This window comes from Rhea americana, unplaced genomic scaffold (assembly GCF_003343005.1).
Source record: "Rhea americana isolate MKP2758 unplaced genomic scaffold, rheAme1 scaffold_90, whole genome shotgun sequence".
Taxonomy (NCBI): domain Eukaryota; kingdom Metazoa; phylum Chordata; class Aves; order Rheiformes; family Rheidae; genus Rhea; species Rhea americana.
The window spans coordinates 1806617-1877784 of NW_028187089.1; the positions used below are offsets into that span (position 1 = coordinate 1806617).

Consider the following 71168-nt stretch of genomic DNA (forward strand, 5'->3'; position numbering starts at 1 on the left):
GAAAATGAAGGGGTTTCTGCAAATAGGAAGCAGAAGTGAAGCAAATGTGTTAGAAATATGTCCTGCATGTTCAGAATAGTCCCTAGGATTACAACTCTCCCCTGTGCTGTTACTATCATTAATGTGGCGTCAACCTCCAGCACACAGCTCTGAGTGTAGCCTAGCTCCTGGGTCACTGGGTTATAATTGGAGCACTGACTATCACATCCGGTAGTTTATGAAGCTTCACTTTTCTCTTAAAAGCCTAGGCAGCGGTTGTCTACCCTCTTTAGGTCTTCAGCAGCAGAACAATGTTTCTGACCAACTGTCAGAATCTCTCTTAAATTTGGTAACACATAGGTCAGAGGGGAGAGAGAAGAGGAAGTTACTAGATGACAGTAAAGGAGCCAACATGAGGCACAAATGGAAAAGTGTTGATCTAGTATCTGATCCCAACAAGGCTGTCAAAGTCAAGGACAGCTGAGTGCAGGATCTGCCTCATATATTCCACAAGCATCCAATTAGAAATTGCCAGCAACCAGCAACCAAACTCAATGTTTAGTCTGGTGACAAATACCCAGAAGAGCCAAGCCATCACAATGTGATGAAGAAGGGAATGGTACGACTCTGCCAGGGATGAATGTCCATATGGAGTCAGAAATTGTAATGTCAGTGGTGCTGGTCCTCTATTGTGCAAAGACGGTCCTGAAAGACACCACAGAGCCAAAAATCACTGCAGAATGCTTGATCAGCATTGATTAGAGGTGTATTTTTAAGTGAAAGAAAGCACTTAGATGATCCCTTAAAACACTGTTATGTTATGGAGCAGGGATCAGCAGCATTGCCTCCTGGCACAGCCTTGGGTCCAAGCTACCGTCATCCAAGGCTCCAGAGAAGCCTGGACAAAAGGAATTATATATTTAGAGTATGTCATTAAACTGTAGAACCCTTGCTGAGGGGTAATATGGAAGCTGAAAATGCATTTCGTTTCAGAGAGCAATATGAACAATTTCTGGAAGAAGGATCCATCACAGCTGTGATACGGAAAGAAGCTGTTATCTGTTCAACAAATCCTTAAACTGCAGCCCTCTTGTGCTTTCTTTGGAGGGTGTATAGGGGAATCACAACATATTTGCTCTGTTCTTATRTATCTCCTTAGGCATGTGGTTCTGGATACTGTCGGAGACAGGCATTTTGGCCTGGATTTCTTGTGATTCCTTCAGAGCTCAGGTCTCTGCCTTTTGAGGGAAAGAGAGACCACTTTTCTGGGATGATGGGGACTGACCTCTGTGAGCCACTCTGATTCCAGTTTTCAGCAGTAGCACGCACATGGAGATGCAACTACTTCGGAGCACAATGTAGCCACAACTGTTTTGGCAGCAGCTGACATACGAATTCTTGCTGCTCTCCTAATTCCAAGGTGGAATAAAATGCTCCAGGTTGGTATAGCCTCTGAGCACCCAGGCAGCTCATGTCTTAGGTGGAGAAAGGAGTTATTGAGAATCAGTAAAATCTGTGTATTGCTTGTACTGGTTCTCAGAAGTAAGTATGTGACTCCATTAGTGTTCCATTAATGATGGTTAAGAACTGGATGATTGCTCTTTGGATAAGATGAAGTGCACTTGCACACCACTGACAAAAGCATCCCTGAAGCAGGAGCTGCCTGGAGGAATAGAAAGCTCAGCTTTAAATCCAGCTTGTTTGTAAAAGCCTCTCAAAAGGGCATTCCTGTCAACAAACTAGTATACATGTTTTACTCTCTGTTGCTGCAAGTTTGTGGACGTGAATTTAATGCCAATGCACAGACACTGGCATGCAGTTTATCTTCCAAAAAGATKTTGGCATCCTGCTCTGCCTGCAGCCTTGGACTCCAGCCTGCTGTGTATCTGGGGTCTTTAACGCTGTCATCTGCCRTAAAGGATGCCAGGTACTGCCTCAGATATGAAAGGAAAGTGCTATGGGTCAAGAGGAAGGTGYACATGAGGCAGACTCCTCACAGTGTTTCCTCCCAAGGACGAGTAGGAATAGGGCCATTGGGAAATCAGAGATGACATTTGTTTCCTGAACACACTTTTACTTTGCCAGCAGCCTAACTCCCCTCTCCTCACCAGCTTCCTCCTCTTTACTGTGCATCTGGTTTTCCAGGTTCACTTGCTCCATCTATGTTCAACAGACCAGGGGGCAAAGACTAACTCATTTTAAAAACCTAATCCTGTATTACTGAAGGGGCTGGAAGTAACCTTACTCTTTATACTTAATCCTGGAGTGTCATCCATGTGCACCGGCATTTCTGTCTCTAACACAGCTCTAGGAAAACTCTCTCATTTCTCGACGGTAGGTAATGCTCATTGTGCATATTTGTGTAGGTCTTGCTCATTGCATGAGCAATGTTTAGGACCTAGGAGTCTGGGTTTTAAGATGGTCCAGAGATAGGTTAATCTCTCTGTAACATGTTCCTGTTGCTTTTGACACTGTTACAGATCAGAGTCACTAAGATGAGGAAAAAAATAATCTCTGTGAGCTGTGCTACAGGCTCTCATTTGCTAGATGCAAAATTAGTTGAGTGCATGGATGTATTCTGCATTCCCAGCTTGGATTAACTTGGTTTATTGTTTATGTTGACTCGAGGAGGAGAAAGAAAAGTGATGCCATAAAATAAAGGCAGGCATATTTTTCCTGCTGCCACCAGCAATTCAGAGCATAGATACAGTGCTCACTGGGTTGGAGATAAATCAGGAGGAAAGGGAAGACAGTAAAGTCTTGCAAGGAAATAAGGCACCAAGTATTAATAGAGACATTTGGAAGCAGAGGAGCAGGCAGAGCCTTTTGTCATCTCCCAGCAGAGTTGGGCAGCACCCTCTAGCGGGACCTCTGCTGTGGCCTGCTCATCCTCTTAACACACATACCAGAGGAAGATGATGCTGTACAGCCCTTTCTCCTGCTAACTGCTGGAGGGCCAATTGAAATCASCAGCGCTTGCTCACACAGTAAGATGCAGACCCTTTCAGCATCAGGACCCTGTGCAGATGGGTGAGGGAGAACGACAGATATGCCAGGCGGGCTGTTCTATGGCCAGGGAACTGCCTTGAAACGCAAAGCAAAAATCAGTTCCCTTCACTACTCTGCATAGCCCTGACTGAGTCTCACACAGAGCCCTGCTGTGCCCCTGCTCTCCCTGAGAGATGGGATGGAGCCATTGCTCCGTCCTGCCTCCACAGTGTGTGGTGTGGGTAAATATACTGGGGACTTCAGGACACACATAGGTTTTGTTCGTGGTTGCAGCTGGGTTTCCTAAGCTGAGCACTTATCCTTTCTGCTATGGACAGGCAAGAGTTAAACTCCTGATGCTCTGTTATGATTACCCAGAGAAGAGATAGCCAAAAACCCCTCATCTCTTCACATTTGTTTACTTTAAAACCCATTTCCTTTTCTTGGTAAATTGAAGGGAAGATTTTTAAGCTCTYAGCTGGATCAGAGAGGGACCCTTGAGCTCTCTCTCGTCACTTTGAACGGGATGTGTGGCCAGAGGCAGTGATCAGAGCAGAGCAGCACAAGGGCCAGGAGCAGCCAAGGACTCCTCTAGGGGGGGAAAGAGCCTCCATGGATGCCAGAATGGGGTCAATGCTAATCCCCAGGGCAAAGAGTGGTATTTGCTTCATTGCCTTCAAAATAGACCTTGCTGAGTTCTGCAATTTCTCCTGCTTACAGGAGCTTCCTGATTCTCATTTGATGGTCAGGTTTCAAAGCACTAAGGCAAGGATCCAGTGTAGAATCTGCATTTCTTGGAGAAGCTTTTGAGATCAAGGGAACTCTGTGTGCATCTTCTTTCAGACTGCCTGTCTCTGCAGCACCCGGAGGCCAAAAGCAGCCATCGCAAACTGTAAAGTGGGGGGAAGGGGCTGGCACCTCAAACAGAGCAGATGTGCTCAGGAAGAGACCACTGTAGAGCAAAAGAAGCAGTGACAAAACCTATGACTCAGGCAAGCAAGAAATACAAGCGAATCAAAAACCACCCTACAGAAATTTGCTATTAAAGAACGTTTTGAAACAGCATTCACCCCCCGCAGTGCGACACCTAGCCTCCGCTGTGCCGCAGAGGTTGTTGGAAACCCGCATTCTGTCAGGCACAGGCACTGGGGTGTGCTCCGCGCTGTGTGAATGGGTCTGTTGATACTAGAAGGACGGAGACTGCAGTTGAGGTCATGCTTTAGGTCATGCCCRGATCATTGCCACATCAATTTTTTTTCTTCCTGTGTTATCTTTAGATGCACTTAGTTTAACTTTTGTAAATTATGAAGCCATTTGTCTGACTCAGATCCTGARGCAGTGAGTTCCATGGGGCAGTTGCAGGTTGCCTAAAAAGGCTTTTCTTCATTTCTTTTAATGCTTTGTCTCTTCATTCGCAGGGTGTCCTTTTGTTCCCAAGTTGCAGTTCTGAACATCACAGACACATCGACCAACAAATGACTTTGGAAGATTTTATGGGATATATAACAGAACAAATGGCCTCTTCTAAAATACTTCCTTTGTTTTATAAATCTTGTTCTTCTTTCCAGTATGAAACTGCTTTAAACTCAGCTAAGAAAGCTGCATTTTTTTTCTTTAACACCACTGTGAGAAAGATCGCAATTCAAAACTATASCAGGCCAAGCTTAGCCACAAGCCAAACAGTTGGCTGCTTAGGGATCCACTTTCCTGGATCTGGACACCTACATCTCACTCAGACTCAGCTGCCTGTAGCCAACCCCATCATCTSAGGCAGCACAGCCAAAAAAGGAATGAGATGTCAACATACTACATTCTTCATCTCTTCTGATGCCGGACTGAGAGGAGAGCTGGTTCATAACCTGATTTCCTCTTTCTAGGAGAGTGCAGGCTATTATTCCACAGTGTGTTGAATTCTGCAAAGAAGCTACCATGAAGACAGGTCTCCTTATGATCTTGGTCCTAATCCAGTGTCTGGTGAGATCACTAGAAAGATGTGGAGAAGATAAGAACATAAATGCAACAACAACAGAATTTAACAGGAGCTTTTGTATTGACCTCAGCTTGGGCTTTTGGATTAACATTAAATCTAAGAGCTTTCTGTGCTGTGGTTTCACGCAACAGAGGCTGGGATAGGTCATCTCTCAGTCTCTTGATTTGTTTTACCAGTTTTGTTCCAGAAAAAGGAGATGGATCATTCTTAGTTCTCCAGTGCAGCTTATTCCCAGTTGTGCACAACTGTGAAGTTGGGGAGAAAGGGGGAAAAGAGGAGGAAATCAGCTTTCTAGTTGATCTAGCTTCAGCATGGTGTGTAGATTTATCTTTACRTTCAAGAAAGCAAATAGAGACAAACAGCCACCTTGATTTACCAGTAAGATTAAGAGCATGTTAGCAGAGCAAAAAATGAGTCTTTATAAAAAATGAAAGAGGAGCAGGCAGGTGGAAAGAGCAGTGAGGATGAAACTCAATGAGTTATCTAGGGCATGTAAGAAAACCATCAGCCCAGCAAAAATGCGAGAAGAGAGCACAGGAGGTGAAAACACCCAGGAAAAAGAGGGCATTATGTTTTATTAATTGTACTATTTTGCATTTAAATAGCATCTTCTTACTAAGAAGATGGATAGACACACGCATGCTATCTATGGTATGCCTGTCTGTACAGCGCAGTTACTGAAGACACTCCCAGGCCAGCAGGTCAGGAGTGGAGGCTGGCAGTGAGGTGACAAACAGCTCAGTGGGGGTGATGTTACTCATCTCAGGCTATTTAGACTGCATTGGGCTAGGTCTTGTCCGTATACTTTAAAACTGCATCCACATGCACATCCACAYGCACGCACTTACACCCCCCCACACCCCACCCCTTGCTGCTCAAGGCAGGCACAGTGAAAAAAGCCTGTCCAAATTCACCTGCGAGGTCCAAAGCACATTTAGGATTCAGACTTCACTCCCCTGTGTAGCATGACAGGTTCCATCACCTCGCTAAGTACTGGAGTAAATATTTACTCTTATGAGAGCAAGGGATTCTTTAATTTGTTCCTCTCCTTGTTTCTCCCCTGTCTTCTCCCCCTCACTTCTGAATCTGGAGAGAAGTAAGACAGTTACCAGGTTTGCAAAGCAGAGCACTCCTAAACTAAAACAATCCAGCTTTACAACTGCTGCTGCAATTTCAGTTCCTCCTACACCATATATACATGCTTTGACTGAGGCTTTGAGAATACCTTCGTTCTGTACTTCACTATTGACATCCTGTACCCTGCAGTGCCTCATCCAGACATTGCCTCAGGCATATTCACCATGCTCCCCAGCACTCATCTTAGGCAGAAGCAGTGTTGTGAGCCTCACATCATTAGGCTGTGCRCTGCTGACCACCTAACAAGAAACTTTTACTATTGTCTGTGACTGTAAAAGCCTTGTGGAAGAAATTAAGAGTGTGAATCTCTTGAAATGTTATGATTTAGTCCTGGATAGAGGAAAAGAGAAAAAGGGGAAAGTCATCAAGCAAATTTTTTGCTCAGCTCTCATCTTTCATCTTTGACCTCAAAAATCATGTTTATATAGCACACTGTGCTTCCAATTGATTTCTCTGAGAAGGAGGAAGGTATATCAAACCAGCTGGGATTTGAATCTGTGCTGGTGAGAGTCTAGGTATTCTTACCAGGTGCTTAAACTGCCAAGCAAGAGCAGTGAAAGAGTGAGGTCAGAGTGCATGAAACAGGAAAGGTCATGCTGCTGAAGGGCTTTGGAAAACTCAAGCCAAAGAGCTGTTGAGGATATGAGACTAGATGAGAAGCTAAGTAAGGAATCCTGAAAGGTACCCTCAGAAGGATAAAGTAAGAATCTACCTGTCCTGGTAGCATCACTAGGGCAAAAGGCCAAGTTCTCAGCCAGATTGCCWCAAAAAGGTGGACTTAGCAGAGCTCTGCCACTTGGCATGGTTAGCAATCCAGCCTGTTTGAAACAGGGCATATGCTGCATCATATATTCCCATTTTACACTGTTAGTGCTGATGGTACTGATTCGTAYACCAGCCTAAAAATGGACACAACTGCTTAGCAAAACTGAACCAGCAATTGTGGACAAATGACTCTCTCTGTATGATTGGTGCCCATAATAGTAAAAGAACTGAGAAAGTGTTTTGCACCTTCTCTGGAGGACATATTCATATTCAGATCACTGCACCGTACTTCCTCATCTCTGGGGGAGTTTAAGAAGTGGCATCAAAAGCAGATTAGAAGATATGAGGCAYAGGTAGGGAGGAAGACTTACTTTGGCCTCATGCCCGTGATTTATCTTGTTTGTTTTCAGGATGCTGTTGCTACTTTTGATGTAAGCCACAACAGAGAACATGGCAGTATGGGCCGCTATGTTTAGGATCACATCTGCTTCAGAGGRTTGCTTTGCCCACCGCTTTTTGACTTGATAAGCAGAAGGAGGTGTGAGGCAAAAATTCTGCTGCAACTGGGCTAACTTTGGTCCCTGAGACTAGAGACTTTCCAGGCTCTGGAACCGATGGAACAGAATGCTTGAAAAGTGGACACCAGGARATTTTTACCAGAAATAAATCATGCCAATCCAGTCCATCCTAATCTCCTTTTATGTATGAAGAGGTCAGGAAAGCAACTAAAAATGAAATCCATGCAAAAAAAGTCTAKACACTTGACTTTTGCAAAGCCTTTAAGAAATTGTGTGACCACTGGGCTCCATCTCCTTTGCAGCACTTTATCATTGCAAAACTGATGGGWGACCATAAAAAGAAAGAAATATCTCTAGACGTTAAACAACGAGAATCACGATACTGCAAATCACTATCCTTATCTGTCACTATTTCAGTCTTGACTTACTGGGARAATTCCCACTTTACCCATGCTAAGCCTTTCCCTGTTCTGCAGTGTGATAGAGCTCCAGCCACCCCTCCTGGTGTCAGATGACAGGCACTGTGGCACAGGAACCGGCAGCCATGTGCTGTATTCACACAGTGTGGAGAGGGTGTATCCAACACTGTTGCTGGTGTATGGCAAAGAGAATTTCTATCTGCCAGCTCTTTGCATGCATGCAGCAAGAAGAACATTCACAGTCAGAGTAGAGAAGAATAGGGACCATCCACCCATTTTTGGAGTGAGAAGAATGCTACCTATGCACACATGAAGCTTAGCACATCTCAAGCAGAAGCATCAAAAGCCAAGAAGGCTGACCTTGGTCTTGGCACTTCCAGGTCCTTTAGTTGGTGTCTCAGTGCAGAAGTACTTTGTTTGGTGAGATATGGGCTTAGGTGATGATGGAGGGACATGCCTGGTGCTTTGCATGACTTCTCACTAGCTTGCAATACAATCCTTTCTTCCATTGTTGGGGACATGCTCTGTGAGGCTGAGGAGCCAGAATATACTTTACTAGGAAAAGTTAAGGATTYGCCATGAGCAAATCAAGCTGTGGGTGGCAGGATTTCTATGCCTGGCAGACATACTACAGCAAGAGGAGGATCACGAAAAAGCTAGTGGTGCTGGACAAAGCTGTCAAAACTGTGAATCCTTCTGTGAGAGCCTGTGCTGGTCACCTGGAATCACTATGACCTTTTTTAGCTTCTGGAGAGCTTCTAATGGGAGGGAAAGAAATGTAGAAAGACAGATGCACATTCTGTGCCATGATGGTGTGACTCATTCAGACTACAAGGCTGGTCTACTAGCTAAGGCCACAGTCTTGATATTGGTTCATGTTTTTTTCTGGTGACAGTCTAAGGGTCCACAGCAAGTCCTTTCAGAGAAGTCCTTGCTGCCATGAAAGGAAGATTGCAYTTCCTCTTTTCCAGGTACAGTAGCAGGAGCCATCCATTAAACATTGAATTACTTGAGTACTCTGGGAATGTGGGCTGTCTAAGTACTAAAAATAAGATTTGACATSAAATAGCAACTGCAGATCCCCACAGCAAAGAAATTAAATAGTTTAAATTCTCTGCTGTGCCCTGCAGCAAAAACATCTTTCTGTTCCCTGTTTCRGGAAGGAAGAGAAAAGAAAAGTCCTGCAGATTGCTAATCTCAGCCAAAGAATCTCAATCAGACACTCCAAATTATGGATGCTTCTGAATTTTTGAGTCTGAATGTTCAAATAATCAAGTTATGACTGCTTTTGGAATTGGTTGGAAAAAATAATGCAAGAGAGCACTCTATTTCCACACTTGCATTTCCCCTTATTGATTTATTTGTACATGAAATTTCCCAATTTATCTTTGCACCAAAATTATTTAAAAAATGCTTTTTAAAGAGTAATTCATTAGGATTAAGAGTTTGCAGCAATTGAGATTAATTGGCAGTTTGCATCACTCTTACAGCTGTTTCATCCTGTTTGCAGAAGCAGCAGGGAAATGTATGCCAGTAATGGTTGATGTTTTCAAGGTTTGTTTTTTCTTCCACAGCCTTCAGAAGGCCAGACATATTCCCTGCTCAAAATAAAAACTGATTCCTCAGTGTCTATATCAGCCATGAGACTCAAGGGAAATAATCCAGGGGAACTGATCTGTCTGGGAGCTGGTGCCTGAGACTACAGTGCTAAAGAGCAGCTTGTTTTTACCTCCTGGGACTGCCTGAGTAAAGCCAGAAATCCTGTGCTAACTCTTTCTTTCCTGTATTATTTCTACATTTTTCTTTCAGCATCTACCAAGCAAGAGAGTCTTAAAAAACCTCACTGCTCGCGGTAGAATCATGGTTTGTGTGCCAGCCTGACATTCAGATGATCAGCTGTGTGCGTGCAAGGGAGGCGTTCTCCCCTTGTTCTCTCCGGGTAATGCTCATGAATGGTAATGCAGTTGTGTGCAGCAAGCTGGAAGAGAGCAGAATCCACTCTGTGAGTGGGAAAAGGTTAAGAAGATCCAGTTAATCAACATAATATGAAATCACGGATGGAAGCCTTGACATAGCATCTTCACAGTCTTGCAGTAAATGATACTATGTTAATATAGTCCTGCTGTGTGGTGTGATCGTATTTTTCTCTGTCACATAATGCACATAATGCTTGCCCCATCTAACTTACCCTCCACAGTGCCTGTAACATCCTTGAACCTGGTAAATTAAATAAATTGTTCTTCCAGGGCATCCAACACAACAGTAGTATAGATATGGCTTTACTTAGTCACATCTGGCACCCAGATTTGATRCTAGGGGATTACTGCACGGGCACTTTCAAGTTCGCACAACCTCGAGTACGTAACAAGAGTTCAGTTACCTTAACATGTTGGAAAAGGAGACATGGACATAGTGGGTTGGGACTCAGAGCATCCCCTAAACTTGTCAATACTTGATAAATGAATAGTTCAATCAAATCATCTCCACTTTCCCATGACTGTTGCTTTTTTTAGCCCTTGTTCTACCAGTTTAGTTTCATGCTGAGCTCTCTTGGAGGCAAAGAAGGACACCATGGATTATGGCAATGATATTAAAACACATAAGCTAATGCAGAGGTTGGGAATARAGCTTCTGTCAGTGGCTGATCAGGACTGTTTACCTGGAGTGAGGCTGTGTGTTTTCCTCTCCTGTGGGGCAGATGCAAGAGTCTCAGCAACCTTTGCAGGAGAAGTCAGTTTTCTGGCGCTTCTGTGGGTATCATACTAATGGAGTACATGAAGGCTGGTACACCAAAGGAATTTAGGTACCTCTCACTGAACTGCTTTGGAAAATTATGGGGCTGCAAAATCTGTTTCTAAAGCTAAATGTGAAGCTAATATTCAGACTGCTCCAGACATGGATCTGTGTCACCCTGTGCAATTCAACCATGGTCAGAAGACAGTTCATAGTGCCAGGTGAAAGCCTTTATGTTACTCTTAAAAGGCACCAGTAGTTCAACTTCTGGATACAGCCAAGACTGGGAATTCCACCTTGGCAAAGGAGCAATGCAGTTCTTCAAGGGTGAAGCCCATGTAAGCTGGAACCAAAGCATTTCCTCCACAGGTTGTGGCCATGAAACACTGCTAGAGGGGAAGGAATGGGGAAACATCATCAAACTGCAAGTTAAACCAGCTTCTTTTCCTCCATTCAGGACTTCAACTCTCTTCAGAAAGGCAAACAAAAATGGAGGGAACTATTTACCTTGTTTTGCTTTTAGTAACACGAATTTTACCTCCAGCTACTCTACTCTGATGCTTTACTTACTCGGAGCTGCACCTGCTCTCTGCAGCTCTCAATGTTTGTGTGAGTGATTTCCGGTCCTGACCTCAAGCTCGTTGCTCAGTGTTCACTCAGGTTCTTCAGACTTCCTGTTTTTCTCTTAAAGCTTTCATTTTACCAACAAACTGTTTCCTGCTGTAAGACTTCTTGTGACTGAAATCCTGGAATTTATCCTCAGCAAGACGTAGCTGGTAAAGTCTTTGAATGATCTCCCTTTTACTAACACTATCTTCCTTTCTGTCAACTTTCTGGATGGATGATGTGAAGGTCTGCAAAAACTGCAACAATGTTTCACTAAGGTCTTTATATCTTACAGATTCTCTTTAGAAAACAAGGGGTTAACTGGCTCTGATACAGACAGCTTTTCAATTACATTCATGSAAAGTATTGTGCTTTCTTCATTAACTTATCAGGGACCAGTGAGCCCTCTATTACTTTGGCTTTCAATCATTTTCCTTCAGTTGTTGTTCAAGTGCTATTATAAATGTATTAGTGAGTTCAAAAGCAATAGCGGGTGTAGATAGTCTGATCTCAAGCCTGCCATCCTGTCTACTGCTGTAGGTGAATGTGATCAGAGAGACTGAAAAGCTGGCAGCAACGGAGAAACCAAGATAACCTAGTGAGGGACTGMATTCAAAGAGATGCTGTGGTAACAGAACCATTTTAGCAGCAAATTTCTTTCTCTTTTATATGGAGGGAAAACAGTTTAAATGATTATGGATGTGATTTCAACTTTCTCAACTATATGGCTGTGCTGAAAGCTCCATTGCTGTCTAATGAAGACAATTTTGGAAGGTTTCGTTTCAGTTGTTTGCAAAGCAACCATGTTGGGTAACAGTAAATTTCTCATAGAAGACTTTCAAAGTCAGTGTTCTTAAACTCACTGTTTTCCTCTTGTATATATTTTTATTTATTCTTATTAATGCTTATTAAAATATTTGCATTAAATGCAACTATTCAGTCGTAGCCACTTTGCTTGTTCATTCACCACTTAGATCAAAGACCATGATATAACTACTGGTTGTTGCTGAGTGTTTATATAGGCATTAACTGATGTCTCCTCCCTGCTAGTGTTGAGTTTGATTTCCAGTGAAAATACAGGTGCAGGAATCTTGCGTCTGATTAGGAAGATGTGTGGGAACTTTYCATTGAGAATATTTTGGATTAAAAAAATGCAGTTTGTGAACAATCAATGCATTGATTGACTGAAAACGTTGCTTCTGATAAGGTGATCTGGAAAAACTATTTCCTTCTTGTGTTGGGCTGACCGAAATCAGAACATTTTAATATATCAGACTGAATCAAGTCATTTTGTTCCAGCCTGGCACGGAGATGAGTTTGCCTGAACATTTGGGAGGTTGTAACTGGCCATCTTTCTTGCCCTCTGTGGGCTGGACTTGGAGGCTAGGTTGTGTTCCCTCTTCCATGAATCCTGTATCTGMGACTGCATCTGTAGTACTTCGAGTACTGCTTTTAAGTGAGATTTTCTGCTCTGGGCTCTCATGGCTTGCCTGAGCCCCTCAGCTGGACAAATCCTCTTGATTCAATCGCTTCCTCACCATACCTTAGTTTCCTCMTCTGTAAAATGGTAGTAATGTTAATCATCTCTTGCAAAATGTCTTGAGGTCCTGCAGTGGTTTAAAGCTGGACATTGTGATTTCCTCAGGTGGTTTTTAGTCATGTATATCATAGCCATTCTTGGTCTGTTGAGAAATAAGTTGAGCTACATAAGCAACGTGAGTGGGAGAAGTTGTTTTTCCTCTTCTTAGACTGAAAAACCAACAACTTTGCACTTTTAACTAGGGAGAAYTTTTGCATGCATGCACACACCTGTTATTAGCAAATACTTGCTAATAACACACAGGAAGTGAATACAAACATGGCAGTCTGGAGGAGTAGCTCCAACTCCATGACYGAAGCTATACCTGGGCTTCTCATTGCTTCTGTATTACTTCCTTCTAATTTCATATTTATTAGCTGATTAGTTTGGCCACAGAGCAGCTTAAAAGAGCAAGAGAACAGGGCTTTCCCTGAGAATTTAGGAGCTGYCTGCTCATAATATTAATTTGCTAATGAATCAGAAAGTGGGTCAAACTTGGGAGGCGTCTCCTCAGTTCTGGCTCTGTGCCCTTTCCACAACTGTCTGTTGGTTTTCCAGTTTCACACTCTGCATAGACTACAGTCTTTGCATGGGAGAGGCAGTACAACGTCCCTTGCTAGGCACGTGGCTGAGGCAGTGAAAGTAGCCCTAGGCAGAAGCACTTGCTGCCTTTCCCTCCGTGCCCAGGCTGCCTCTGCAACCTTGTGAGCCTATCTGAGCCAGGGTCATCCAGGCAGGAAGGCCTGGTGAGGCTCATCTGGAATAATCAGGGCTCTGCTTTCGCTCTTGCAAAGCTCTGGGTCCAGCACCACCCACTGTTTGGTGAGTGTTGTGTCACAGAGTTACAGATCCACAGAATAGTTGAGGTTGGAAGGGACATGTGGAGATCAACTACTCCAACACTTCTGTTCAAGCAAGGTCACCTAGAGCGTGTTTCCAAGGATTTTGCCCAGACAGCTTTTGAAAATCCCAGAGGAAGGAGACTCTACAACTTCTCTGGGCAACCTGTTCCAGCACTCTGTTACCCTCACAGTAAAGAAGTTTTTTTCCCATGTTTGGGTGGAAGAGACATGCCTGAGCTGCTTGAAAAGCAGAGAAGGTTGCTTAGCTCAATTCAAGCTGCAGGCAGCTGGGCTGGCAAGCTGATTTGACCTCTGAGGGTTACTGTGCATTTCTGCTGAGTTAGAGCCCCTGGAGTCCTCTAAGATGCAGGACACCCCACAGCCATGCTCCCAAACCAGTGCTTCTGTGCCTATTTTCTGTAGCCCAGCCCCAGCCTTCCCTGCTGTACTGACTTACTTGGTCATGGTACGCCCAGCATGTGCTGATTGCAGGGCACACCACCTTTGTTTGAGCGTTGTGCTATTTCACTCAGCAGGGTGATTACTTAAGCTGTAAGTGCTGGTATGATGTGTGCCAACAAAAATAATCACATAATGACTTGCTCATAGTTGATAATCTGTTTGGCCTGCCAATGGACCAGATTCTGTTTCTCAAAGTACTTTACTGAGTTGGAAACAAATATTCTGATTAAAACTTTYTTTCCCCTTTGGAAAAAGCAGCTCTCTTTTTAAAGAAATAAGAATATATGTCAACTTTCTAATGTAACGTTCATTAAAGATAATAGCTGATGTTTGCTCTAGAGCTTTTCAGCTTAATTTTTTAAAATGTCTTTTTCTATCACCAGTTTTGATATTGTTTTCAGTCATTGGAAATGTTGGTGTCTCCAAGTCCCACTATACTGTGCAGCTATTCCCAAACAGRGTAATTCAGCCTTCCTCCATCACTCACAGCCATGCCCAGGAGCAGCCAGGCCTGGCATACATGTTAGGATTCAACTGACCTCCTTCCTGCTCACGTTTGATAGCAATGTAACTGCACTGGTCCGAATATCTTCATTGCTGATAYACAGTCACATAAATGCCACTGCCAGTCACATAACAGATGCCTTCTGTGAGAAAAGATTCACTTTTGTCAGTGAATTAACATGTCAGGCAAGGGTTTGGAACATGCTAAAATATGGACCCTGTATCTTGAACAGGAGGCATGTCTCTTCAGCAAGCTGAACTTTGAGGTCATTTCCTTCAGAGTTAATTGAATGGAAAATTCTCCAGGATCTCTAAGTGGTGATTTGTTTCAGTCTTACTTCAGGCCTTCTGGGCTGTTTRCACAGGACAGAGGGCCTCCTCAGCAAGTTTGCTGATGATACCAAGCTGGGAGGAGTGGCTGATACACCTGAGGGCTGTTCTGCCATTCAGAGAGACCTGGACAGGCTGGAGAGTTGGGCAGAGAGGAAACTCATGAGGTTCAACAAGGGTAAATGCAGAGTCCTGCACCTAGGGAAAAATAACCCCAGGCACCAGTACAAGCTGGGGGCTGACCTGCTGGAGAGCAGCTCTGCAGAGAAAGACTTGGGAGTGCTGGTGGATGACAAGTTGACCATGAGCCAGCAATATACCCCTGTGGCCAGGAAGGCCAATGGTCTCCTGGGGTGCATTGGGAAGACTGTTGCCAGCAGGTCGAGGGAGGTGATCTTGCCTCTCTACTGAGCCCTGGGGAGGCCTCATCTCAAGTACTGTGTCCGGTTCTGGGCTCCCCAGGACAAGAGAGACATGGAGCTACTGGAGAGAGTCCAGGGTAGGGCTACGAAGATGACCAGAGGGCTGGAGCACCTGCCCTATGAGGAATGGCTGTGAGAGCTGGGCCTCTTCAGCCTGGGGAAGAGAAGACTGAGGGGGGATCTTATCAATGTGTTTTAAGTACCTGAAGGGAGGGTGTCAAGGGGATGGGGACAAACTCTTTTCAGTTGTCCCATGCAACAGGACAAGAGGCAACGGGCAGAAATTGAAGCACAGGAAGTTCCRCCTGACCGTGAGGRGGAATTTCTTCCCTGTGAGAGTGACGGAGCGCTGGAACAGGTTGCCCAGAGATGTTGTGGAGTCTCCTTCTCTGGAGATATTCAAAGCCCACCTGGATGCAACCCTGTCTAACATGCTCTAGGTGACTGTGCTTGAGCAGGGAGGTTGGCCTAGATGATCTCCAGAGGTCCCTTCCAACCTTACTGATTCTGTGATTCTATGAGTGTCCTGCTTGCATTAGGCAGGAATTCTGACCAGGCTCTTTAGTCTCAAGTCTGTGAGAWTTGCTTAACACTCATGTCGGCTGTAAGACAGGATGGGGGTGGCAGTAATATGTTTTACCAATGTGCCATGAACTTACGTGTGAATCAGTTCTCCAGCAAGTTTTTGTTTCTCAGGAGCTGCTGCACAGCATGTGGTGACTGGCAAGCATCAGTGTGAGGCACATAACTCTAACTTGCTGTTGCATGCATACATCGCCATGACTTCTCTTTGGACCTCACTGGAAAAAGATGTGTTCAACCCTCAGAACAAAAGGCTGCTGGAAACAGTTCGTGTCTGGAAGACAGGGAAGAAGAAAAAGATGTCTATTCTCTGTGTAGTGGGTAAGTAACCTGGGGATGGCTGGGAGACAGGTTGAGTTGCAGAAGCATCCATAGATGCTTCTTGCAGCTATATTCAGAGACTTTGATCTCTGATGAGTCTTTTCCTAATCTTGGAGAAGATGTTTGACTTCTATTTGGAATGCTGTATTTTAAGATTTAATTAAGGAAATCTGAATCCAAAGACAGAAGCTTGTGTCGTATCAGTATAGTACATCAAGAACTGGTAACAGAAGCACAAGCTTCCTTTTGGACACATTATGACCTTTACTTACCTAGAGAGAGTTAGAATCTGTAGGAGAGCCCCCTCCTCTATTGAAAGATTATTTTCATTTACATTTGTATTAAATCTGTCTTTAGAGGTCAGGAACAAACCTCTTCTAACATAATACAAAATTACAGCTTCATTCTCTTTCTACATAGTTTTGCTGGAAGTTTCAAAAGGACACAAATGTCTCGGGAATATATAGCTATTTGATCAGGATCCAAAGTGCTCTGGGAAATTTTACATCTCCTTTGGTCTATATATTTGTAGTTTCTTCATAATGCTGCAGTACGTGAGAAGTTCTTGGTGTAGCTTTTTTTGACTAACTTATAGGGGAGATGCTTTCCTGCCAATGAAATTCTGGACAGTATAGTCACCTACTGTAAGATTAATTTCAAATAATCTTAGCCATAGCGTTTGACCTAAGTGACTTAACTCCCTCTGTAGTCAATGAAGGACAGGAGGAGTCTCTCTAAGGGGTGATACAACTACAGTATGAGCAGCATCTAAAATACATGAATCACCTCTGGAATTGCTCATGTCTCTCCATTAAAGACATCTAGTTCAGAAAGGAGATCTAAATCATAATAAGCAGAATTAGGTGCAGGGAATCCTTCCCAGATGAACCAAGAGGTGACTGTGAGCTAATTGACACCGTTATTGAATTTTTACCAGTCAGCTCTACCAGGAGGGCAGGCTTCATTGATGGTATAAATCCGTAAGTGTGGGTATCAGTCAAGCAATGCAGTGACAATGCAGAGAATGTGGTATGCAACTATCATAAATTCTATTGCTAGGACTCTCTTTTCTAGTCACATTTGGACCTTGCTGAAATATATGCCTTGCACATGGCACAATGGCATAATGTAAAACTCATTGGAATTATYGGGAATCCCTCCACTGACTGCAGTGTACGCTGTATTAGACCCTAGAGACCACTTCCCATATGGAAATATTCAACAAATAGAAAAGTAGCAGAATTCTCGTATCATCTCTCAGTACAGTGCCCTTTGCCCATCTGGCAGTCTCAATGAAAAATCAGTGTCCATGTGTCTGTCTGTACCTGTCCAATCACAGTGAACAGCTGTGTAGTGGGCTAACAACAATACCATGCTCTTGTTTTTTTTTTGTTTTTCTATCCTCATCCTCAGTGGATGCCTTTAGGCCAGTGAAGCCGTTTCTAGAGAAGGTCAAGGTAGACCGAGGAGAACAATACAAGATAGCCAACAGATGGACTTTAGCAGAGCTGAAGCTGGTAGATGGCAAGACTGTCAATCAGGTAGGATTTATCTTTTGCATCAGGGGCAGAACTGGTCATGGTGGGAAGGAGAAAAGAATATGAAGCTAGAGAGACACAGGCCCGGATCCATAAGGGGTTCTGGGTACCCAAGTCCCCTGGAGGTCAGCCCATGTGTTTGGATGGAGGGAAGAGGGCCAAGAGGGTCTCATGTTTAATCTAATAATGAACTAGACTGAATGACGCTAATCTTGAGGAAATATTCACCAAAGAAAAATTTAAAAGCCCTCTGCTTTTCCTCAGAGCTGCTTCCCAAACCATCAGGAACAGAGGTATCTCCATCCCTGGACAGTTCCTCAATCCTACTGCAGTGCTCGTTTCACTCATTTGCTCCAGGGAGAGATATGTGCCAAAAAAGGGTGGAATGATTTCCTCTCTCCCGATTCATCCCTGTTTTTCTCTAGGTTAGGAAATGTCATACTGGCCGGATGCCAGAGTAGGGAGATCAGTGAGTGGGTGACTGTTGTGTTGACATAGCTTCCATTAAAATCAATGGGAAGACTCTCCTTATCTTCAGGGGCAGCTGTCTCAGGCAGGGATCTTCCAAAGCTCTTTGCAGCAACCCTCATTTAGAGACTGGAGAGATGGGCTGTGTACAGCACTGTTCTTGTCAGGTCTCCAGCATTTGCAGAGCACATTGTTAGGCCCATCTGTCGATCCATGTTGACAAAGCTTCCTGAGAGATATTTGCATAGGGTATTTAAAAATTAAATGAAAGCATTTAGTGAAAGAAGGATTATAGAGAGATGGAGTGAGGGAGTGCTATGAGTTTGCACTTTTAGGATGACATTAAGTTGTTTGGGAAAGAAAGCATGGACAAGATATCCTCTTTCTCCTGCTGGGGCTGGCAGAGTGTCGTTAAAGTTGTTATAATTAGTTTTTTTATTAGTGTGAATGTTCTGGGGCTTTGGCAAAGTGCCTGGGGTTTCACAAGCATAGAAATAAATGAGTAAAAGAATAGCGTTTCAGCTCTACATCCAGGACAAATAAAGTACATCCGCACAGCATGCTTGAAAGGAAAATCACTATTGCAGGTTTGCAGGGCAGATGCTACAGGTAGAACTAAACTGATACTCCATTGTSTTATGTCTTTCCATGCACGAAGAAATAGATACTCTAATCCTGCCTGAGCTTTCTTTCAGGAGATGAGTCTGACTCCATCAAGTCTTTTAAACTACCTGGGCTCCTGAGAGATTTACAACAGATATCTCCAGGTCTTTCAGTCCTCTCCCCCTTATTTGCAAGCTTAATAACATAAAGTGATCGTATTTTATCTTGAAGTGTTTTATATTTTTGAAACCCCTCCTACTAGGAGGCAAATGAATAATTTTGATGTCCTGATGGCTAAAGCCTTCCTATGACTTCCAGCCTGTATTTCTAGCTACATCATCCTTATTTGTTCTTGTGCTAGGGTTGTCCTTTAGATTAGAAAACCCTTCTCCCTTGCAAATGTATTTTTAGATTGCAATCACCTCCTCTATTAACCTTCGTTCTGGTAGGCTAGGCAGACCAACCTCTTAGTCTCCTTGTCTGCGTTAACTTCTCTGTTTCCTTCATCAAGACAGGAACCCTCTTCTTTGCTTCTTCCAGGCTAAATTCATCTTTCTTGAACACAGACAATCAGAATGGTCCCTGTTATTCCTCAAATGAGATCTACTCTCCAGCTGCAGCTACTGCACAAGATCCTCAGGTGGAGGAGAGGCTGGAGCTGTAGGCTACAACCAAGACGTGTTGACGTCTCTCAGGGCCCCAGAACAGAAACTCCAGTGCAAAGCAAACTCCCCAAGTTAGCATAGTCCCTCCCACTTGCATGACTTGACAGGTCCATTAATGAAATAAGGGCCCTCCACTGGTGTAACGCAGACAGTAAGGACTACAGCAAAATGCCAGTTTATGGGTCAATATTCAATACGCACACATCAAGGGCTCGGTCATCAGGCCTGCTTTGATGTACCGGGAGCTCTCTGTCCCCTGGGACCATCAAAGGCCTGATGCTGCAAGTCAAGAACTATTTAAAGCTGCAGCTCCCATGACTAAAACAGTATTAATATTTATGAAGCAATTAATAGATGCCTCCCTGCTTTAATAGCTCCTCATAAGGCATGCTATAAACCACACTCACTATAAATTCCTCCCCCAGACATCACAGCTCCATGCTGTTCCAGGGGCTGCTACCAAGCCTGCAAAGCAGTGTGGGGGAGAGATGTATTGCTTTAAGGTGTTTAGAAAGTAAGCCTCAAAGCATTGTAGGACTGCACAAATCCTCATAAAGTCTGTGTCTGTTGTTATGATTAGTATCAACAGTAATAAGAAGTGCTGCTTCTAAGTTCTTCAGAGGAAGAGATCAGGCCATGTCGCATTGCAAATGAGGTGGTGTGAGAAGGCATTTCTTTCTGTGGGATGTTCCTTGTTCAGCAACTTCCCTTATTCTCTCCATGCACACACCAGTTAGTGGCAAATCCTAGGTCTCCCATGGCTGGGGTTTGCTTGCATGGGGCCATATCCTTTGGGCATAGATACATAGATATCAACACACAAAAATGTAAATGTAAACRTAAAACAGTGTAGGGAAATACCAAGGGCACTCTTTTTGCAGGCCATGCTCCTGTTCTTTTAGGTGACCTTCTGGAGAAGCCAGAGCTGGCGTGCAGCTGCTGCAGCACAGAAAATGGGGCAATTTCCATTGTAGCAACTTCAAGGGCACAGAACTTCAAGAGTTCCTGGGCATTGTGCCTTAGGTGACCTTACTTGAATAGATGGGATGGAATGGATGATCTCCAGAGGTCTCTTCTAACCCCAACCATTCTGTGACTTCCCACATCCCAGAAAAAACKCTGGATGAAAGAGCATCCCTGAAATTTATGTTAGGATTGGAGAGAGAAGTTGAAATTTCCCCTACTTCTGTGTCAGGCTTGGCCACTGCTTTCCTTGCCTTGTGCAGAATGAACTCACTTTGCCCTTGTAATAGAGTAGCCAAACTGGAGAGGAGGACATAGTCCTGTCAGCAATGTCAGGTTACAGAGCCTTCATGAGCTTAGAGTTTTGCGGAAGTTAACATCTCTTTCTCTGAGCTCCTGAATATCCTGAGCCATTGCATTTCACTGTGGTAATCTGAAGTTCTCAGGAAACCAAACTCAGAGAATATCCATATGCCTGGCTGTGTTGGGAGATAAAAAGGCTCACAAAGCCAGTATGACCCAGGGAATACTGCCTCCTGGCCATAAATCTGTGCATGTTAAAAAGGAGAACATATCAACCGAGAGTCTGGCTAAAAGAGTGTATGGCCTGCGCCAGAGCTCCAGCTCCTTCTGTTTGTTTGTTTGTTTTTTCCAGTTTTTAACTCCATCCAGTCCCTGCTAGTTCACAGGAAGGTGAAAGTAAGCCTCTAAATCCAGACTGACAACAGCTGGGGAAAAACCCTTATCTGGGGCCAGGCTGGTGCCTGATGGATCCTGGCCATGTGTGACAGCCTGCAGGATGGAGACCCCAGTAGGCAGTATGAAATSATCCTGTCTTGTCTACTCCTCATTGAGATAAGGGCTCTGAAACTATTAGAAAAGCATCTGAGACATCAGCTCCTGTGTAGGACTGTGTTGGCACACTTGAGTCATTGTGTCARAAGAGGGCATCTGGCATCCTTTTTTCCTTCCTTATGGTTCCCAGAAATTTTGTTTTCCAGATAAGCTGCAGTCAGCTCTCTAAAACCTGTGTTTACAGCAGCTACTGCTTTGGACCAAGTGACTGAAAGATGGTATTTTGAGGGACTGGCTTGCTTTTTTCTCCCCTACCTTTTCTTCAGTGAGGCCCATGCCAGACAAATGTCTCCAGAGTAACTCTGCCACTATAGAGAGAAAACACTTTCCTACAAAACTGCCCTTCTGCTGGTAGAAATGGTACCACTGAGAGATGTTGTGTGAAGCACACATGTGAAGCCCCACAGTGCTGTGGGGCAATGTCAGGACAGAGCTYGTGGAGAACGGTTTCTGATTTTTCTCTGGATGTTCTCAATTCTTTGGTGAAGAAAAGTTTGAGATTCCAGGTTGGATGAGGATTGTAGAAGGGAATTTCTGCAGAGGCAGACAAGGTGTGTCTTGGGTTTACTCTGCATGCTTAACTCCAAATACTTTGAGTTTTCTCATTCAGCACATCATTAAACTGCAGAGCTTATTGCCACAAGATGCTGTAGATGCCAAYACTATGTATGAGTTCAAAAAACCATTAGATGAAATCAGGGACAGTAGGCCCTTCAAGGGTTGTTGAACAGAATGCTATAGATATAACCTCTGGCTCAGCAAGCTGCTAGGTCACAGGCTGCTGGAAGCTGGCAGGGAATCGTGAGGGCAATATAACTGTGGACTCGGCCTTTGAAAGCATTTCTCCCAAGCATCTGCCACTGTCAAAATACATCAGTGTTCATTCACCAAAACCTGCTGTAAAAGGTGAGAGATTTATATAATCTGAAAAGAATCCAGCATACTGGAACAGGATATTGGGACTGGTTGAATGCTTGGTCTGACACACTATGGGTGTTCTACTGCCCACTTCTAGTGTCAAAATTTATGTGCATCCTTTYATTGTCAGTGCTTTTATCATCCCTATTATTGTGTGCAAAATGCTGTGAACACAACTCTCAAATCCAGGGAAAGAGGACTTCATCTGCAAGAAAGAAACACAAGAATACAGTTAACTGCTGTTAACTAGAGAAATCATCTGCTGTCAGTTGGAAGTACAAAACATGTCAGTGAATCCTTTATTTGAAAGAAATCAGATCAAACATTTGCCTTCAATTACACTGAGCATAATGCAGCTAGTGTCTGTCATATCTGGTGTTGCTGGGGACACTAAGGACAATATCTCATCTTTGCCTCCAGCAGATCTAGGCCTGACTAGATCTGACCAGAAATGCTAGCYTTTCTTCCAGCACCTGATCTCCCTGTAGGCATCGTCCTAACACGTGTGGGCCAGCCTCTGTACCAGGTAGCCTCTAGGAGGTGTCAGGATTGTCTCTGTAGCTGAAGGGGTCAGAGCACCATCGAGCTATGCAGACAGCTGGCTCTCCTGTGACAGCTAAACGCTGTGCCAGTCTCCATTTGCAATGTGYCCTCCCAGGGCCACTGAAAACCCCAAAGCTTGAAACTGTAACTTCAGGGTGTTGCTCACCCCCTTCCACCTCCTTCGACATACAGGTACATTTCCTCCTGATGCCCAAGTTGTTTTCACAATATTTAGTGGCTGCCATTAAAACGGGCTGCAAACCTATTAAGTCTATGCGGTGTGGCAAGTGCCTTCTAATTGCTGAAGTAATTAACTGTTGAYATCTAGGCAAGTCTGGATTTTGATCTGCAGTTTGATAAGGTTTACAAGTGGACTGCCAGCAGCTTTGATGAGAAGAAAGCCTTTATCAGATGCTTGTGGAAGCTGAATCACCGATTTCTCTCCAGTCGTATCACATTTGTGAATGTCCCATCCTGTACAGTAGAAGGTAATTACGTTTCCTTATCACTTTCACTTGGAGTGGGCTTTTTTACATCATCGCTATATCCCTCTGTCCTGTCAGTATATTTGACTGGAATTGGATTTGATTGATTGTCTCTGAAATTTGTATCAGCTTTGTTTGGCAAACATGCAAATGTGTCCCTGCATACACCCCCTGAGAGGTCCACAAATGAAAGCATAGCCAGAACTCAAATTAAACATCCATTTTGTGCCTCTTACAAAGCTAACCTTTTTTTCCGTCCACATCTTTGCCTTGCTTACTGTACGCCATGATTTTTTTCTAACTGATCAGCAGACTGAGACCACTGGACTCACATCACTTGTGACCCAACCAGAACTTGATGAGACTGGGACTGCAGGACTAATAAAAAAGTCATAACTAGAAGTCTGTGGTCACCTCTGTCTCTCCCCCATCCATGCAGGGAGACAAAGGCATCAAGAAGACAGGAAGGACACTGCAGAGACTGAAAGCCAGGAAGAGCTCAGCGCATACCAGGAGATGACCCCAAAGGAAGCAGCTGACATGTTGAAGCTGATGGAAGAGTATGAGCCCATTGTGAACAATTCTGTGGCCTTTGCAGAGCAGCTAAGCAATGATCTCCATGTGCTGGATGAGGTAAGGGGGTCAAGGACTATGATTCAACAGGAAAAGATTTGTCTGGCCTAAAGGGAAACTAGACTGGTCACTGGCTGTCAGCAGCTCCTGTGTTTAAGCATCTGATCAAGAGAACGTCATCCTAGTGGTGTAAAATTTCAGCTCAAAAGGCATATCACACTGCAGTCCGGAGKACACCACTACTCACTTGAGGGTCAATTCTGTTCCAGTGTGTACTGCACTGGGGCTGCCTGTCTCTTGTGGGGGCTAAGCCAGTAACTTTTTAGGGACCCCACAAGCCTGCAGCAGAAGCCATTCAGGATTCAAAGGCACGTCTGCTGTAGCCTGCAGCTCCCAGCAGGAAAATGCTGAATCTCAGCCTGATCTCAGCATCTGTATTGCAGAAAATGAATGCAAATTGCTATAAGCTATCAGATCAACATTGGTGAGCTTTTGTTATATCCAGCAGGGAGATTTTGGGGACATACTTCCCAGACACAGCCGTCCAGACAAGTCTAGGGGGCTCAGGAAGACCTGGGTGCATTCTGTAGGAGGTAGCCAGGTAATAAGCTGGGGCTAACATATGCTGCAGCCTGGCAGCCAGATACCAATCTGTCTCTCTCTGCTGAGCTTAACTGTCCTTGGACACTAGCTTGAGTGGCCTCTTCCCAATGACTGCAGAGGGAATATAGAGACTGTCTGACTCAGCTGTGGACATCTCAGGCAGATGAAACTACTGTCACTTTTGCAAAGAAGGAAAACAGAAATAGTGGCACATRCCCAGCTGTGGGGCAGGATATGAGCACCAGTCTGTACACAAACATGTGCATGAGGACATCAGAGTCTTTGTTATGAGAGGTGACAGAGAAGTAATACATTACTGAAAAGAGAGGAAGAGAGACAGACAGACTTTTGCTCAGCAGCAGTTTTTCTCATTTAAGAGTCTGAACAGAGGAAGCCCAAGATGTAGAATCCATGAGATGAGGAACTGTATAGAATTATAATTTCTGAGGGCTGTACACAGATGGGATAAGGACTAAGAGTGGAGAAAAATGACGAGGAGCTTTCTGGGGTTTGCTGAATAAGGAAGATGAAATTGGGGAGTTCTAAGATCTCATTCTGATTGCAAAGAAGGTGTAGGCAGCCCACTCAGGCAGCATGAATTAGGCCCATCAATTCTGCAGTCACCAGTGCAAAAGGAAGTTGTCCTGGGGCACTGCCTCTGGTCMTTACTGTTGGATCTACAACTGCGTGTCCAGCAAGGTCAGTGTTCAGCAGGAGCTGGAGCAATCCAACAACCTTAACCACATCTGRAAATAATACACAGAAACCGCCTTTAGGTGAAAATGTGGTGACTGTATCCACGTTGTGTGTGTTCTCCTTCCTGTCTGAAAAGCTGCAGTCCAGCCCGCAGGTCAGGGTGTCGCCTGGGGAGGGCTAGCCTGCCAGACACATCCGGCAGCTCCTGCCAGATCCCTGCTGCCTGTGTCCTGCTCCACATCCCTGGGCTCCTGCCAAACCCATGGCCAAGTCTGCAGCTCATGGCGCATATGGTCCAGTGCAGTCCTCAGCAAGCAGGATGCATGGAAGCAATGGGTACAGTCTTTGACTTTGCCATGAGGAAAAMGAAATGAGGGCTACCACAGATATACCAGAAATTCCTGTCTTGTCTGTGCTCTGCTTGAGCTTATGCACATTAGTTACCTTGGGAAGCTCAGGACGGACACTAGCTGGGCAGGAAGGACAAAGCCTGCTGAGCAGGGAGGGAGGGGATGAAAGTGCATGTGAAAAGTAGGGGATGATGAAGAGCAGAAAGTCTGGTTTGACAGGCAAAAACTCTTTCGAAGAGAGGAAAGCAGCAATGATGATCCCTGACGGGAGAAAGTCAGCAGCTGGAGAGGAAGAAAACAGGAAAAATGAAACAGAACCAGGAAAAGATTAAAAAAGATAAAAGATAAACTGTAACAGAAAGGGACAATGGAGAAAGAACACATTATTTTCAGACTAGTGAGYGCTCTTACCTTTATTGGAGTTGCCATAGTTTATTACATTTTTCTGGAAGATAACTTGCTTCTTTGAGTGATGGAGCAAAGCTGCTTTGAGATCTTATGTTATGTTAGTATAACTGGTTCTAGGATTTTATCGTTAGACCACTGAAGAACAACAGGCAAAAATAAATACCCTAAAGAGGAAATACCCTAAAATGTACTAGMAATCATAAACCCTAAATCGTACCTCTTTCAGTGCCAGTATTGCTCTATTCCCAAAATGTACTTTTATATCCATTTGAAAATGTAGTAGCTAATCTGAAAAGCCAAACTCATAGCATCTGTTTTGAGATGGACTTACTGCTTGCTCTCAGCAAGTCGTACAGGCACTTTGCAGCTTGGTTTCCAAATTGTAAAATACCCTATGGGGTAAATAATAAATCTCTTTTAAGTTCTTTGAGATGAAAGGTACTGTCAAATACATTGTTTTAATGCTCTCTAATGAACAAATGTCACTTACAGTTAATACAAATTAATTAATGAGACATTTCTATTTCTGAAGATTAATCTAGGATATTAAGTGTTATTAATGCTAATACATTAGACTAGGACTTGCATATATTTAAATATTTTTCACTACATCACAGTGATAACACCTAGCCTTCTTTTACAATACTAATAAGCCTCTGCTAACTGATCTCTTCTGGGGATTGCAAAACGTTTTGCAAACAGTAAGGAAGTGCTTATTTGCTTTGGAGTGAATAAAAGCATGGCCTTTGCACCTGGGAGGCCTGGAGCACTGATTTTTACATTGGTATTCCTATGAACTTACAGGTTCCCAGCACCCGCTGAAACGCACGCAGATTTCTGCAACTTTGCACCATATCCAGCAGGAGAGTTATTACCATTATCTGAGCCATAATTCTCCGGGGAGCCCTTTCTGCTAGCAGTTGCCCTGCCAATTTCATCGGTGCTACTTTGCTCTAGGCAGACCCCCCTGTGGGTCTGTAAAGCCCTAATAAGACAATCTGAAGGCATAGCAGTGACAGGTTTGTGGCAGGTTTATGGCTATAATTTAGGAGCACTCTAATAAAACATGGAGACCCAGACTGAACTTGTGGTCGTGGGCCAGAGTCCCTGGTATGAAGCTGGAAGGCAGCAGGATGGGAACAGAAACTGTTTGCACCCTGGCAGGTCCTTCATGATGACCTTTATAAGAGCTGGYTGAGCTCTGAGCAAAAGGAACATTTACTTAATGTTGTTATTGCTTTTTGAAATAAATATCTGCATGGATAAGCAAGTCCAACTTCAAACCTGACTGCTGATCCTGTCGGCAAGTGAAACCTCTGCCTGCTGTCCTGCACTCCTTGTAGAATACCTGTATGTACCCTTTTATAGTGATCAAAATGTTTGCTAGATTTCAGGCTTTTCTTTTCTACAGAATTCCTCTGACCTTTCCAGATGTCTTGTGAATCTGCCATTCTAAGGCTGAAGCCAYTTCCTAAGGCTTAAGCCACTCCCCCCAGTCCTCTCTCCATGCTTTCAGCTATGTCTTTCCTAAAATGGCACCATATTTATCATGGTAAAGTGTAATCTACAGTTCTGGGCTGCAGAGCAACTCTCACGTGCTCCAACAGCATCTCACCCGGGGCCAGCCCTCCCCAAGGCATGGCACTAAAGAGCCAGTTGGAGCTCTTATTTTGTGAGACTGTCTTTGTACCACCTTTAGATCAGGGGCTACCAGCAGAGCAGCAATGCAGGTGGTGCCTGAAGAAGAGAAACTTGTCATCACAGGGATTATAGATCCCCAGCATCTATTCTGCAGAAATCCTGATTGAAGGGATAGAGATATTGCTTAACTTAGAGCACAGGGCTAGATCCAAGCCACGTTAGCCAGGCAGTCATGAAGGATTCTTGCGAATCACCAGATCATCATGTCAGTTATGATAGCAAATAACCRGGTAGCCACCTCAGTGAGCAGAGGTTACTTGCCACGGAAGCAGGAGCCTGTTTCAGAGAAAGGCAGATTGTCTGGTCAATAAGCCTTCTTTTTTCCCCTTTGGAAGTGAGGAACTGTGTCTTTGTCATCATAAGATGCAGCACTTGGAAAAAGAGGCCTAACTTGRGTTGATAGGACTTTACTTTCCTTCCAAGCGTTCTCCATCAGAGAGCTGAGCATGGGATTTACTGAGAATACAGATGCTTCCGTTGGTGTTGTCTTTCATTTAATGAAAAAGTCATCAGCTAATGGAAATATCAGCAAAGACAAACTTGTTTAAAAGCTTTGTTAACAGAAAGAAAAATAGCAGACTGGAAGCTTCAAGCCTCCCAGGCCCATGTCTATTGATTACTTTCTTTGATATCCTGCATGGTACTTAGGCTCTGAAATGATACAATTAACGTTTGGAAGTCTTTAGTGGAGCCTGTCAGCAGTGATTAACATGCAGTTATATCTCTACTACGGGTCAAAACAAATGTCTGAGACCTCCCTCAGCAGATAGCACCTTCAGTTTTATTATTTGAGACATGTATATGTGTATGTTTCATGCACGATTTAACTGTTTATTAATTCCACTGCCAGAGCTCAGCTGAGCAACAAGCTAGCAGCAGTCTCAATACTTGCGTTGACTGTTTAGTGTGCTGTGACAAGCATTTTTATGATCTTTGGCTTGGCTCTGGCCCTGGTGTTGGTAAAAAAATTTGTTACATATGTCTTGTGATTGACAAACAAATGTTAGATCCCTCTCCAGATTCCTTACAGGACTTCACCAGCTGTGAGAATTAAGGGTCAGAGACTCCATCCAGTATCCTCATGGTATGTCTCCAATGCACAGAAAGAAAGGCAGGGGTGCAGAAGTCAGTGGGACCTGGTACCCTTTCCAAATCCACAAAGACTGTTTTCTGTTCACAGCGGGATTCACCTGGAGACTCAGCAGTAGCCTCTCTGTCATGTCAATCAGAAGTCCTCTGAGAATACATCTTACTCTCAGGGAAGGGTCTTGTTTTGACCTGGTGCTTGACTTGCAGACCTTTGCCAATGTAGAGTTTAGCTGAGTGCCAAGATAAGATTGATCTTTTGCAGGTAGCAATGCAGAACACGTGCAATTGTAGTAGCTTCTTCAGCTTTACAATAACAGGAGCTCTGATTTGACTTGAAAGGGTGAGGGTCAGGATCTTTGGCTCAGTTTTATATAACAGTGAAAGTCCTGTGGGAGATGGCAGTGATCAAACCACGGTATGATGCTGGAGCTCTCTTTTTCTGCATTTTACAGGCCAACCTTAGGGCCATTATCTCCTCTGAGAATCAGGTGACACAGCTGATGCACTCCATTGATGAGGCCCTGGCAGAGGTAGCCAGAGTGGAGGACACCCTGCAAATCTATGATGAGCTACTGGGAAGCGTGAAGCAGCAGATGGATGACATCTACCAGGAGAACTCCTTACTACATCGTATCATCTCCAACAAGACAAAACTGATGGATGAGATCCTCTTTCTCACAGTATGTGGATTTGCAAATGCACAAATCTTCAGCCTGTTGAATCTATCAGAAAAGCTTCCAGKGAACCTCAAACACCCTGAAAACTATTGTCTGTCTGCAAAGGGTGTACAGCTCCTCTGGCCTAGAAATGAGGAAATTTTTTCTCTTGATACCACAATGATGGCCACATAGGTGGAATGGGCTGCAGATAGACTGGCAGAAGACATGAAGTATAGTATCCTCACTGTGGTCCTTTGCTGTAGAAGGGTCCCCCAAAACCATTTTCATGGGTATATGAGCCTTAACATATGTAGCCAAGGACCCTTCATCTTCAGCTCTGTCACCTTTCACTTGTGATCCTGCAATCCACCTTTCACTGGCATCATTGTGACTTTCCTTTTACAYCCACTAAGGCTGCTGGTGCAGTGCTTTTATCCTCGCATCCAAACTGCTGATACCCTCATGGCCTCGTACCTGCCAATTCCCAGACTCTATGTCTATGTTCCCATGTCTGGTTCCTGGGGTTTCTTGTGGGAAGCAATAGCCACTGATGGTAACTGCTTTCTTCCTCTTTTTGCTTGGCAGCCTTGAGTTTATAACATTATACTAGGGAAAAACAGTTTAGTAGATGTTATTAATAGATAATAGTCATTTCAATAGCCAATAAGCATTACCTAGTAATATGATGTACAGAACTTAATGGGCAATTAGAGGTAGAGCATGTAACATATCTCCCTGATGAAAGGGTGCTGCAAACAGAGCTGCATAATAAAGTRCATCATGAGCAGGAACATCTACTGGGGAGTTTGAGTGGGTTCTGATAAAAACTATACAGTTACTATGAGAAGAACATCCTAGGGACTCCTTGCTGCACTGGAGAGGAGCCTGGGAGAGGTTATTTGTCTAGGGACCTCATTGCTTCTCTTCTTCTTGCTTCTCCTGCTGATGAGAGTTTTTCCTTTCCTTTTCTCTCTTTCACTTTCTTCTCCTTGCCCTTTAGAAGTAGCATTATGGTTAAGTCAGTCTGCCATCAGCTATGGACCCTGAAAATAAATCTTTGTGCATGTCAATCTGTCTCAGCAGCCTTCATGGTACTTTTCTTTGCATCACCTTATAATCATAGAGACASTGGCCCAAGGATCAGTTAGTAGAAAGACTCCTGACAAGCCCTGGGAAGATGGGAAAGCAACTATTTTCAAAAGAAATGTGCTATAGATGCAAAAAATGTGTTACAATAGTACAGCTAACCCTCACTTCCCCTTAGTATGGTGATTGCTATGCCATTAACCTTTCCATTTCTGAGTAGCACAAGCTGCTTTTTCCTTAACTTTTTCTTGGAACATTTTTCTTATTTTTAATGGGCAATGCTTTTATTTCCTCATCCTTATGGGCTGCAGCTGTCTTTGCCGAGTTTGTACCATATCCAGAATTCTGGGGTTATAGTATATGGATGGGACCTTGAAAGTGAAAAATTAGTGTCCTCATGAGCTAGGGTGCACCAGTAGGCTGGTGTTGGTGTGCAGAGTTACAGTGTAAGTTACAGCCCCTGTGGGACAGAAACAAGATGTTGGCCTCATGTGGGACATCCCTGCCCAGGTCACCACATGCCTGTTTACAGCTAGATTTTGGTGGAGGATGAGTATGGAGTGAGACTCAACAGTCCTTTTTAGGAGCCACATCAGGACACTCCACATGCTCCACCTCTAAATCCTTTCTCCTCCCCACCACTTTGCTTCCAGCTATGATACCAAGGATGCCAGCCCTTTAGGAACTCATGCTGAGGTTCATCATGCTCTAGGATCTCTGTTATTGTTGCTGTGTAGACCTTTGTTTTGGTGGGGAAAGAGCACCCCAGTGTTCTTGATGGATAAATGCAACCCAGCAGCTTAAGGTAGCACWTGGCCATTTGAAGCTGGAACAGTGCCTGGAGATCCTCTTGCACCCTTCCCCTGCATATCTGCATCCTCACAGTGTGGGACATCCCACAGAAGCTGGAGGGAGGATTGAGAAGATGGTTATGCTATATTTACTCTCTTATGGCTTTGTTGTTAGACTCACCTTGATCTCAGCAAGGAACACTGTGAGGCCCTGAGCCAAGGAGATCTTTCCAGTCCCAGCAGAGTAAAAGCCTGTATTGCTGCAGCAGAAGCTTTATCTGCCTGCATGAACATTCAGATACAGCCTGGTAAGTAGAGGGCAGATATTTATGTCTGCAAGCAGCAGAGCCGTAGGCTCATCAGCCAGCTATGCTGCACACACAGCACCAGTACTGCCCAACCCTTGCAGGCACTCACTGAATCATTGAAATAAGAGGTCTTTGTGGAGGTGATGTTTCCAAGGATTATCTCACACATTTCCTAGGCAGCCCTAAAGGTTGCCTGAGGCAAAGTAGAAAAGAAATAGAAGGAACGCATGCATCTGCATGCAAAGCAGTAGCTGTGATGCCAAGTGCAAGTTGCTCCCTCCCTTCCATGTCAGTCTTCTCTGATGGGAAACTTGCTACAGGGAAGGACCTTGCATCTTAGCTGGAGTTTCTGGCTGCTCCAGACTTCCCCTGACCTGCTATTTCTCTCCTGATCCCATATGGAATACTATTCACTATTCTGCTCACTTTCTTTCCTGAAGACAGTGATGCAAATTTGTSTAGGCCCTAGGGCACTAACAGGCCTTACTGTCCACGATCAGTCCCACCTGGGACTCCCACTCTCACTCCCTGCCTATTTCAGCTCAACTCTGGGCCTTTTGYCCCTGCCTGAGCTTCTTCATAGGTATACATGCCTAAAGCCCTTTCTTTGGTCCTGTCCCCTTTTGCTCCTAACTGGGCTCCCTGGTTGTCCCACGGACCTGGTTCACCATCTGCCTTGGTCTGGGCAGTCAGTGGATGTTGTTATCAGCACCTGGCTCTGTGTGCTGCGTTAAGACTCTGCAGCACTGCGCTTGGTGTGGGCATGGCCTGTGCTGGGGTCACCCTCAGCTCCCTGTTCACCTTCCCTTATGGAACAGCTGGCTCTTGCTGCTCTGAGAGGGTTTTGCTTTCCCACCTAGCAAGACCTGAGCAGTGGCACTGATCTAGGGGTACCCAGGGCATATGCTGTGGACATATAAACACTATTTTCTTGCTTTGTATCTGGGGGTGCTCACAACCTCTGTTAGCTGGGAAAACAAGCTTGCAGGGACAGTTCTTTTCTGAAAATCCTGCTGAAGCTTTCAAAGTCTTAAGTAGCCACACATAGAAGCGCATTCAAGTAGGATTGGGAAAGCAAGTGTAAGATTACTTCTGTACATCCATGGAGAAAAATAGTTTGGAGAGACTGGCTTCATTCTGAGAAAAATTCAATTTATGCTGCCAATGACCAAGTGGGTGCATTCATGCTCTATCAGCAGGTTCCTCCTTGCTCAGGAGCCTCCATGCTCAGAAGCAGCCCCGTGGCAGGCAGAATACAGCGCAATGTATCTGGGCACACAGAGTGCTTGTTTCCATGCCCGGACCTTATGGACCGGCTGGTCCAGTTAGTCTTAAAGATGAGGCAAGTTTATGATAAGCCTCTAAACTCTTCCTCTAAATACAGGGGTTTAAGGCATGCTTGTGAGCCATTCCTGTACAACAATTTACCTACTCTTACAGTTAGGGTAGGAATTGGTGGAAGGGTGTGGAAACTATGATCTCTTGGGACAGCCCAGCTGTCCATTTAAATATGGAAAAAATATCATTCTTTGTAGCAGTATCCACTGTGGATATAACACTGTGGGTGTTGTTGGAGAGCTGCCTGGGTACAGGGACTTGATTTGGGCATGAAATTCCAAGCTTTTCTTGTGCAGCGACTGGGCATTTGGACTTGACCGTGGCTGATGAATGCTTTGCTGTACTTTTTTAATTTAAACTCCCTCCCAGTCTCTCTAAGTGTAGTTCTATAGCAGGTCTTTCCCTTTGTTGGCTTTAAGTCATAGTATTTCTTCTAGGACTCACACCTTGAAGAACCATCTTATTAGTTAGTGTGCTGACTGATGTTTGTCTTTGAGCACAACAGTCTGCCGCTCCATACAGTGATACCCTCTCCTTTACTTTCAAGGTTACCGGAAGCTACAGTCTGTAGCTGAGCAGCTGATCATGTTTGAAACACTGAAGCAGAACTTTGAAAACAGTTTCATCAGTCATATTACAAACATCTTTGAGCTGCAGGTAGGTTTCACGTTTTATACGCCAAACCAAAATTCTGAAAGATTTGAATATTCTGGTCACATAATATCAGTAATATAGGAAATGCTAACATAAAAGTACACCCCAAAAAGCCAGAGAGACTTTTCACATACCTTCACTCTGCAGTCCATCTCAGCTTTCTGATTGCTTTTGCAGGCATGCAGAAGAAAACCTAAAGTGGTTCTTTCACTTCAGCATACTTCTGCATATAGTAGGCTAATCTGAAAGGCTTCCCTCCCATGGCAGTTATTAATCCTCTGGTTATGCTGAAAAGAAAAACGTTTAGGCCTAAAGATTTTGGGGTTAAATTATCTTGTTTTGCTTTGAGAGTGGTGKTTGTTGTTTGTCCATTTGCAACATAAAACACCAGACTAAAAATCAGTCCTTGGAACCTTTGATTAAAATTTTCAAGTCTTCACCTTGGAATTAAAAAAAGATGATAGACAATATCTCTGTGGAGAATAATTTGAAAGGAAAAGGTTACCTTTCTTGATTTCAGAAGCAATTAGGTGCCAACCTGATGGGATTGAGAAGAAACTACGTGCCAGCTGGATATAAGTGTCTGCTATGAGAAGGTTTGCATACTCTTGCAGACTGTTGGAAAGAGCTGTCCTGCAGCTAATTTCTTAATGCCAGTACCTGATGCCCTTGCTTTGTGTTGCAGCTGGTCTCATATGTAGTGTAGGAACTTCAGTCTGGATACAGCAGTAGAGTTTGCTATTAAATGTGCTCTTGGTTTGCTGTGTGGTTCTGCCATCATCTCTCTCTAACGTGTCTAAAAGATCACAGCAAATTGCCTCCCAAGAAACCTCACCCGAACATCCTGGGCTGTGATACTCTTATTTCAGATATGTGGCCTGCGACAACAGCACAGCACTGATTGCTTGATCTGTGTCCCCTTATGGACTTGTACATACAGACTGAATTTCCACCTCTTCTTCAGCAATCCCTTCTAAGATGAGATGTCTGGCTTTGTGGACAAGGGGAAAGCAGTGGATGCTGTATACTTTGAATTTAGCAAGGCCTTTGACATAGTCTCCCACCGTGCCCTTCTAGCCAGACTGGTGAGACTTGAAGTCTGCCTAAGCAGATATTAAGGTGGAAGGAGAATTAGCTGGACTGCTGGGCTCAGAAGGTTGTGATGCAAAGTCCAGCTGATGACTGACTATTAGGGGCATTCTTCAGGGATAAATACTGAGGACAGTACAGCTCAGTGTCTTTATTAACAGCCTCAACACAGGAGAGTTCTGCACTCACCAATAAATCTGCAGATGATGCCAAAGTGGGGCAGGGGGAGTGCTCAATATGCTGGGAATGACTTAGACTGGAAAAATGGACTGGCAGCAAGTGTAAGGAGTTCAACAAAGGCAAATGCAAAGCACAGGAGGTATGAGGAAAAGCCAAAGGCATTGGGTCTATTCAGTTTGGAGAAAAGAGAGCACTTAGTACTGCCTGCAGCTGCCTAATGGATGAGTGGAGATGGGACAAAGCCTGAGCTTTCCCAGAGGTGCCTGAGGACAGAATCCTGGGGCAACAGCACAAGTTGGAAGACAGGAAATTCCTGATACAAGATCAAGAAAACTCCTCCTATGATGGTCATCAAGTGTTGAAACACAGGCCAGAGAGGCTGTTGGATCTTCAGCCTCAGCTGCATATGGCCCCAGGCAACTTACTGCAACTGGGCCCTATGTGAGCAGACGGTTGGACTTCAACCTGCAGAGTCCCCTTCCCACCTGCATGACTCTGCTTCTGTGAATGTTATGTCCCAGCATAGCCAGGCCCTGACAGATGCATCACATCAGGCTATTTTTTCTGTGACTGCTCAGCATCCTTCCCCGACTCCATTGCATCCCCATCCAGARGCACACTCACCTCCCAATGCTTGGAGGGACAACTTTTCACGACTATGGTCTGTTTAACTCTTTCTGCTATTTCTGTTGCTTTAGGGAAATGCTCAAGTCTCAGCTCTCRTCCAGCATGTTGGCAAGTTAGCTGCGCCGAGCCATAGATTCCATCATGAGGAGCTGGTGCACTATACCCCACTCATGGCCTGGCTGAGGAATGCCAACCCAGTTCTGTTCTGCGATCTCCCCAAGGTATGACTGAAACCTTTCAGCAAACCACCCACTAGAAATAGATTAGTCAAACCAGTGGTGAGTGCTTGATTTCATGAAGCAGACAGATGATGTCTTCCTTGTTTTTCCAGGTCTACACCCAGAACCTCGGCAGACTCTATGATAGGGAAATCAAAGCCTTTTTTGAACAAGCCAAAACCCTCTTGTTAGGAAGAAGAAAGACCAGTAAGTAATTCTGCAGATATGACCTTTGWGCTGCTGAGCAGTGTTTTATTTGTAAGTAGGCAAGAGTTCCCCATCACATTTTCTTTCCCCAGATTTTGTTGGATGAATTTACTTTCTCCTCTATAGATTGAGCCTCCAGCTGGCAGCAAGTGACAAAGTGACTCTGATTTACACCAGGCAGTGTGTATGTGTGAGCCTTAGCTCCATGTATTATTCAACATAGTTTATATGCTKCTCAGAGCTGTAGCTTTTGTGTGACTTCCACTTTTAGGACTCAAAAAATATGCATGGGTAGCTGAGATTATGTCTTGAGGAGTCATAAGAGAGGGGGTAGGTGAATACCAGTTTAATGTCTGGCCTTATTTCATGCTAGCAGAGCTGGTCACAGCCTCCTTAGACACTCTTTTCCCCCATAAGGAGATGGCACCAAACCTGTCCCTAAAGACACAAGTGTATTCATAGCAGTATTTGTGAGAGCAGGATGATTTCATAGTGAGTTGACTATGGGACCATGTTGTCCCAAGCTGATCATTTCAACAGTAATCTCTGCATCTGACTCAAAATATTCCGGTCAGGCTTTTCTGAAGATAAAAAGAGAAACTGATCTGTTGCCTCTGGAAGTGTTTGATTTTGCAAAAATCACATTTTTCTTTAGTAAAACAAAGTACTGTAATGCAAAATTCCCTGCCAGCTTGGCCCAAGTTGAATGTCAAAAACCGATTTGCTTTGTGTGTTTAGTCTAACAAAATGCTATCATTCCTTCTTCCARCTCTTCATCTATTTTATCACTGTGTCTATATCCCAGGAAACACTGTATGGTCTGGCTGGAGCTGGAGGACTAAGCCTAGGGAAGGAAACAGGACTTATGCCTAACGACTGAAGGATCCAAGCAAAAGGATCTGCCTCACTGTAATTGCTGGGCTGATCACATAACAGTGATTTTACCAGTGGCCCCTGTCCAGCTGACACATGGTTTTCATGATATTTGCCCCATCYTTTGTCTTCTGGGGTGAAAGACATGCCATTCCTGAGGGGTATAAAGGATGGTTATTGAGYCTGGATCACAGGAAGCTGGATCAAGCTTGCCTGAAACTCACTTGGCTGCAGGATCAGATCATTGTAAATCACTTCCACTTCTATATGCCTCCTAAGGCATTTTTCCTCAGTTTCCGAATTGGYTGTAAAGGACAGTGGTAATATCTGGGTGTCTTGCTGTAATTTGCTCTCTGCTCTGTGGGTCTCTGAGGAACTTGGTGAGTCCCAAGCAGAGACAGGGAGAACCTGTGCTAGAAGCAACTTGCACAAGAAAGGGTACAGGACAGAGCTTCTGCCAGCAGCTTTTCCCACTTTGAGGACTACGCAGGAAGCTTCCACTGTGTCCCAAGTTTTGCTGTTGTTGACTGGTGCTGTGTTCCACCCGGTGGGGGAGCTCATTTTATTCTACYRCTCATTTTAYTCTKCATCATGGCTGCAGGAASTCATCCTTACARTGATRAAGGGTCAGAGCATTGAAAAGCACSAACTGGACAGAGTGCTGTGTCTACTCAAACCCCTCGCTACTTTCCCAGTACTTCCTTGTGGGTTCCTGTCYGGGGTGAGCCCACAGTTTCAGGCTGCAAACCTGAGGTGCTAGGCAGCAATGGTCCGGACAGCCTGCAAAGTCCAGTTTAAATTCCCTAGAGCTTCCTGAGGTATCTCCAGTCTTTAGAGCAGAGGCGATTTAGGTCATTTCTAAGGGCTGGTGTCACTTTTCCATTCCCAGGATTAGCAGTCCTATCTGGTGTTTTTCTGCAGAGCAGCACAGACCTGTCAGCCCATCCAGGAGAGGYTGTATGTGAAGTGAGGGACACAGGAGCACCTCTCAGCTCCTCTCCCTGAGCGTACCTCAAATCTGTGCTAGAATGACCCAACATACCTACCACCTTTTCAGGCTCCCCCTGTTCTCTATCCATTRCCCAATTCCCCGGGAAGGAAAAACAACCAGAAAATATACCAAAAAATCAGGGAACTTCAAGACAAGGGGATCAAATGATGATGTGCCGTAGTACTTTAGGACTGCGATTTGGACACAGCTTGTAGTTTAACAAGCGATCAGCAAAGCTGAGACTTGAAGAACTTATACCAAAGTAATTGCTTGCCAAGGAGGTATTCTCTCTATAGCTGCCTAAATGCATTTTGAGAGGGGGGATTATATCACTACAATATGCTTGGTTTAAAATATAATCCTTTTAACTATTCACTAAATTATAAGTAACATGTGAAAAACCTGCTGACATAGTTCTAGTTGGAGCACACAGTCTTGCTGACTATGAAGGGTGGTATTGTGTAGAAAACTAGCCCGGCCGCTGCCACGGAGCACACACCAGCTGTTTTACATTTGGGCTCAGAGCTGCATTACCATTCACAAGAGTCAGYGCTAGAAGTGTACATGTACCTGCAATGGAGCACAAATGTCCTGAAGCCTTTTTGTTTAAAAAAAAATCACTAAAAATATTTTTCCATTGGAAAGAGGAGGAAGGGAAAAGGAAGATAAGTTGGACTTTCTTTCCTTTTTTCTATTCATTTATAAAAATGTGACCCCCYYTTTTTTKKKGGGGGRGGGGGAAGAGAGAAGTGGAAAGAAGAGAAACAGTCGAATTTTACCACATGCTCAAATACTAATTCTTAATTAAAGTTTTTCATTTTGCTAGAAATRGAGAAAATTAACAACCCCAGAAAAACTCTTTATAGTCACCAGAAACCTATTTTTCCAGGTCAGAATGATTTGCCAAACTAGGCAGACAAGTAAGGGATAATTATGATGAGACTCTGAAAATGGATCAATGACTCTCTGCTATTTCCAGCAGAAAAGGGATGATATGATAAAAAGCACTAAAAATGAGATATATAGGAAAAGTGAATGGGACATTTTTACTCCTCCTTGTAATTTAAAAACAAGGTTATAAAAGGCAATAATAAAGGTAATAATAAAAGACAATAATAAGGCAATAGAATCAAAGGGATGCTCTGAAAAATTATTAGGAAATTCTTTCTTTGTAATGCTGTTTTGTATTGTACCAATTTACTTGTTGCTACAAGTTGTTACTGAAGCTGGAGGACTCAGGAAAGACTACAGTAAAAAGATAACAGAAAAATAAAATCAGACTGTAACAGTAATTCTAGGATAATACTGGGATAATGAACTATCTGATAAAGAAAAGCATTTCATAAGAACTATAAAGTAACATACTTCCCCCATGAGCCTGTTAACAGRTAGTCAAAACAGATGGTGATGGGCTTGTGTTGGGTTGTTGCACCTTGCAAGGATTTATTGTCCAAGATYGAGGGTCCAGAGGAGGACCACGTCCTGTCTGTATGCTTCCTGGGAGGCATGCCCTTCCTCTTCCTCAGATCTCCCCAGGTTGGTTATGCAATAACAGATCAGGGCAGGCCCCAACACACAGCAGACAATTACTCAGTATCGAGAATCCACCCTGTCATGCTCCAAATGTGTACCTGATCATCACCTTAATTCACTCTCTAGGACCACTCAGACCCGCAGATAACTTGGATTTGACAAATTCATGTGGCTCTCCAGCGCTCACCTGCTTTTGCCCTACCTATGCCGACAGTCAGCTGTGGGTGCACCATTGGCATTGATTGCTCGTGTAGGATGAACTCCACCTCCCCAAGTACTTAGCATCTTTTTTCTCATAGATCCACCCTATTTGGAAGAGGGGATCTGWGTACCAACAGAGCAGTCACTGTAGCGAGCAGAAAGAGATGGTAGAGTCACGGACTCACCTTTGCAGTGCTTGGATGAACCTACGAGAGGACACTCATAGAATCACAGAATCAGTAAGGTTGGAAGGGACCTCTGGAGATCATCTAGTCCAACCTTCCTGCTCAAGCATGGTCACCTAGAGCATGTTAGACAGGGTTGCATCCAGGTGGGCTTTGAATATCTCCAAAGAAGGAGACTCCACAACCTCTCTGGGCAACCTGTTCCAGCGCTCCGTCACTCTCACAGGGAAGAAATTCCCCCTCACGGTCAGGCGGAACTTCCTGTGGTTCAGTTTCTGCCCATTGCCTCTTGTCCTGTCACATGGGACAACTGAAAAGAGTTTGTCCCCGTCCCCTTGACACCCTCCCTTCAGGTACTTGTACACATTGATAAGATCCCCCCTCAGTTTTCTCTCCTCCAGGCTGAAGAGGCCCAGCTCTCGCAGCCTTTCCTCATAGGGCAGATGCTCCAGCCCTCTGATCATCTTTGTAGCCCTGCGCTGGACTCTCTCCAGTAGCTCCATGTCTCTCTTGTCCTGGGGAGCCCAGAACTGGACACAGTACTTGAGATGAGGCCTCCCCAGGGCTGAATAGAGGGGCAGAATCACCTCCCTCSACCTGCTGGCAACASTCTTCCCAATGCACCCCAGGAGACCATTGGCYTTCYTGGYCWCAGGGGYRCATTGCTGGCTCATGGTCCTAGTTTCCTGAAGCTTGTACTCTGACTGTTCTGATACGCACCCCATTATTCAGTTTGCCCTTTGGTGAGATAGCTATTTGGGAAAGCTGGGCAGACAGCTGATACACCTAATAYTGTGCTGGCAACCTGTGGCAAAGCTGCAGCTACAGCTAAGGACTCCAAAGTCCCAGCCTGCTTTTATCACTGTAATTAGTACTTTCGTCATCCTGCCAGGCTGCACGGCTCCTTGCCCCATCTGTCTGCAGGACAGTGTTCCCTCAGTGTCCCCCAGAAAGTGTCGAGGAGATATTCTAGTCAGAACCAATTTGCCTCCAGCCGGTTGCACAACCCGCTGCAAGCTGTTTCGTGCCTCACAAGTAAGGATACAGATKCACAGTGTGGTTTCTGCACTCGGCCCAGCAGAGCCAGGCATCTGGTTTGGCTCACCTGCCACACTGTGTAAACCAAGTAAATAAAAAAGGCAATGTTCTTCTCAGGACTCCCTGATGCCTGGACACAGCACTTCCTGGGGAAATGTGCTCTTTCTTGCTTARAAATAGGAACTCCTGATAAGCACCAATAACCGGAGTGGCAGCAAGCAAGCCCTGGGAATCTGTGGTGGGGAAGCAAACTGCGATCCATGGCTTACAAAATAATGTGATCAGGTTCCATTTCCTGAGGAAGAGTACATGCTTTTATCTAAATAAAAGGAAATAACAAAGACTGTGTATAGGATAAAAAGGCCCTCGTTCCTAGCTTACAAAGTAATTAATGGGCTCTGAGCAAGGGACTTTAATTCTGCTGGGTAATAGGAAATAAAAACCCACAAAATTTGTCTCTCTGCCAAAGCACAGCTGGGTTTGCTCAGAAAGCTATTAAAATGGAGGGACATTGCAGGTGCAGAGATGGCTTGGCTATTAAAGGGTCCCTTTATGCAAACAGACTTGTTAAAAATGAAAAAGATAGTGAAAGACATGTGTTGCAGCGAGTCTGCCTAATCCTCTTTTGGTGAATGTTAAACCAGTGATTTCCTTTTAGTGCTTTGTCTGTTTTTCTTTCATGTCTATGTTGGTCCCATAAAAAAGAGAGTAATTAAAATCCTGAGATAAAATTCAGTCTCTGTGAAACTAACTGCAGTGATGGAAGGCCATTTCAATGGCTCTGAACCTGCTATTACGCAGTTATAAATTACCYGAAAGTGGGAAGTCACTTCCCTGCTCTGCCATCTCCCTACTTGTGCTTTGTGGACTGACCAAAGGTGCAAGTCTCAAGTTCAACTGCTGACCTAGCAGATGCAGGGTGCCTGTTGCAGTACCTCAGAGTATTGCTCTGGCTCCGCATCCTCAGAAACCCTGCACTGAATTTGCTGCAGGCATTAACAAGAGGACTAATTGGAGTGGTGCTGGAGCATGAGGGGCTTTCTGGCTGAGGGAGCTTAGTGCCAAAGCAGAGGCCTGGGAAGTCTCCTGGCACAAGGATGGAGCCGGGCTTCTGGGGCTAGGTTTGGTCTCAGTGGGTCTTTCTGGGCTGCACCGGGGCTCACAGTTCTTCCTGGCTGCAGTGATCACTGGAGCTTATGTGGCTTCCTGAGCAGGTATGAAAGCTGAGACCTGCTACCTGTGATAGAAATCACTCGGAGACCCTTACGGCTTTTCAGGCTAGGGGTAGGGTTTGAGGCTTCAGGGTTTACATACAAGGTCCAAGGCTGAGGACAGTGTTGCTCACAGAGCCAGGATGAGTGTGCAGCAGGATTCCCTTCATTAGCTTCAGAGTGGGCAGGTAGGGCTAGTGAACTTGTATGGGGTCCTGAAGTAGGGCTAATGCTAATTAGTAGGTGTGTGGGTAGCATTCTTTGCTCCGTGGTGTAAGAAGAGGTCTGAGACAGGTAGGAAGTTCACCAAATACTGATTTTTTGTCATATCAATTACATTTTCCTGCAAATGAACTGCTCCACTGAACAATGCAGTTAGCTCTGCTCAGATGAGTTTTCTCACCTGAGTTTCAGGTGCATGGAGACTGGTCTGGGTGTACGATGCTTTGCTTTGCTCGTCAGTAAAGCCATCAAAGGCCAGCTCCCTCCCAGTCTCCAGTAGGATCTGTCTTAGGTTTATTTTGCAGGAAAAGACAATTTACCCACCTAAGTGCTCTCTTGCACTTGTCCTTCTCCAGGGTGAACTACCTAAAGAATGAGAACCCAGGCTACAAGGATACATGCCTCATATGACAGGCTAACAACGTTTCTCATGCTTGTTTTAAAAACACAGACTCACACTAGCTCTCAGTGCCTGTTTCTTTCCACTCATTACTGTGGCAGTGAATTTTTTAGGGTTGCTTCTGTGCCTCATAAAGTACTGTTAGCATTGATCAGTTCTAAATATACTACCTGTAGCTTTGAGAGTTTGCTTTTTTATTTATTATGGAAGAGTTTCGAATGCAAACCCCAAACCATTTACAATTAATTGCAAGACAATAATTTTTTCTCCTCATTGTCCCATTCCCTTTTCCAAGCTGAAATTTACAGCCTTGAAAAACTCATTTCTGTTTGCTGCAGGAAGATATTTTTTCCTGTTTTTTCCACTTCCCAAAAAGAAAAATATCACTCATTCATCATATTCCATTGCAAAGTGTGCAAGGAAGATTATGAAGGAGATCATTTCTTTTTTTTTTTCCTTTTCCCCAAGACTGGGGTGATGAGCAAAGCTGTCTATCATCTCCCATCTCTGCTTGCAATGTAGACTACCCCCCACAAAACCTTTCCAAAGGTAAAATCTCTGAAGATAGTAACTCCAAAACTCCGATAAGGATGTTTCAGATGTTACAGGAAACGGAAAGCTTGCTTGAGTCAGCTCAAGGTCAGGGCCACTGAAGTTGGTGCAATGGTATAATTTTTTTAAATTAATCAGAAAATTATAAGGATATTTCCTCACTGAACATTCTAGTGATATAATGGTATTTTTTAATGAAAATTTCAAAGAATATTTTCAACTTTTYAGTTGAAGCCAGACAACTAGTGAAAATGTTATAGTAAAAACTTCTAATTTTTGAAAAATATATTAATTTCCAAATGAGCACTTATGAGTTAAAAAGCAAGATTTTTGAGAAGAGCTAACCCTCCCTTTCAGGGATTTTGTTTAATATTAATTTATCATAAAAAAAGCAGAGCAACAGCCATTTTTTCCTAAAACTTACTTATGCTCTTATCACCATGGAATTTTTCATTCTCTTGTTCTTGAGAGTTGTATTAAGCAAGGAATAGGAAAGAGGTAAGTGTCACAATCAGGGAAAATAATCTGAAAAACAACAAGAGAAAGAATTAAAAAAACACGTTAATCCATTAACATTATTAGAACATCTGGAGAGACCAAGAGGAACAGAGATATCTGAATGCCTACCAAAGTACTGTGCCTGTTCCAGGTCTTCAGGAAGTCTTAGACAAGCCGATGGTGACAGGGAGCAAACAGCAATCTCGATTAAGCCTCCCTGAGAGCAGAGAAGGCCAGGAGGATGTACCGAACAGAGGCAATGTCATCAAGGTAAGGAGCTGAGACTTGCTAAATGGTTCACATGTCCCACGGAGGCTGTGCAGTGTTGCAAGCCACTCCCCAAACCTTTCTTTAGTGCTTCATGTCTGCAGCAGAAGCATGTATGTTTTGTACCTCTGGCATCTTTCATCACAGTGGCTTAGACTTCATTTCAAGTGGACATGGACATCCACTCCAATGTCCCCAGTGTGTGCTTGAAGAGGTTTCTAATGTTCCCAATGGTTTCTGAGCAGATGCTGGAGCAGGTGCTGAAAGAGCTGCAACCTCTTTGCACTGCAGAACAGCAGTTCATTGAGAAATTCTTCCTGCTAAGCCAGGATGCTGCAGATCTGGAGGTGCTGGAGGTAAGTACGAGGACTGTGTCCTCTTCAATCCCATCAGACAGTTCTCCTGCCTGATTGGTACAAAACTCAGGAGGCACAAGTGCATCTGCTTACCAGTACCAGATATCTGAGATGTTCTGGGCTCTGGTCTTCTAGCAACAGTCAATGTTAAGTGTAAGGAGTCAGTAAGGGGAAGGATAAGAAAACACAACTTTTTGATGGTAAAGGAGAATTTCATTGGACTTAATTGATGGCTCCAGCAAAATCACAGGATCTCTAGCGATGTGTATCCAAATGCTGAACACTGGCCTACAGTATGAGGCAGCATTATTTCTGCTGAAATGAAATTCGGATCTAAAGTTCTTCTTTCTGGGGAAGGGCACAGATGAGATCTTGGCAAATGAATCATATTTTCCATTCCATTCTTTCTTTCAGGCATCTGCCACTAGGGGAGGAGAAAGCATGGCAACTCCAGAGGRCCCTCCTTGCACTAAGCCTCAGAGCCAGTACGTGAGGAATCAAAGATAGCTTGCTRCTCTAACAAGGGCATAGCCACACACACTCTCCACCATCCAAATTTCAGTTATATGGTCCCAAGTTTTGTGCCCTGGACAGCAATAACCAGGAGACATTTTAGCTGGGCATGCAGAGAGGCCGAGTGGAACCTCCAGGTTCTGCCTCTTCTCAGTACAGTGCCTCTGCTTCAGAATGGTCAGCAAATGAGATTTACATCTCATGAGAAAGTCCGATGTTTGATCAGTTTTATTTCCTTATTACCAATGTCATAAAGTGAAAATATTTTATGGAACAGAACTTTAAAAAAAAAAAAGTCAGCGTAAAAAATGTCATTTGGATGGCAAAACAGTAAAAATTTGAAAATAACAGCTACATATAGAATAGTACAGACAGTGTAGCATATGTTCTATACATTTTATATATGCATGAATACTATATGATATATATTCTATTATATATACTCTCTATACAGTTCTATACGAGATATACTATTATATTTTGAATCATAACATTGACTGTTCACAGAAAATCAAAGCAAAACATTTGCACTTTATTGAAATGAAAGGTTTCACCAGTTTTGAAGTGAAACAAGGACTTTTACTTGCACTTTTATTTGGTGAAATTGTCACCAAAACCAGTTCAACCCTGTGAAGTGTTTCAGTGTTGGTGAAACTACTTTTACCAGCAGACTACTCTTCTAGCAAAAAAGCAGCTCAAGCAAACTTAAATTAGAGGGAACTGAGCAGCCTGACTCCATAGCTAACCTGCTCTCCTGCTGGAGGTTGAGTCCACAGTCATCCAAGCAGAGACAGTGAAGAGCAGAAAGATGACCCAAATGTAAACAGGCTATACTGTGATAGAGAAGGTTTTGATTCTCTCTTCTCTAAATTTACCCATATTCACTCCCTCTGGCCACGGTGCCAGTGGTCCTCCTCATTTAAATGCTTGCTTTTTCTAGACTAGATGAACCTACAACTCGACTGCTAAGTGAGATCTTCAGTTCCCTGGAACCAGAGCTGAGAGGCTTTCTAGATGTTTGCAATAAAGTCCACCCGTTCAGCTGCTTGCAGGTCTTGGTTACCTTGAATGACTCCGTCTTTGAGATGTGGGGCTCTTCCTCATCTCTCCCCTCATCCTTCCTCAACACTGTCCTGGGCAACATGCTACTCCTGGCCAAGAGCAGCTTCAACAAATGCATTGTAAGTGTCCCATTATCAGTAGGATTAAGCCCAGGTAGTCTGGAGGAATGTTTGTCTTCACCTAGGATCTTCTAAACTGCAACTCTAACATAAACTCTGCTGAAGATGATGCTGGTATATATCAGGCAGGGGTCTGGCTCTCTGTATATTGGGGGGATTAGAGCTTCATTGAAACAATGTTTACATCAGTGTGAGGGAACTGGGGCACAATAAACGTAAGTGTCACATGCTATTTACTTCATCAGTACTGATTCATCAGGGTGGTCAAATTGAAGGGCTTTTCTTTCATTCACAATGCTAGGAGGCGGTGGGAGCAGTGACAGGAAGGTCAAATGGTTGGAGCCAAGCTCTTCTGTTCTCATGTGGTACAGCAGCGAATATTCGAGGGCTGAGCTGCAAGGAGAGGAGTGTGTGAGGACTGAGATCTTGCCAGAACTGGCAGGGGATCCTGGCCTCAAGTCCATTGAGAACAAGGGAAGGTTCAGCACTGTTGGTATACAGGGTCTAATTGCTTTCCGGCATGTGTCTTACCATGCTGCAAAACGAGGCTCGGGCTACACTGAGCCTGACAATGTTGTTTTTGTGTATCACTGCCAGGGGGCCTTGTGCAAAGAGATCGAGGAGGCAAAGGTGACCAGCAAGATGAAAGGTGGGATCCTGCCATTTGTGAGCCGCTTTGAGGAGTTTGTGAATTTCTCGGAGGAAGTTTTTAGCTCAGCTCAGCGGAGAGGTGAGCTGGACAAAGCACACGTTAGACTGGCCAGCAGCGTCTTCAGCAGCAGTAAGTACAAAGACTGAAGTCTGGACATGTAAGTCCAGTCAGGCAACAGTATTGCTGCAACTTAAGGAGTTACCACTAATCAGCTGAGCCACAGGAGCAGGCTGTCTGGCTCCTGATCACTGCCTGAAGCTTAGATTGCCTTCAGTAAGCAGGAGTCTAAGAATATCAGACAAGTACTGCAGCATGCTGGGTGCATGGCGTCTGCCTACACTGGGCTGATGCTAGTTGTAACAGAGGGCTGAGATGGATATACGTTGCTTTGAATCTAATTTCAGTCTCTCCTTTCTTGGATGGGCTGGGCAGATGAAGGATTTGTCTTTTTCTGTTATATACACACCAAAAGACAGGTCTAAGGGTGAACTGAACTGTTGCAATGAGAGTCACATGAAATACAGCACTTTGTTTTGTCAAGAACATTCCAATATTTTAAAATTATGATATAACATCTCTCCCTAGGTGTCGTTCATGTCCACATATATCTGAGCACCTGTATACAGACACAGTCACAGACAAGAGCTCTTCTTGTTCCTGTAGAGTAGTATCACACAGATACTCTTTCTTCCTCTTCTTCTCTGCATCAAATGCAGCGCAGAGCTGCATGCAACTGACTCTGGTTGGGGTGTTCTGGAGAATATAGCTCCTGACAAAAAGATAAGTCACTTCTTACAAGCATAGACACCCCAGGAGCAGCAAAAGCAGAACAATTCTCCTGGAAGCACCTAGGCCTGCTGGGAAAAAGGGAGGGATTAGGAAAGTAAGGCAGGAAGATTTCAGTAGACCACTGGGTTGTTATATAGTTCCATGGTGTTCATAGCTGATTTTCAGTGCAGGAGCCCTGCTTTCCAGCCTGAAGAGGACCCTAGGGGCTGCAGAGCTAACAGCTCCAAGCCTCTAAACTGCAGATCATAGGTGGTGCGGAAAGCCAGCTCCTGCCTGCAGATAAGCTTGGGGTGACCCTCTGAGTAGCAGCTCAAAAATTAACATATACAGGCCCCTTCAGGCTGTAGGAATGTTTACAGCAAAGCAGGTGAGATAGGAAACCAAGCTAATGAATGGAGATTAGTATTTGTGTAATGGATAGTTACTCCCTCTGGTACTGGAAGAACTCAGACAGTTCAAATAAGACAGTCTAATAACATGTTTACACTGATGGGGGAGAACGACTGTCTCTGTTCTGCATACACAATGAGCTACTCAAGCTCTAGCCCTCTCCAGACCAGCTGGCATGTAGCTGGCAGTGTGGTGAGCTGTGTCTGTGCTAGTAAGGCTGGTGAGCACCACACTGACATGCTTCTCTGGCTTTCAGTTCAGAAGCAGATTTGGACAGGGTTGGAGCAAACTTGGATGTCTCTGCACCCTTCTATGTAAACAGGCATTAAGTATCATGAACCCCAAACCTTTATCTTCCTCTGCAAGACAAAGTGGCTGGAGAGCTAAACAATGTGTGATGAGAGTCACCTGAACTCTTGATAAAGATTTCTTCTGTCAGCCAATGCCTGACAGTCTCCTCACCTCATGTCTCCCCTGACCCAGCCTGGAGCTTCTGCTCTCCTCACTTGATTTGTTCCTCTTTTTAAGTCAATAATCTGTCCTCGGCAAATCTCAAGACCAATACAGATATGATCATGATGGAAAATTTCCACCATATTCACTGCTTCCTGTGCCAAAAGAAGATACGCTGCCTGGAGGACAAAAAAAGAGAAGCCAAGCAAAGGTATAGTCAGCACCTGGAGAAATATGTTATCAAGTATCTGGGCCAGCCACTGGAGAAACTCAATGTGAGTACAGTATAAACTGATCTTGTTCAGCACCTTTGCTTGGGTCTCAAAGGGCATGCACTTCAAGAAATTATGAACCCACTGAACAAAGTCCAGAGTGGAGAAATTATAATCCAAATGTTCCTATAGAAGAAATTTAGAAAACATGACCTAAGGAGTGGAGGTGGTCTCCAACAGAGATAAGCGAGAGGTGATATGATAATTTTAAAATATATAACAGACTGTTGCAAGATTAAGGGAACAAATCCTTTTCTACAACCATGATGGATAGGACAGGAAATCAAATGATCAAGTAATACCAAGGGACATTTTGTTAGACATCAAGAAAAACTATTCATGATAAACCTGTCTCAGGACAGACTACCTGAAGAACTTTGAAACTGTGGAATCCCCGCTGTAGTTTTTTTAGGAACAAGGTAGGCACATATCTGCCAGGAATGTTTAAGGTAGAGTTTGTCTTGCCCTGGGGTCCCCTCAAACACCTTTTCAACCCTGACGATTACAATCGTGTATAGAGTGGCTCCATCATAGCTTTACACATTCCAAGTTTTCCACAAAATCTGGCTGAATGAAATAGCCTTTTCCCATGCAGAAACACTGCACTTTGGTTTGAGAATAGGAGAGCTTCTGGCCTTTAGCAATTAAAAGAACAACCCAGGAAGAAGATGGGACAAATTGCAAATAACCTTTTTGTACTAAATTCAGACACCTCACAGAAGAGTAGGGTAGGCAGTGATGCCAGACAAGTTTGCCCTAGCACCCTTGGTTACTTAAGCCTAAACACTTCCATGGAGCAAAACTCCTGTCTGATTGTCACCCTGCTACTCTCACTGGGATACTTTCTGCAGTTTAGAAGGAGAATGGAAGTGGAATGACTTCTGGTTCCATTCTGATCTGGATTCAGATGTGATTAAACCTGCTTCAGTTTGATTTTGATTCATCCAATTGATCCATGACTTATTATCAGTGTTTCTTGTTCCGGTTTGTGGGCAAAATAAGAATTTGAATTAATTTCCGGTTAGGGTGTGGATTCACTTCCAAGCCATAATACGCTTCTCAGTGCAAATAAGAGTGTTGAATTCTAACTGGCGTTATAACATCCCAACACCTCCCCTCCCTTCCCCTTCCCCAAATCCAATTATCCAATTTGAGATTATTTTATTAGTACACTGTCACTTCCCAAATGTTTCCATACTGCCTTTGATCACTTACTACTTTTTTTTTTTTTTTTTTTTTTTTTTTTGGTACAACATAGATCTGGCTCCCTGTATAAGAACAGGACTATATTGCCTTAGACATTGTTACAGGCTCAGATGTACCTATGTGATTCATAGCCTCAGTGTGGAGTTTTGAGGACCTGTTGAGACCCCTTTCATTTCTGATTGCATGCCTGTGTCTATCAGATGCTAGTTCTTCTTGCATGGCTGCTTGGGCTAATAAATCTAACATAGCTTCAGACTTTCCAAGTGGCTGCTTTGTTAACTGAGCTCAAAGCCTCTGGAACAGGTTGCCCAGAGAGGCTGTGGAGTCTCCTTCTCTGGAGACATTCAAAGCCTGCCTGACTGCAACCCTGTCTAACATGCTCTAGGTGACCGTGCTTGAGCAGGGAGGTTGGACTAGATGATTTCCAGTGGTCCCTTCCAACCTTACCGATTCTATGATTCTGTGATTTCCCAACTCAAACAAGCATTCTTCCCAGGTCGATGGCTGCTCTGGAGACCCCTCCTAATTCTGTTCCCTATCTATGTGCTCACTGTCCAAAAAACATCTAATAAAATCTGAGTTCAGCTTGAATCCTTTATAGAGCCTAGCACTTTTGATTTGTTTCCAGTCTTTGCTGTCAAACGTCTTGCAGATTTGACTGGAAGATAAGTTCAGTATCTTATGCTGCCTTCAGCTCTGCCTGTATTAACAGCTTCAAATCCCTCTTATGCAAGGGAAAGTTTAATTTTATTGCTGACAATAAAACAAGGTGACTAGTACATGAAGGCACTTCCATTTTACTCTGCTCAAGGATTTTCAGAGTCTTGACATGGCCTTGTCTTGCATCCCATGTAGCTCTTCAAGTTTGAGCTCAATTCACTAATATGAAGAAAAACTGCAAAAATGCCTAAGTAATGTAGGAGCCCACTTTTAATTTTAAAAAGAGCTCTTACATTTAGGAACCCTTTTTTCCCTGAAAATCCTTGATATTTAGGATATTTCCTCAATGAGAATTGCAGTAGAGGATAATACACAATTTATTGTGCTGTATGAACAGAACAGTGGCCAGTAGGTCTCCCTTTATTCAGTCTGCATTAGACCACATCTGCAATATTGTGCCCAACTATGATAGGAAAGATGTTGATAAACTAGAGAAAGTTCAGCAGAGGTCCACCAAAATAGTCGGGGGCTGGAGCACTTTTCCTGTGAAGAGAGGTTCAGGGAGCTGGGCTTGTTTAGCCTGGAGAAGAAACAGCTATGGGAGGACCTAACAGCATCCCTTCCCATATCTAGGAGGAGATCACAAGGCAGACAGAGCCAGACCCATTACTGAGGTGCATGACAGGATAATGGGGCACAACAGTCATATATTGAAACAAGGAAGGTTCCAACTAGATATAAGGAAAAATAATCACTGTGAGGATAATAAAGCATTAGAACAAGCTGCCACTACAGGCTTCAGGTAGGTCTTCATTTTAAAGACCTACCTGAACAAAAGCCCCAAGCAGACTGGTCTGAATCCAATATTGATCCTGCTTTGAGCAGGAGTTTGGACTAGAAACCTCCCAAGGTCCCTTCCAGCCCAACAGATTCTGTGATTCTGTGTCTGGAAAAGCGCTCTTAAAAAAAAAAAAAAAAAAAAAAAAAAGCTCTATCGTGTCAGCACTGAGCTTTTTGTGGAGCTTCACTGCTGCTGAAAACTAGCTGAGACACATTTACCCTTGTCTGTTTCTCTTTGGGGTTTCATGTACCCCTGGGCTCTGAGATGTGTCAGCCATGCTTGAGCTGGGATATACGTTCTTTTGAAATTCCTCCCAATGGACTAGCCTTTTCTACTTTCTTACAATATCCTGGAAGAACTGAGAAAACTTGGGTTTTGCTTTGCACTTAACAGATTCTGGGATTCCCCTGGCACTTTCTCCAAACCCTCTCTAGTGAGTGAAACTATATAAAGCAGCAAGGAACATGAGTGTTTTTTCAGCAGCCATACTGCTCCATGATCCTTCTTGCCAAGCAGAGAGGAAAACGAACTGAGGAAATTCTCTACAGCATGCTAGGAAGGTTGTCCAGAGAGGTTGTGGAGTCTCCTTCTCTAGAGATATTCAATGCCTGCCTGGATGCAACCCTGTCTAACATGCTCTAGGTGACCCTGCTTGAGCAGGGGCGGTGGACTAGATGATCTCCAGAGGTCCCTTCCAACCTTACCGATTCTATGATTTTCATGATAGGACTGTACAGTGTCCCTGGTTCCCTAGAGGACAATAAGAAATCCCTAATACCTGATTTCTACTCAATTAGACATAGGAAGGGAACTGAGTAAAGGGGTCAGGTTTCAACCTTTACACATGAGTCCACTTTATGGCAGTCATTACTGAGTGTCTCTTTGCATTTCTAGCACTTCTTTGAAGGTGTGAAAGCCCGTGTGGCTCAGGGGGTGAAAGAAGAGGAAGTCAGCTTTCATCTGGCCTACAGCAAGCAAGAGCTGAGGAAAGTCATTGAAAAATACCCTGGCAAGGAAGTAAAAAGAGCCCTTGAGACCCTCTACAGGAAAATCCACAAGTATCTCTCCCCTGAGGAAAATCTTTTGCCGGTAATTGCAATGTGGGCCTTACATCTGGGTGCAATGCTATGTTTTAGGGGTTTCAGGCCTGCAAAACAACAAATATGGAAGATGTCTCCTACCCATTGTTTCTGTTCACCTTTCCAAATGTTTCATCTTCTCCTTGCTGTCAATATTCTCTTATCCTGTTCCTTAGTGATGTCTCTGCTGTCTTCTCAAAGACTTGAACCACTCTCCCTTCAGGCAGCAGAAAATGAGATTAGCACCAAAGCATGGTCTAATACTGCCCTGTATAGCACACAGCTGAGTTTTCACTAGGATMTAATTATTACTTTTTGTGGTGATGGAGTTCAAAATGCTTGAAAGAATATAGATCTTCTTTATGGGCCACCAGGGTGAGCAAGAAGCAGAGTATATGTTAGTGTACAGGTGGATGGCACGTGGGAGGTTCTTGGCACACTCAAGCCCAGTAGAATAGTCCTGGAGGCAACAAATGTGGTCTGTTCTTGCCTGCTGTCTCAAATGACCTACAGAAACAGTCCCTAGGGCAGGACAAACCACTTCAGGATTTCACCTCAGGGAGAACTGGTTGGTCCAAACCAAAAAAGAAGTCARGAATGAACTAACATTCATGCAGTGTGGATGGCCATGGAGCCAACCTGGGAGTTATTTCACAGTGTATCTTCTGCTGATGATGCCCAAAGGTGTTCCTTCTGGCCTATCTTACTTTAGTGTAGCAGAGTATGCTGGATTTGTTTTTCCTCTGCAATAAGCATCTGCGTATAGCCGTCATGGACTGATGAGGAGACAGCTAATGATCTSTGTGTTTTTCCCCAGGTGGTGTGGCATGCTATGGAACAGGAGTTCATACGGCAGTACCAGGAGTTTGAGGATCTTATCCAACGTTGTTATGCAGGATCAGGGATCATCATGAACTTCACCATGGAAGACTTACTGAGCTACTTCAACTCAATCACTCTATCCAGCATGTAAAAGCAGCCCTGCCTGGATGTATCTCTGTTGAGAGTAGATCAGAAACCCCCTGCAACTACACCTTTAAGGAGCAAAACTCAAATGCAAACCCCTTCCCAGGCTAATATTTGATATCTGGGGTCTCATCCTGAACTTAATGCCAAATTACCTTTGCCTTGTCAGTCTTCCCGTGGGGAAACGGAGTTTCCAGACCCAAGCCATAACTTTCGCCTTCCAAGTAACCTTTCTGCAGCTAGTAATAAATCCTCAAACCTTGAATTTCTGCCAAAGTGAGTGCCAATACTGTGGCTCTTCAGGAGGCCACTTCCCAGGGCCCTGTGCAGCTGAACAGTGAAAGCCATCTTCTCGCCAAGAATTCTCTACCTTTTTAACTGTTTCCAGATTTACAGTGTCTGTGCTAAGACAAGAAGGTGCTTTCACTGAGTCACCTAAATGTGTTTTCACCTAAATGTGTTTCTAATGGTATTATATCTGAGCATCAGAACATATATGGCTACTCCACCAGCACTTTAGCACAGAGAGCTGAAAATTCAGAGTTACCTTATGTCATAGTGTTYATTACTTTTAGCTGAGGAATGTTTTCCGTGAATGAAAACTGGAGTAGAACAAGCTCTGTTCTAGGGATCCAAAATGATTTCTCAGGGAATTTCCTGTTCTTACACCATTTTCTCAAGAAGCATCCCACAGCAATGTCACAAGTTGTTAATGTCTTTTTGTTGTTGAAAATACAGCCTTTGTGTAATTCTTGTGTCCTGTGATGATGTCTYAGGTCAGATTTACTACCCAGAATAGCCATACCATTAAAAAATGAAGACCCTGAACTTCTTTTTTTTCAATGCAAGTAAAAAATAATGCAAATGAAAGCACTCGTTAAATTTCTTTCATACTTGATATTGTGGAATCCCCTAAAATCTCAAAGCAGGCTAGGGGCCAATTTCCTTGCCAGGGTATTTTCAGATATTTCTGCATATTGGAAATGTTCACTATATGTGAAGCATTGCTATACCATGCGAAGTGCGGRCAGTGTGGGTGGAGAAGGTTTGTGYCGAATATTTTTAACATAGCATRTCCTGAGCCTTGAACCACTTCCTCCAGCAGCTTTTCCTCAGCCTGAACTACTCCATGCCTTGGAGTCAAGTGTCTGGAGAGCTTCAGAGCTTTCAAAACTCCATTCTATTTTTTTCAGATTTACTTTCTGTAGAAGAAGAAAATAAAAAAACTTTGCCCCTGGTCACAGATCATGTCCATGGACATGGCAGCTTGTTTCTCCACTCCCTTTCTGATGTCCAGAAATGTGAACACCACTCCGGGGCTCTTTTGTTGTWGCTCCTTGTTGAATGTTTGGTTTGTTACGTGGTGCCTGTAGTTCACTCATTTTTTTTGCAGAATGAGAGCACTGGTCAACAGTGCTTCCAAGGACATCAAGTGTCATACGTTGCAGCTGGCTGCCTCAGGTCCTCTTCTCTAGAGACATCCTTGCTGTCTTTTTACCACTTAAGTCACCCTGGAATAAGCAGTGTGCTTTAATAGAGCACATTAATACAGTTTTCCCTTGTGMGGGAAAGATAAATGGCTAAACTGTCCCTGGTCTTTACCGGGGATGTTTCAAGCAACTCAGTCTGGATGGACTTTCARGTCCTTCCAGAGTTCAGAGCACACCTCCACAAGCAGCAATGCTTACAGCGCCTGTTTCTAATCTCTCTTTCCCCCCCTCCCTCTCTCTTTTCCCCCCTCCCTTTACGTCTACCCCGCTGCTCCCAGCACAGCTCAGCTCTGGGCAGAGCAGGAAGTGAATAATCGTAGGGGTTGGCACACTCGTTCCAGCGGCAGGCTCCCAGCTGCTCTGCCTCTCCTGCTTGCAGGTACTCAATTTACTTTTGTAATCTGACTTCCCTGTGGTTGTTTACTAAGGGGTCACAAAGCTTACATGTTCACATGGGCAATGAGAGTTAGGCTGGGAGGTTTATTAAGCAGGAGGTGGGAGCTGCAGGCTGTGAAACGAGGGCCCTGCAACTAGAGATTACTTGGCAGAACTTCCTGGGTGAATGTTTCCTTCTATTTCAGAAGAGACAAACAGCTACAGAAAAGCAGTAGGGTTTTGCAGAGGGTTGGAGGCCTGGGGTGTGCAGAGGTGAGGTTGTTTAACACCAAACACCATCTGCGACAAGGATGAGGGGTGCCTTTTAGCTGCCTTTTCTTTGCCTCTGCTAACAGCTTCTCTCCCTAGCTGGTGCAAACACTAACAGGGCGTATTTAGGGGAATGCTGCGTGTCCGCTCTGGCTTGGTGGCGGCGGGGTCCTGCTCCAAGCGAGTGCTTCTGACTGCAGGGAAGAGATTAATGTTTTGCCCTGGTGAAACCCTGCCTGCTTTTACACTGACCTCACTCTTGGGTCAGCAGACCTTTGAAGTATTTCCTTGCCAGCCACTTCCCATGCGCTCCGTTGCAGCAGGGCAATGCCAGACGATAAGAATCCAAATGTGAGAAAACGCTAGGAGACACACTGTAAATCCAGGCTAGGGAGTTCCACATACCCTGGTGCTGGATACAAGCTCCATGAATCTCTGGCATCAGCCTCACCATCTGCTTGCTATTGAGTCAAGTGTTTCAAGGTGAATGGCAAGGGCAAAAGGGGGTTGGTTTTGTGGCTGTTTATTCTGATTGGTGTCACTTTATACTGGTTTAAAAGGTTTACTTTTCATCTACCTGTTTTCCCTGATAGCCAGCAGGAATGTATCTCCTATATGAGGGTGTCATTGGAAAACTTGTTGAAGGTCTCAGAATAGTGGGACATCATTTATCCCAGAATCTGGGACTTTTTAACAGAGAAGTAAATATATGTAAGTACAGAGCAGTTAGTGATTTGAAGGAAACTTGACTCCTTTTGTGAGGGGTTTGTCACAACCTTGACTTATGCCAGACACACCGTCCACTCTTAGTGTACACAGATTTTTATTCGTTATGAGCTCAGCACCTCAATGACATCAGTCCTCAGCTCAGTCACCCAGATGGTGCTCCAGGACCTGCCCCAGCCCCTGGGCTCTGGCATGCTCAGATCCCACCAGCRCTGAGCTGGGGTCTGAGGCCCTTCCATGGAGGAGACTATTTTGATTCTATACTTGTGCCACYTGCAAGGTAAAAGAAAACCTATTTGACCTCCATTCACAATTCAGTTCACAGCTATCTGGACTGGCTCACAAAGGATTTGGTTGCCCCGAAACGTCATCTTCTGTAGTTTCATGGTGTGGTTCCTATCTCTGAGATAATGTCCTGGAAGGAGGAGTCCATGAGTCCACCTCCTTGCTTTATCCAGCGACTGGACCACCTCGTGCTGACTGTGAAGAGCATTGAGGACACTGTGGCCTTTTATTCCAAAGTGCTTGGCATGGAGGTGGTCACTTTCAAGGTAACAGGGACATAGGGGAGGCTTAGGTCTAGAAGACCTGAAAGCAGAGTCCTGGGCCAGTGGACAGCCACTGTGGACCTCTGACAGTGCTTCTTGGGACATCTCCTTGGGGTRGGGATGGCATGACCATCACAAACTGTAGTCCACAGAGGTCTGAGTTTCAAGAGGGTCAAGCTGAGTCAAGGAAAGGTTCAAACTACACTGTAGAAGGTGTCAAAGTGAGAAAAAAGAAGAGGCTTCATGAAAAACGTAGGTGCCAGGACTGAAGGAGGAGGAGAACCCTCAAACCTATAAATCCTCTAATGCTGTCTGGTAGACTCTTGTTTTGATATTGCCACCGATAAACAGAAAAAAGATGGGTAATCTTTTCAGGACAGCCCCAACCCATCCTTTGGCCAAGTTTCAGACCACTTTACTTGTTTTGAACATCTGCACTGCACCTTTATAACTCTCAATAACTCCCCCGCCCTACCAAGTTTATGTAAAGCAGTTGCACTCACATCCCAGGGCTACAGTGGGCACATGTGGCAAGTTGCTATACTACATTTTGATGGGGTTCAGCACTCAGCTGCTATATATGCCTGCAGAAATCTCCCTGAGGGTCTGCAAAGAAAAGAGGTGCCAAAACCTTCTTCCTCACTCTTTTCCCACTGTCTCATATTTGTTCTCTCTGCAGTGCCAATCGCTGCGTTATTTCTGTGGCTGCCCACAGACAAGTGTCCAGAGGGTGTCCAGAACTGAACACTGGCATTGTTCTGGGCTGGAAAAGTAGCTGTACCCAGTTATAAGTCTCATGCTACCTTTCCTGAGTCACTTCACATATCCAGAAAGGTAGTGTAAATGTTGTAGTGGTCGGTTCTTATCTTGGGTTGTCACAGTGGGAGCCCAGAGAAGATAGCGAAGATACAGTCAAGTTCCCAGGTGTTAGGACTACACAGGTGAATGGATACTGAAGACTTCAAGGTGAGAAAATCTTACAGGACATTGATTCTTCTCTTTGGGGACAGGGAAACCGCAAAGCTTTACGTTTTGGCTGCCAGAAGTTTAACCTCCATGAGGCTGGGAAGGAATTTGAACCCAAGGCTCGATGCCCAGTCCCCGGTTCTGCAGACGTTTGCCTTATTACGCAGACCCCCCTGGACCAGCTGCTCAAACATCTGAAGGTGAGGAAGGTGTATAGCATGCATATAGTGATGTGAGCTGTGGCTGTAATGAGAGAGCTGAGGGGCCAGCCTGGAAACAGAGCTAACGAACTTGCCTTCATCTGCAACTTCAGTTGCAATTGTACTTTTATGGGCACAAATCAAGCTCTATTATTGAAATGGCTGCAACTGAACAGTGTAGAGACACTAAGTTAATTTGAGAAGTGCATGGAAAGGAATCTCATAGCTTTTATTTTTCAACATCTGACAAAATAAGCACCAGTTTTGTTTGGCATACATGCAAGCCAGTGTGTGCTGGACGGAAGGCTTATGTAAAAAATCAAGACCTCCCTGCAAGAATTAGCCATATGGCAGAGGTGCTGTGCGTTGTGCCTCCACCAGGACCCAAGGCTGAGTATCAGGACCCTGAGGTGGTGATGAAAGGTAGTAGCTGAGTTGTTTCAGGGAGGACAAGATGTAACTGTCCAGGAGAAATCTACTGAGCCTCACAGGCCTTCCATTACAGGTATAGCAGTGCTCAGTAACTGCCAAAATCTTCTGTGATCAATACAGATATTCATGTCTAATCATGTCAGGACAGGCCATTAATACTGACCCTCCATATTACATTTTTCAATCTTGTTTCTCTTCCCAAAGATCTCATAGTCCAGTCTAGCTTGATTGTGTGTTTCTGAGCTGGACACTTTTTCAGTGCTGTGGGATGAGATGACTCAGAGCCAGAGAAGTGACAGCAGCACTGCTTGGTTGGCCTTGCCATTCAAGACGCTGTTAGTGGTCTGAAGAGACTTGGCATTTTCTGAGTGTGAAGCCAGGGCCTCTCAAGTGAYGTGTTCAGGGTCTGTGCCTTGGGGATGTCAGAATTTTGTCATCCAAAAGCTCATATTTTCAGGGCAGGGGGAAGAGCACACAACTCCTTAAGCATTAAATGCTGGCTTTTATGTCTCCTCTCAGGCCTGCGGGGTGAAGGTTGAAGAAGGTCCTGTGGCCAGAACTGGTGCTATGGGTCCTATAACATCCATCTACTTCCGAGACCCTGATGAGAACCTGATCGAGGTTTCTAGGTATGGCACAGATATGACAAGCATGACTGCAGTTAGCAGAGGGGAACACTAACCACAATCTACACTCTAATTGAGTCCCCACAAGAGAYGGGACACAGAGGCGACAATTTTAATGACCAGTTCACATCCTGCAAACTTAGAACAAGACTCAACTTTCAGACCTATAGAGCAATGAAAAATAGGTCTGCACGAACTCTAAGAGCTATCCCTCAATCCTGCTTTTATAAATCTCCAGTGATGGAGACTTCATGCCCTCCCTGGAAGATCTGTCCTGCTGCTGCGCCTCTCTTGCTGAGACAACATTGTTCCTAATGTCTGAAGCCTCTTTTGCTGCATATGAGATGTGATTTCTGCCCTGTTCACCATGAACACAAAGAACTTGTCATTCCTTTCCTCTTCATAGCCACTTTTTTACACACTTTAAGATTTCTGTATCCCCCTTCCTCTCAGCCTGCTCAGTATGACCCAGACTAACTGTCACTGGTGGCTCTAACACCAAGTCACTGGTTTAAATCCGGCTGTGGCTATTGAAACTCACCTCCGGCCTGGGAAGGGGGAGCTGGACCTCAGTATTTGACACATAAAGCACTTAYGGGGCTCTGTGTCTCATATTCAGCACTGCATAAATACTTGAATAGTCACAGTGCTTCTGTCACCCAGGCAAGGAGCAAAGTAGAGACAAGGTGGCTGCATGGAGGGGAGAGTGACTGAACGTCAGGGAGCTCAGCTAAATTCTTTGCAGGGAGCAGGGTGAAACGAAGTGTTAAAAAGACCCTGGAATCAAGCATGAAACCTCCACATYGGATCCCCTATGGCACCTCCTTGTTGCATAGTTTTACCAGTGCAGCAACAGGCCTTGCCTCTGGCTCTGAGTCCCTTGCAACCAGCTGCATCTGTCTGGCCTGTGCATTCCAGGTACCAAGGGAAGGGAGYAACCTTGTACTAAAGGCATTTGCTTCTCCTGTCTTTCCCCATGGATGACACATTCACATGGGCTGTGAGTCTTAGTCATTTCTTAGAGCAGCAGCCTTCCTGCAAACCTTGGATCCACATGGCAACATGTTTGGTTGTGGAGGAACCTCTGGGCCAAGGAGAGGCTAGCAGATGCTCTTGCCTTCCTCTGTCCATAAAAGGCATACAGAGTATCACCAGTGCTTAAAGGAACGTTAGCATGGAACTGCCTGCACAGCATGGGAGACCTGGCACATCCCCTGCAAGGAGGAAGGTGTGTTGGCAGAGCTGGGCAGGGGTGTATCACAGAAGAGTGTACTGTACCCCTGACTGATTGCATACAGTTATTTAGGGGATTGTCATCTCCTGAGTTTCCTCCCTTATTTAATGCTTCAATTATTTAAAAAGCTTAGAAGAAGAAAGAGAGACTTGTTCTTTTTTTTCAAGGAGAGCAGTTCCCCAGCTGGCCACACTGGGGTAGCAATGTTATCATCCGAGAAATAGCACTAGAATGTAGATAGAACTCTTCTGACCTCTACAGCTAAAATAATCTCTAAAACCAAAATAATCAGTGAACTGTCTGTACTTTTCCCCTGATGATATTTCCTGGGAAACGTAAAATTCTTCTGGATTTCTAGATGAAAAAATCCCAAATCCCTAATAAATTCAGTGCTTCAGCTTATGAAAAGCTTGCGTCCATGCTGGTAGTAGGGATGGAAGCTGTTTTCAGTTTCAGCTGAACCATTCAGGGAAGCTAATAACAAAAGCTGTCATGGGAGACAAGCCAGAGGGAGCTCACAGTCTTTACCTTGTAAAGGTGAAGTGAGTCCCTTAAATTCTTGCAGGACTGCAGACACATCCGTATTGCACCATCAGGTCTAGTGCAGATTTCAGGGAATAATGTTGCAGCATTTTAACAATGCTGTAGCACAGCTCTGTTTGAGAACCTACAGGAGGAGAAGGTGATTTTTTTTTTTTTTTTTTTTTTTTAGCAGAACAGATTCGGCTTGTACACAATTACATTCTCTCACACCCAAACATCAAGGTATGTGAGAGTTCAAGGAGTCTGTTCATCCGTCAGGCACCAGAGTGCATGTATCCAGGCGGTCTGTGCAGGATTCTTGGAATGACAGAGATGACAAGGGATGCCAGTTATCAAGTTCTACTCATATGCTCTGTGTTCCTCATAGGACGGTGAACACATGCTAGGTCTGGACATGCCTTTTTGTTGCATGTAGGAGAGGACAGGGATCTGTCCTGTCTCAGCCATGAACTGTCCCTTGCCTCCTAATCTGGGTGTCTGGAGAAGCTGTACGTAGATGTGTTCTGGGATCCTGAGGAACTCCTACTCCAGGTGCCTTCAGCACATGCACGTCACAGAGCCCTTCTCCTTCCTTCTATTGCTTTCATACAGAGCAATTTTCACTCATTCAGCATTCAGATCAACCTTAACATTTCTACTACATTCATAAGATCAAAGCACCATGCACTGATACTGTGAGCATCAGAGTCTCCTTAGCAGGTATTCCAGCAGAGTCAGAGATGTCTTGGACCCCTCTGCCTAGCCCTGCATATCAGGCCTGGATATATGTGCAAAGAAATCCTATCTGTAGGCCCTAACCTGACCTTCCCAAAGGCATAAGCAGGATGGAGTCATGAACAAGATTAGCTCTAATGTTTGACATTCTTGCTTTGTGTGCCTGTGGGTGAAAGTTGAAAGCTGGTCCTGCAACTACCAGTCTCAGCACTGAAAGAAAGCAACAGGCCATTTCATGAAAAATGAAAATGCAGAAAGAGTCACATCTGCCAGCACTGACACCAGAGGGCACCATGCACAGGTTAGTCATATCCAGGCAGTGATGAGTACTAGCTTTCTTACTTGATCACTCTCCTGGGATAATGTGGATAGATACCATTTGTGGTGGTTCCTCCGTGTGGTGGTGTTCAGTTCTAAATACCCCTTCCTCTGCTTTTCCCACCACACACCCGTAGGGCTGTGCCGTGGAGATGTTCCCTTGGGGAAGCATGTTCCCTGTACACTCTCCAGGAGCTGAACAGAGGATCTCAGTTTTGTATTGCCATCTTACCTGCAAAATAATACATTTTGCATATTCCCAGACAGCAGCCTGAGCATCAGACAGAACCACTGAAGTCATGAAGTCCCCAAAATTGTGAATTAGTTTTCCTAAATTTGTTTCTTAGTGAGTTAAAGGGATCTAATTTTTGGAAACTGTTTTGAGTTAAATAGGCCTGAATGTTACCCATCAGGGTTATTGCTACGTGAGTGCTCCAAGTAAGGTACAAGAGTAGCATAGAGACAACAAACCATTCAGTCTCTGAACACCACTTCTCCATCCAATGGGTGAATGAACTTCCATAATGACCTGGGAAGAAGTAGAAGAAGAAATCAAAGAGAAGATCACAGATCTACGCTTGAAATAACTGCCTTCCCACCACCCTGGCTGCTGTATGATAGAAGGGAGACGGGGAGGTGAGAGGAAGCTTAGATCACACACTGAGGTGTGCACCCCCACAGAGCCAAGGGGCTGGGAAGTCAGACCCTGCAGAAAGTAGCTGTTGGGACTGAGTCCGTAGGGAGCCACTGGGAAGGGGAGCGCTCCTGGACTCCCTGTATCTGGTGGCTGCTTTCCAGGATCCTGAAAGTCCAAGTCCATGAGGAAGGGAGTCTGTGGGCCTGAGCTTATGGGGAGAGGAGCTAGTGGGCCCGGGCCGATGGAGAGGCGGGATCGTGGAGATGGGAACCCGTGGGCCTCAACATGTAGGGAGGCGAACCCATGGGGAGAGGAAGCCGTGGGGAGGGGAGCCCGTGGGCCTGAGCCCCTGGGGCGGGAGCACGCCCGCAGGCCGTGGGCCCGCGCCTGGGGCTGCTCTCCAGGGTGCTGAAGTCCCGAGCCGCGGGAAGGGACGGAAGGGGTGGGAGAAGGCTGATCGCAGCGTCTTGCTCCTGTCAAACCAGCCCAGGCTCCCCGGCCTGGGCAGGCTCTGGCTCCTCCCAAAAGTCTCTTCTGGCCAGGGCTTCTCCCTAGCCAGGAGCATTCTAACAGAGCCCAGTTCATTCTTGGGCTGGGATTGCAGTTCCTGATTGATTGCTAACACACATGCTGCCTAGTTCAGCACTAAATGTTCTTTCATTCACTGAACTTGCTACCATAAACATTTTCTTGAAGAAAGGTTTCCTTTTCTTAATTTTATTTTAAGGGTTGTTTATCTTGGAACAGCAGCAGAGAAAAGGACAAGGTCTCTTTTCTTATTCAGCCTGAGAGAACTTAAGGACTTTGGTGGCACCACATTAATGACTGAATTACTCTCAGTGTTACACAGGGTGACCTATGGTTTTCACAGGCCATTTTTTTCCTTCACTCTCAGAAGGCCTCACTTCACTTGCTAAGTGTTTAGACCTCCTATTTAGTTAGGGATGTTAAACATTCACTTTTTGAAGCTAGTAATAACACATGAGACCTTTTCCTGGGTTGGGAGACTGAAGGTAGTGTCAGAGTCCTGCTTTTTTAGAGAAAATATCATGAATGAAAAACTCTCATATATGCTTTAGGCTCCTGGATGCTTGGGAAAAACCACTTACTGCTTCAACTGATGAGGGCCATTACACCCCTAGCCTTCCTGTGCCTTCCCTCACATATTTTACTCATTGTCTGCTGAAAGATGTCAGGATCACTCCTGATGGGAGAGTCGAGACAACAGGCGGAGAGAGTAGGAGCAGTTTGCTATTGTGATCTTGTCAGCAACATCAAATCATCAGATCCTTGCTTTGAGCAAGGAAGTGTCACTCTTCCTAATGGATCACAGGATACCATTGGCCTTCCTGGCCACAAGAGCACATTGCTGGCTCATGGTCAACTTGTTGTCTACCAGGACTCCTAGGTCCTTCTCTGCAGAGCTGCTTTCCAGCAGGTCAGCCCCCAGCCTGTACTGGTGCATGGAGTTACTTCTCTTCAGGTGCAGGACGCTGCACTTGCCCTTGTTGAACCTCATGAGGTTCCTCTCTGCCCAACTCTCCAGCCTGTCCAGATCTCTCTKAATGGCAGCACAGCYTTCTGATGTGTCAGCCACTCCTCCTATCAGCAAATGAAAGTGGAAGCTTGCCATGGGAACTTAACAGTTACTTGAAATCTATCAATTAATGGGAAGCACTGAGTAACCTATCATTCTTTSTTGGGAGACTGTTTAACCACAGCTAGGTTCTCACTAGTAAAAACATCCCCCAGAGCTTAGTATATTGTTCTGGAGAAATCCTTTGCCACAGATGCAGCTTCCAAAGATACTAGCCATCTAGTTGATCTTGTCCTTACCTYTGCTGGGTTCTCCAGGCAATTATCTACTGCAAAAGCCACTGTRTTGTATATGTGGATTAAAGATGCAAACTTCATGGTCTACATAGTGTAGTATTAAATCTTTATTCAAAAAAATATTTCATTTGTTTATTTAGAAGGTTTTGGTGTAATTATGTTAGACACTATGACAGGATAGATTAACAAGTGAGCAAACATTTTTGCTCTGGCTGGGAAATTCTTTGCACAGACCACTACCAGTAAGCTAAGCAGGAACCAGCCCACATTGCTTCTTGCCTGATTAGTTTCCATCTTGGTCTCCACAAAAGAAGGCTTCTCTGACTTTCTCTAGAAGCTCTATGTCTGTATCAAAACCRTACTGGAAACAGGGCTTTTGGATCAGCTATCACAGGCATTTGTTTAACATGAAGAGGAACATTCCATAGTTCTCCATCTTGCTGTTCAGAAAAGACTAACGGAAAGGCAGCTGGTCAGTAAATGATCACTTAGGAGCACAGGTATTGATTTCATCCGAGCTAGGTAGACAAGTTAAGAGCTACAATTCATTAAGCTTTCCCTCCTGTGAGAGGCTTSTCCCAATGGGAGTCACAGCATATATGTGCCCAAATCACCGTCCAGAGGGCCCATCTCTGCACTGGCAATAGAGACTACCTCTGGCCAGCTGGCTCTTAATAGGTGCCTGGGCTACCTATCCAAAGCCAGGAGAGGTGATGTGTCATGATCTTAGAATCGTCAGGGATAACCTTGCAGGTAKTGTATGATGTAGGTATGTACTGATGTTGGATCCCTCACCTACAACAGCTTTTCATTCAGAAAAGACATAGGGGTTTCAAGGGTCCTTGAACTGTCTGTTGTACACAGAGAGGTAACAAACATTTCCCAAATGCTGGGAGAAATGGGAAGCTTTTACATGAAAGAAAAAAGAAAAGGGGGGAGGAAGAAAAAGAAAAATCCTTCCATGCTGGACAGTTTTGCAGACAGGATTGTTTACAATAACTCATAGATTTCTTTTTATCTGTTCAGCACAACTAACTAAATATGATCTAAACAGTGTCCAGAACAGTATTAGAAAAGCACATAACTTTGTGGTTGCACTTCCTCTTCTTTCTAGACTTTGAGCTTAGGCATTCTCTACAGAAATACATTTGAATGAAGCTTTGAAAATATCTCGACTCTCCCTTGTGAGGGACTGGCTTCCACATGATACCCCAGAATTCTCAGAGATTTTCTTGGGATTTTTTTGGTATTTGTAACCTTTCAGCTACTCAGATAACACCAACTGTGAGCTGAAACTTAATCTGTGCACTAAGTACTCACACAGACACATCTCATGCTTCTTGGGCTCCTTAGATATTAAAGCATCTACTGTGACTTCAAGGGGCAGAAACTTTTCTGTCATTGGAAATGAATAGTAAAACATCAATGAAGAAAGGAAATAAATTTTCACCCAGGTGTGTCCCTTAACCAAGCCCCACTTTCCTGCCCTCACAAGATGCAGGCCAGCTGGGAACTATCTGACAGATTCTCCAGATTGTCCACTGTAGTGATGATGKTTTCTATTTTTTCTTCTGACAGCACATGGGAGGCATTGGATCGAAATTTCTTTAGGAGTGATTCTCTGCTCAGAGGCTTCCTCCAGTGCCCATAGAAAGTGTCACATTTGCCTGTCAGGACATCCCCACTGTGCAGGAGCAGTGCTACCTCTCCATACATCTTGTCAAAGTTGGCCACATTATCTTCGGGATGCTCCACCACCACTTTGTCCAGCAGCTCCCTCAGTTCCTGCCGGTGGATGCTGTTTTCTGTGAATGAGCTAAGGCCCACTTCACCATCCAGCAAGGCAGCACAGGCATTGAACTGGAAGGAGTGTCTGGCCTGGTGTTCAGAGCTTGGAAAAGGCCTATTAATGTACTTTGATACTGGGATCTTCAGCACAATGGTGCGAATCAAAGAGGGAGAGAAGGACCCTGCATAGTTGATGAACAGGTTCCGGACAGACAAGGCAGCATCAACTACCCAGTGCATCCCCAGGTGAGCTGGGAATCGCTTGAAAGCAATATCCTGCTTCTCCAAGAGGAATTCATGATGGTCACTTGGTACAGAAAGTGGTTTGGGTTTATAGACACTGTAGAACGCACTAAATCCAGAGCAGTCAGGGATATCGTCCAGAATGAAAGGGTTAGCCTCCATCCCTCGGGCAGCCAGCAGTGCTGCTTCAAAGCCCAGGCGAGTAGCATTTCCCATATGCAGTGGCTTGGCTTGAGTGGCAGCATTTGCCATCGGTGCCCCTGCAAGCGAAGCAGCAATGCCCAAGGCGTGTGTGCACTGGGCTGTGCTCAGAGAGAGCAGTTTTGCTGTGGCAGCTGCACTGCCCATGGTACCAACCACAGAAGGAGGATGGAACCTAAAGAGGAAATTGTAAGTATGAGCACTCCTACCTGTTTGGCAGAACATGGCACAGGGAGTACCAAAGCAATTCCCCTCACAAAATTGCCCATTGGACTGGAAATGAACTGCCACATCAGCTAATGAAAATCCTCTATGGGTCGATTGCAGACAGGATTCACTTGACCCAGAATTAACCACCTAAAAAAACTAAGCATTTACTTGAAACTTCTGTATCAGTGGAGTGAGATCAACATCTCAAAAAAAAAATTAATTCTTCCTAAGAGTAAGTGGCATGGCACAGTTTGTGTCCATACAGCTGAACTTTCCCCCTCCCAGACAAAAAAAGCTGTCCTCATCCCACTTGTCTAAGGATAACAGTTCCTAGTCCATACTACCCCTTAGATCATGCCAGAGCACTGTCTGGTGAGTGGCAATGATGGGCAGGAGCTGTGCCAGGAGATGCCCATCTGTCTGTATGCTTCTGGCCATTGTCTGACCTGTGCCATTGCTTTGGATAGTTCAGATCAAAACACTGCAGTTGCCAGTGTTAGTCCTCTTGATGGTTATTTTTGAGGCAAGAGGAGGAGATCACTAAGATGCAAATGAGATAAGTGCTGCCTCATCAGCTGATAGCAGAACTGGTCTTCAGGTCTCAGTAGGGCTTTCTTCTGACTGAGTTCAGGTGGGCTTAGACTGTCATTTTAAAATTTTGAGGGGGCCTGTTAACAGATTTACCAACTCTTTCCCATTCTCGCTCTTTCTAGCCATGATGAGCCTTCAGTGAAATATGATTAGTTTCTAATTTTGTCTAGTCGGAAACCTGTACAGTTGCCTAAAGGGCTTGGTACAGTGGCCATAAGTCTGCAGAGCTATGTGAGTTACCAAGAGGGGTCATATTTCATCYTTATGCTTGTTTTTTCTTATGAAAATTGCTTCATCATGCTCTAACCCCRCTTACTCAGGTCCGCTCATTGAAGAAAAGGAGATTTACCTTTTGGGAATGTTGTGAGCCTCACTGGAGAAGTGCATGAGCCTTCCTTGCACTTCCAGACCCACATTAAAGGCAAGCAGGAAATCCAGGCCATTTGGTTTGGTGCTTGGAGATAGCATCTGGGAAGCTGCTAGAAGTGCAGGCAGAACAGCTCCTGAAGGGTGAGTAGCAGGGTGCCAGGTGTCATCAAAGTCCATGGAGTGAGTCTGCCAGGGTAGTGGAGATAAGGACATGCTAGTGCAAGGTCAGTAAGAACATCCACCCAGCCATTCAGTGGCACCCACGTTACTGCTCTAAAAGCACTATGTGCAACACTGCAGAGCAGCCCAYGCTTTTTGGCCCCGTTATCCTCCCAGGCCCCTGGCTGCTTCCAGTAGCATTAACTAGTGTCTTGAAAGGACCACAGAGCTCCCTCTGGAAGAGTCTGCCTTACCGCAACTCCATTGGTGAATGCAGCTAGTGTTGGGGAGAGCTTCATGCCTGGCTTGCCGTAGACAGAGCTCACGGCAGCCGAAGGATACAGATCCTGTGAAGAGAGGGAAATTCAGGTGAGGACCTGGAGAGAAGTAGCRATTGTGTGAAGCCAGAAAGCCCCCTTCTGCAAGACCAAAGTCCTACTTCAGTCACAAAGTAAGGCTTTGCTGGTCATGGTGGTGCTAGAACAGGGACCATGTAAATGCATGGTAATATGGGGGTTGCACCTACCCGGCAGTACTGCAGAGCAATATCGAACACATGCGTCGTGCTGCCTACAAGGCCAACTCCAATGTTGTCGAGGATCATCCTTTTGCTTCTGTGACAGACTGCCTTGGACAAGTGCTCCGGTTGAACTGCGTGGATGAAGGAGGCAAAGCTGCTGGTCACGGTTTCCTCTGGAGCACTCCTTGCCACCACTGCAGCACCAAGGGAGAGGGGAGGAGTAAGACTTATGTGAGCTGTGTGCTAACAGCTCACAAATCTTCATCCTTTGGTCCCAGTGAATTTACTTGAGGGTAAAGAGAGCTGGAGAACACAGGACTCTCCAGCACCTGCATCTCCCTTGGGTCAGAAGGGTGGGTACAGCCCTAAGGATTTGGGAGGTGTGGTACAGCTTCCCTGTGCTTTCCAGGCTGTGAGTCACTCCTGGGACATGCTGTTTAGGTGCAGAGCCACATCTCTTCATGCACKTGAATGAATCTAGGAGAGAACTATCATTGCTTCAGACTCCTCCTATAGTCAGTGGAGAGATGTTTCTGGAGATGGGGGATTGCCATCTTGTCCAACTGAGGTGCCATTTCTCTCTCTAAGCCAGTACGGGAAACCCCAAGATGAGCAGGCTAGTGTGACTCCTGCCCCTCGCCACAAGTTTCTCAGGGCCACAGGGRTAACAGCATGCCTTAGCTCTTAATGCCTTTATATTCTGTAAGGTCTGCAAAGTGCTATGGTCTTCAGCTAAGGATAATCACAGAAAAATCTTGAAAAGCTGTAGTGAGGAAGAAAGAAATCATACAGTATCTTAAATTTACCTCCTCAGGAGGTTTCACAAGGTTGCAAGTGAAGCAGTTGCAGGGCTCAGCCACATACCCCCACTCTGGGCTTCAAGCAATCACGTTGTGGGGGGTCAATACAAGTAATGTCCCTATATCTGGAAAAAAGTCAGAGCAGGTGCCCTGCTACATTGCTTGTGGTGTGTTATGGGGAGTGAATTTTACAAAAATAAAACTAGACTTAATCTCAATGAGCTCAGGTGAAGCTTCCGTTATTTTAGGCAAGCAGGACTAGACCCAACACCTGGATTTATCTATAAGTTTGGTCCTACAATGTGCAGAGGTATATAGACTCAGCCAGCAAACCTCTTAAGCTCAAAGGTACGTTAGTGCTTAAAAAAAGGCTTTTGTGGAGTCTTGATAGTTCAGCTCAGCGTATCAGAGGATCAAGCCTGTGCTTCAGGAACAGATTAAAGTAGATTTCCTGTACTCAGTGTTTGAAGGAAGGTGATTTCCTGCCTCTGAAATCACCTTTGCTGTTAGACAAGGAGCAACATAACCACCTTCCCAAGGCAAAGTCAGTGTCTGTATTCATGTCATGTCAGGTAGAGCTGGACAGATAGCAGAAAATATTAGCATTTTTGTGTCTAGGGGCTACCACCTCCAAATTTTTGGAGATGTTATAATTCTGTGGAAAATATCTAGTTTTAGACCACTGAACTGCTTTATTTCAAAGACAAATTGCCTTGTTTTGATGAATTACAAACAGCATTCTGAAAAAGGCACATAGTGAGACTAGGGAAACTATAAAAATCAATATAATCAGTATGTGCATGATTGCAAATCTTTCTATATGTACATACACATATGCACACTCACACATGCACACAGACAAATATGTATGTGTATATGTCCAATATACAGCGTGTATGTCCAAATCACAGAATCACAGAAAAACAGAATGGTTGAGGTTGRAAGGGACCTCTGGAGATCATCCAGTCCAACTCCCCTGCTCAAGCAGGGTCACCTAGAGCATGTTACAAGGTTTTGAATATCTCCAGAGAAGGAGACTCCACAATCTCTCTGGGCAGCCTGTCCCAGTGTGAAATGAAACTAACCCCATGAAAAAGTTAAGATGAATCAAGGAAGAAAATAAAAATATTAAATAATTTAATTTATTTTAATTTAATATTAAAATAAAAATATTTTGTTTCAGGAAACCTCTTCAACATCAGCAGGTACATAGGAGACTTTTTAAATCAGAAAATGTTCCAATTAGTAAATGACCATCCCTAATTTCACTAGGAAGTATTCATTTTCAAATGTCATGGCTACTGACTCACAGTTTGCTTAGAGCTGTATTTGGACTCACCTAAAGTCTAGGAGTCTAAAAACTGCTTGTAAACACAGCTGAGAATCTCATCATTGCTGTGATTCACTGAAATAAAATTCACATCTTGCAGTAGCACTATGAAAGCTATTGCTATAGGAATCTGTAACACTCAGCAGTTTGGAAGTCATCTGCCAGCAAAATCTGTGTTTTCTCTGTGTACTTTGAGAATACCTTCTGTAAACCAGAAACGAAAGCACCAGTGCCTTCAGCAAGAGGGAAACAAGGAAATCAAACTAGACTGGAGGAATGGAAAGAAAATCGGTCTGAATCACACAGCACCCGTAAGAGTCTGCGTGCTTCCTTTCCATCATGAAATGCTCTTTGTCACTTCAGCAAACAGTGACATTTTTAACCCTTCTATGAAAGATATGTCCTGACATCAGTGTTTTCATCCTGGTATGACAGCTGTGCAATAGAACTAACTAACTAAATAAAAATGACCTTGTATAATAAGTTTGTCCTGGAGCTAATAGACTAACGTGGCTTATTATTATTTTTGTTGCTCTCAGTTGTCCATTAAGTTCTCTGCACTGCATTAGTTTTGTTAATAATAAAAACAAAATAAGCTAATATGCAAATTTATAAAAGATCAAATGGCTACACAGTAAAATTATGCTTAATTTGATTTGGTAGAGAAAATTCAGATGTGCAATACTGCAGAAGACAGTACACTGCCTATGAGACATTATAAGAAAAGTCATTGACAAATTACTCTAAGAAATGTTAATAACAAGATGAAATGTAGTAAAGAAGCAAAGACAAATAGAGGAGCTGAGAATCATATTTAAGCAATCTAGTAACTGCTACAATTAAAATRTTTTAAGATTATGGTCAAAATGTAAGAATTTGGAAAATCTGGTTCATAATCAGGTAAATTTCCTATTTTAGCACACG

General features: G+C 44.4%; 3 protein-coding genes across 3 annotated transcripts in view; 2 read left to right on the plus strand and 1 right to left on the minus strand.

Moving 5' to 3' along the window:
* The first annotated feature begins 16053 nt into the window (after positions 1-16053).
* On the plus strand, positions 16054-53851 carry LOC146584682 (exocyst complex component 1-like). Its single transcript, XM_085324226.1, has 17 exons — positions 16054-16177; positions 17591-17718; positions 23059-23218; positions 23655-23848; positions 29088-29315; positions 31347-31479; positions 33365-33474; positions 35439-35588; positions 35699-35792; positions 43648-43766; positions 44009-44119; positions 44534-44604; positions 45573-45813; positions 46411-46594; positions 48173-48372; positions 51971-52165; positions 52973-53851. Exons 1-17 carry the CDS (start codon positions 16054-16056, stop codon positions 53126-53128), a joined length of 2598 nt encoding a protein of 865 aa, XP_085180352.1. The 3' UTR covers positions 53129-53851.
* Positions 53852-54908: 1057 nt separating this feature from the next.
* On the plus strand, positions 54909-60212 carry GLOD5 (glyoxalase domain containing 5). Its single transcript, XM_085324240.1, has 4 exons — positions 54909-54990; positions 56301-56533; positions 57541-57696; positions 58648-60212. Exons 2-4 carry the CDS (start codon positions 56393-56395, stop codon positions 58807-58809), a joined length of 459 nt encoding a protein of 152 aa, XP_085180366.1. The 5' UTR covers positions 54909-54990; positions 56301-56392; the 3' UTR covers positions 58810-60212.
* Positions 60213-65521: 5309 nt separating this feature from the next.
* LOC146584684 (cis-aconitate decarboxylase-like) overlaps positions 65522-71168 on the minus strand; it is a 6543-nt gene continuing 896 nt past the window's right edge. The window contains exons 3-6 of the mRNA XM_085324262.1: positions 68121-68308; positions 67849-67941; positions 67416-67621; positions 65522-66440 (exon numbers count right to left, since the gene is read on the minus strand). Coding sequence (XP_085180388.1) covers positions 65522-66440; positions 67416-67621; positions 67849-67941; positions 68121-68308 — 1406 coding nt within the window. The remainder of the gene's footprint in view (positions 66441-67415; positions 67622-67848; positions 67942-68120; positions 68309-71168) is intronic.

What these genes read in the sequence shown, in the direction of transcription:
- GLOD5 (XM_085324240.1), top strand. Translation starts at nt 56,393, where the DNA reads ATGTCCTGGAAGGAGGAGTCCATGAGTCCACCTCCTTGCTTTATCCAG. An exon ending in TGGAGGTGGTCACTTTCAAG is followed by an intron (nt 56,534 to 57,540) that starts GTAACAGGGACA and finishes CTTTGGGGACAG; the next exon opens with GGAAACCGCAAAGCTTTACG. An exon ending in AGCTGCTCAAACATCTGAAG is followed by an intron (nt 57,697 to 58,647) that starts GTGAGGAAGGTG and finishes GTCTCCTCTCAG; the next exon opens with GCCTGCGGGGTGAAGGTTGA.